Source organism: Gossypium raimondii, chromosome 12 (genome assembly GCF_025698545.1).
Source record: "Gossypium raimondii isolate GPD5lz chromosome 12, ASM2569854v1, whole genome shotgun sequence".
NCBI lineage: Eukaryota > Viridiplantae > Streptophyta > Magnoliopsida > Malvales > Malvaceae > Gossypium > Gossypium raimondii.
In genome coordinates this window covers 43,078,261-43,150,349 of record NC_068576.1, presented here as the reverse complement: position 1 = coordinate 43,150,349, position 72,089 = coordinate 43,078,261, and the positions used below count along the sequence as shown (strand labels likewise).

General features: G+C 33.6%; 5 protein-coding genes and 1 long non-coding RNA gene across 10 annotated transcripts in view; 4 read left to right on the top strand and 2 right to left on the bottom strand.

Annotated features, from left to right (window-relative positions):
• Nucleotides 1-10,056: 10,056 nt before the first annotated feature.
• On the top strand, nt 10,057-14,010 carry LOC105764288 (AP-1 complex subunit mu-2). The gene is made up of 11 exons (XM_012582821.2): nt 10,057-10,401; nt 10,617-10,763; nt 10,902-10,964; nt 11,089-11,265; nt 11,354-11,457; nt 12,385-12,492; nt 12,619-12,715; nt 12,841-12,938; nt 13,058-13,199; nt 13,280-13,402; nt 13,526-14,010. The coding sequence occupies exons 1-11, from the start codon at nt 10,273-10,275 to the stop codon at nt 13,622-13,624; spliced, it is 1,287 nt and encodes a 428-aa protein (XP_012438275.1). The 5' UTR covers nt 10,057-10,272; the 3' UTR covers nt 13,625-14,010.
• A 15,866-nt stretch (nt 14,011-29,876) lies between these two features.
• Nucleotides 29,877-43,140, bottom strand: LOC105764286 (alpha-glucan water dikinase, chloroplastic). 3 transcript variants are annotated; one of them, XM_052625498.1, is made up of 33 exons: nt 42,966-43,140; nt 42,394-42,702; nt 40,839-40,880; nt 40,588-40,697; nt 40,360-40,438; nt 40,184-40,275; nt 39,932-40,089; nt 39,189-39,406; nt 38,678-39,031; nt 38,476-38,583; nt 38,269-38,367; nt 38,033-38,173; nt 37,831-37,919; nt 36,594-36,728; nt 36,311-36,473; nt 36,142-36,231; nt 35,890-36,075; nt 35,546-35,608; nt 35,405-35,467; nt 35,256-35,315; nt 35,019-35,171; nt 34,775-34,858; nt 34,333-34,509; nt 34,104-34,210; nt 33,723-33,936; nt 33,545-33,648; nt 33,283-33,412; nt 32,977-33,102; nt 31,714-31,824; nt 31,139-31,411; nt 30,971-31,063; nt 30,655-30,770; nt 29,877-30,403 (listed from the first exon to the last, which is right to left on the bottom strand). In XM_052625498.1, exons 2-33 carry the CDS (start codon nt 42,676-42,678, stop codon nt 30,199-30,201), a joined length of 4,428 nt encoding a protein of 1,475 aa, XP_052481458.1. In that variant the 5' UTR covers nt 42,679-42,702; nt 42,966-43,140; the 3' UTR covers nt 29,877-30,198. The 3 variants fall into 3 exon arrangements, with proteins under 3 accessions (XP_052481458.1, XP_052481459.1, XP_052481460.1); XM_052625499.1 differs by having other exon boundaries at nt 38,678-39,013; nt 42,966-43,136; XM_052625500.1 differs by lacking the exons at nt 42,394-42,702; nt 42,966-43,140 and adding an exon at nt 41,300-42,355.
• A 5,280-nt stretch (nt 43,141-48,420) lies between these two features.
• LOC105764285 (high affinity nitrate transporter 2.5) lies at nt 48,421-50,479 on the top strand. The gene is made up of 2 exons (XM_012582817.2): nt 48,421-49,736; nt 49,819-50,479. Exons 1-2 carry the CDS (start codon nt 48,592-48,594, stop codon nt 50,192-50,194), a joined length of 1,521 nt encoding a protein of 506 aa, XP_012438271.1. The 5' UTR covers nt 48,421-48,591; the 3' UTR covers nt 50,195-50,479.
• A 3,738-nt stretch (nt 50,480-54,217) lies between these two features.
• LOC105762195 (uncharacterized) lies at nt 54,218-56,576 on the bottom strand. The gene is made up of 2 exons (XR_008191815.1): nt 56,265-56,576; nt 54,218-54,821 (listed from the first exon to the last, which is right to left on the bottom strand). It is a non-coding gene; the product is annotated as an uncharacterized LOC105762195 (long non-coding RNA).
• A 6,752-nt stretch (nt 56,577-63,328) lies between these two features.
• Nucleotides 63,329-66,465, top strand: LOC105764283 (cysteine-rich receptor-like protein kinase 3). Its single transcript, XM_012582815.2, has 7 exons — nt 63,329-64,265; nt 64,359-64,472; nt 64,576-64,715; nt 64,814-65,024; nt 65,116-65,350; nt 65,435-65,579; nt 65,693-66,465. Exons 1-7 carry the CDS (start codon nt 63,488-63,490, stop codon nt 66,095-66,097), a joined length of 2,028 nt encoding a protein of 675 aa, XP_012438269.1. The 5' UTR covers nt 63,329-63,487; the 3' UTR covers nt 66,098-66,465.
• A 3,402-nt stretch (nt 66,466-69,867) lies between these two features.
• The window catches only part of LOC105764282 (cysteine-rich receptor-like protein kinase 2), a 4,199-nt gene continuing 1,977 nt past the window's right edge, over nt 69,868-72,089 (top strand). The window contains exons 1-3 of one of the 3 annotated variants that reach the window (XM_012582813.2): nt 69,868-70,120; nt 71,004-71,863; nt 71,969-72,082. In XM_012582813.2, coding sequence (XP_012438267.1) covers nt 71,101-71,863; nt 71,969-72,082 — 877 coding nt within the window. In that variant the 5' untranslated portion in view covers nt 69,868-70,120; nt 71,004-71,100. Of the gene's footprint in view, nt 70,121-70,154; nt 71,864-71,968; nt 72,083-72,089 lie in introns of those variants that run through there. The other 2 variants (XM_052625610.1, XM_052625611.1) reach the window with 2 other exon arrangements.

Genomic DNA, 72,089 nt, shown 5'->3' with positions numbered 1-72,089 from the left:
TAGGAAGTACATATAATTGAACTCAATACAGAAAAGGTCTGAATCCCCATCATAATACATATGAGGGGAAGCACACCCTATTGGCCACCCCTCTCTCCTAGTTCATATAGAAAGTTGTTTTTTTATTAAATAAACTTCTACTAATTCAACAAGGGTTTCACTTCTTCTCTTAATAAATATGTGGCACCGGTAGGGCTAAAAAGACAATAAATTTTACACAACTTTGAGATATTGTTATTCTACTAAAAAATAGTGAGAATTTATTTATAAAGTATAAATTCTATTTGTCGGAATTACAATTCTTCCGATTTTTATTAAAGAGAGATTTTTTGCTTACCCACTGAAACTAAAATAAATAATTTATAGTTTTATATTTTATTCGAATTCGTTTGATCCCACATTCGAAGCAATTTGTGGCACGAGAACAATAGAGAAGGCTGTTCGATTGAAAACCGAGAACGATAAGGATCTTTCTAACCGAAAACACATGTGCAATTTCAGGTAATGTTTATTGATATAAATATCACAAACTGACTTAATTTTTTCAAAATTTTAATTTTTCGTTGTGCAAGAAAACCGTTTTCGAACTGGATTTTTTTCCAACAATTAGTATCAGAGCCAAGTTGTTCTATGTTTGTAGTATATCCGATACCAAAATTTTCTCTCTTATTCATATGTGATTAATTTTGATAAGATGTAACATTCTTGTAATTATCAACATGTTTAGAGATATGTATGTAAATGAATGTATGTTATTATTTTATTATTATATATGATAAAGTAATTTTGTCAAAGTTGTGATTCTTAGAAAGTGAATGTAATTATTTTTAACTTTCGGGTATGTATAATTAGATCGTGGATTATCATCTCCACGTATGATTTATTCTATTATTTTAGAATAAATTATGTGAGCCAGAAACAAACATAGGACTTATGTAACCTATAATTTTTTACGGAACCTAGAGAACCGAGACGCATCCAGGCTGATTAAGATGACACAAAACAGACCCAAACAAACTGGTAAAAGTTTGACAGTGATGATCAATGGTAAGGGCCGGTAGTGGATAGAGACAGTGGTCGGTGACGGTAGAAAAACGATGATGATGTGAATCGGTACTACAACGAAAGTTCATGGTGATAAAATAGAAAATTGAAAGTATGTTTTGAGGTGAATTTTGTAATTTTTTTGTAGGATGAAATCATGGAAACTTTGGTTGATTAGGTTCATTTAAATTTTATGCTTTTATATGTGATAACATGATGATATTAATTTGATTGCGAATTTATATTCATGTATATATGATAAGCATGCCATATGGTTTAGGAAAAGAATGCCAAATGTACTTGTCATGCATATATTGATCATTCATGATTGAAACCAGACATTAAAAACCTTGCATATTTTTAAAAGATTGAGTGGGAGAAGGTCCCTAAACAAGACCTACGACCTCCATCGATGGTCTTTTGTGATGGCATGACAATTAAACTACCTCACAGTGGGATTGCCATGTGGACCTCACTGAGGAGATTTCTTGAAAGTAAGAAGAATTATATTGTAATAGTATGATAGTTGGTCAGCCCTGTTGTAGGTATTACTATACGATATAACAAGAAGTTTTTCTTCAAAGAGGACAACTAGTCACAGCATGTCACTTGGTGAGATTATCCCACAATAACTCATTTGTAGTACATGATGCAATAAGTGTTAAGTTGATGGTTATACACTTAAGATCTTCTAGTTAAGTAACTTCTCACGAAGCTCTACTTATGTTAGAATGATAACCAAATGTTAAATGATTATTAGTACGTGTGAATGCCTAAGGAATTAGATTCATGTATTAATTGGATAGAAATTCATGTTCTTACTAGTTGAACAAGATTACCCTAGAGTGACTTGATTCAATGGGTATAGGAACTATCGTTGCAATGACTTACAAATGTTTTCAATGCTTAATGTAAGACGCATGCACCATCTTAATGCATATCTTAATACAAAGATATTAATAAATGAATATTTTATTTTCAGTTCGAAAATTACACCTACTCCCTTATTAAATATATTCACTGAAAACAAATTGAATGAAAATAACTATAAGGAATGAAAAGGAACTTCATGATTGTCCTGAGTTGTGAGAAACTAAAAATAGTCTTTGATAATAAATGTCCTCCAACCACTTAAGCTGAGGCTAGAAAATGTTGGGAGGATTATGATGAGATAGCTCGTTGCTATATGTTGGTAAACGTGACCAGTATCCTTTATAAGCAACCTGAAAGTTGTAAGACTGCCAAAGCGATTCTAGACAAACTAAAAGATATGCTCAAAGGCCAAGCTGCCTTGGCTTAACAGTCAAATATTACTAGTTTGTTGAATGCCTAACAAAAGCCCAACACTTGGATCAAAGAGCATATGATTACTATTATGAGATACTTTACCGAGGCTGCGAATAATGAGTCCAATCTGGACCAGAACACACAAATTGAGATGGTGTTCAAAAGAATATCCAAAGATTTTGCAAGCTTTTAGGTCGTATATAATCTTGGGAACAAGAATCTAATGCTTACACAACTCATGAAGGAATTACAATCCTATGAGTTGATGTTGAATGGCGATATGCCAGTTCGAAAACTAGAAGCAAACATAGTTGTTGCATCTTCCTTTAAAGGGAAGGGAAAACACACTAAAAAAATGCTAAGTTCTTTGAGACACCTAAAGTAGAAAGGAAGAGAACCAATAAGTCTAAAGACTTATCTAAGTCTAAGTTTTTCTTCCACAGTAAAAAAATGGCACTTCAAGGCCAACTGTAAATAGTGGAAGGACTACCTGACCACTAAAGGAAAATGTATGAAACTCTTTAGGGTAGAATGTAGCTTAGTGGAAGATTCAATAAACCACTGAGTCATTGATTTTGGAGCCACTAATCATGTATGTAACACCCTTAAACCATCACCGTCATCGAATTAGGGTTACGAAGTATTACGACACATATCAAAACAATTAACATCATTAAACCATTCATTTAATAATTTAAATAACAACATTCGAATTTACATTTCATTCATAGCATAATCATATTTATGAGCCTTAAATCGAGCTTACGAGCCCTAAAAATAGTTTAGGAACAATTAGAAACTAATTTGAATTAAAACAGAAAAATATGGAAAAACTTAAAAATTTTGGAAACAGGGGTCACACGGTCGTATACTTAGGTCGTGTGCCAGAGCCCAGACCACGTGGCTCAGAAACATGCGCGTGTGGTCAAATCGTGTACAGTTCGAAATATGGGTCACACGGCCGTGTCTCAACCCGTGTGCCCGCATGTGTGAGTATTCGAAATAAGGTCACACGACCGTGTCTCAAATCGTGTGCTAGACCGTGTGTGTATTTGAAATAAGGTCACATGGCCCTATAAGTCTCTGAAACTGTGTAAACATTCCTGCACTTAAAAATCAAAATGATACACGGTCGTATGGTGTGACTGTGTGTGGCACATAGCTGTGTGATAGCCTGTGTCTCAGGCAGTGTGCACCTAAAATAGCTTTCAAAACAAGGTAAAACAACACCAATTCCTTAGGTACCAAGCCAAAACCAAATTGGCCATAAACATGTTTTCAAAACACATATAATCAAGCCTAAAACATACCAAAACATCCTAACCAAAGTGCCTAACCAATATGCCTTCATTGACACCACATATAAACCATATTTATCAACCAATTTAATTCATTCACTCAAATCATCTAACTATCAATAAACATACCAAATTTGTTACAAAATTGTCATCCACAAATACCATTAAACATACCTTAAATACACATTACCAAGATGTTAAACATGCCATATATATATGTACTAATTTTACACAAAAGTATATTTACAACCAAAGTACTAAAACATGGCTAAACATTTGCAAAATGAGCATCTTATATACATGCCACAATTAACCACATTTCAAGACTTCAAAAACTATCGATGATAGATGACAATAGGTGTGAACTCCGCTGATCCGATCAACACACTTCACGTATTCAAAATATATAGAAAATAATAACATAAATAAGAATAAGATATACTTAGTAGGTTCATACGTTTCAATTTACTAACTTACCATACACATTTAATTGCTACTTGAATATAACCATTAAGTAAAAACCTTATCACAACATGAATCAACATCTTAAAAGACTTCAATATACAAGTCCAGAAAATAGATAAAACTTGTATGAGCTAACCTGGTACAGAGATATATGTGTCAGGTTACCCGTCCGGGTTAAACCAATGACAACAAAAAAAGAAATATAGCTTGACCAGGGCTATGTATACATGTAAGGTTACTAGTCCAGGCTAAACCTTTAAAATGACAATAGATTACCAGTTCAGGCTAAATCTATGTCCATGTATAACTGAGTCTACAACAAATACTGGAGCTCGGTCCAAAACAAGAATCTTTTAGAAACCTTGTATATGATGTTTTTACTCATTCCATTGGAAATATTTCAGAAATCTAATTTATTACTATAAGTTAAATTTTCCAATTTGACAATATATATATGTATAATTAACATCATTTAATATCAAATTGTAAATTCAGAAAGTAGTATGAACTTACTTGTCAGATGATTCAGCTATTAGGGACTATTCGATATTTTTTTTTCTTCGTACGTCCTCTACTCTTTGAGTTTCTTGATCTAAAGTACAATTTAGTTTAATTAAGTCACTTCAAACCAAATAAGCAATCACTTTATGCATTTAAGTCCTTTTATTCACATTTACAAATTTACCCCTAAACTTTACTCTTTATACAATTTAGTCCCTAAACCCGAAACTATCAAATCGAACACAATTAAGCTTAAATCAAGCTAGCTGATTTTTATATAACCCTTGAACAACCCCTATATTTCTCTATTTCACATTATTTTCATGATATTTTACAACTTTAACATTTAAATCCTTAAACATCAAAATCACTAAAATCACTTTACAAAATAGTCCTATTTAACAACCAAACTTAATAATCTATCATCAAACTTAAAAAACACTTCAAAATAATCAATGGCATAATCTAAAACATTTAATAGTTATACAAGTTAATCCTCGGGTTAGCTGGACCTAGTTGTAACGATCTCAAAAACATAAAAATTACTAAAAACGAATACAAAATACATTCCATGAAATGAAAATAACCTTGGTTGAAACTCCTTGCTTCTAAAAAATGGTGAATTGGTTTTTCCAAGAAAAAATGAAGAAGAAAGATGATGATAATTTTGTCATCTTTTGTTTTAATTTACTAAATTATCTAATTACAAAATTAACCTTTAAGAACAATCAATATTTCACTAAAAACCAACCCACAACTGTTCACTATCTAAAGATACAGTCTATTTACCATTTAAGGCCACACAAATAAAGTTCTAAAGCTATTGAACCCATTTTACTAATAGCAAATAACTTTTTCAACTTTTACGATTTAGTATTTTTTACTTAATTAACTATCTAAACATAAAAGATTCTTAATCAAATTTTAATATGACATTACATAAACTCTTTAAATATTAAATAAATAATAAAACACTGACTTACTGATCAAAATTGTGGTCCCGAAACTACAGTTTCTGACACCACTGAAAAACGAGATGTTACAATGTATGTGTTTTTCTACAGGGGTTCATAAAGACAAAAGATCTTGGAGATAAGAGTTTATCATTGCAGACTAGAAATGAGACAACTGTGGTAGTTAAAGCAGTGGGAGATATGTATCTTTATTTTGATAATTTTAGGAAGATTATTTTGAAAGACGTTTTCTATGTACCAAGTTTCAAAACAAACTTGATTTTTGTTGCATGTTTATATAAAAAGGCCTTGTTTGTGACTTTCAAAAATAATATTAAAATATTTAGAAATCGTAAACTTATCTGTAATGAATGGATGTCAAATAATCTCTATTTTATCAAACCAAATATGTATACATTACTTGAAACTGGAATTTTAAATAAAAGACTTAAAACTTCTCATTCTAATGAGTCGTGCCTTTGGCATTAGAGCCTTGGTCATATTAACCCAGAAATAATCACTAGACTTGTGAAATATAACACTTTGAGTTCACTTAAAGAAGTTGATAATCTACAATGTGAATCTTGCTTGAAAGGTAAGATGACTAAGCAATCTTTTAATGCAAAAGGAACAAGGGCAATGAAACCATTAGAACTTATGCATACTGATGTGTATGGGCCCATGAACGTCAGTATAAGAGGTGGTTACGAGTATTATGTAACCTTTATGGATGATTATTTTAGATATGAGCATGTGTACCTAATACACTACAAGAGTGAAACCTTTGATAAATTTAAAGAGTTTTGTGCGAGAGTGGAGAAACAACTAGGAGAAACAACTAGGTTTACCTATAAAGGCACTTTGGTCTGATTGAGGTGAGAAATATTTATCAGATAAGTTCTTAGAGATTTTATAGAGAATAAGATTCTATCCTAGTTAACTGCGTTAGACACTCCACAACAGAATGACGTGGTAGTGAGAAGAAATCGAACGTTGTTAGACATGATTCGTTTAATGTTAAGTTATTCGAAGTTGCCAATTTCCTTTTAGGGATATGTATTGCAAATGACTTGTTATATTCTGAATAATGTACCAACTAAGGCAACATCTAAAACTCCATACACATTGTGGCATGGCAGAAAGTCAAATCTAAATCATTTAAAGATTTAGGGATGCCCGATCTATGTATTGGATAAATTTGTGAGGAAGTTAGATTCACAGACGAAATTACGCATGTTTGTAGGATATCCAAAAGGAAAAAATCGTGGTTTATTTTATAACTCGAAAGAGCAAACAATGGTAATGTCAACTCATGCTACTTTCCTTGAGGAAAGTTACATGAATGAATTCATAACTCATAGTAAAGAAGTGCTCGAGGAACTTTAAGGAAATACACAAAGCCTTATAGAAACAGTTCCAGAACAAACTTCTAATAGCAGACCTATAAATGATCAGTAACATAGGGTACTTCGTTACAGCGGAAGGGTCTCTCATAGGCCTAAGTTCTTCCAATCTGACGAAAGTGTTTTAAACATTGAGTCTGTCAAACAGGAAGATGATAATCTATTCACATATGATAAAGCTATGCATAGTGCTGATTCCAAGCTCTAAGAAACAACTATGAAAGTTGAGATAGATTTTATGGATTCCAACTTAGTGTGGGAACTTGTAAACTAACCACAAAAGATCAAACCCATAGGGTGTAAGTGGATCTACAAGAAGGAAAGAAGTGCAGATGAAAAAGTGAAAACTTATAAGGTCAGACTTGTAGCAAAAAGGTTATACTCAGAAAAGAAGGTGTTGATTATAAAGAAACCTTCTCTCCAGTTACCATGCTTAAGTTAATCAGCATATTGTTATCCATTGCGATGTCTCTCGACTATGGGATCTGGAAAATGCATGTCAAGAAAACATTATTGAACGACTATCTTGAAGAGAGCATCTATATAATGCAACCCACTAAGTATATAGTGTTGGAAAAAATCTGGTTCAAAAATAATTTTCTTACACAGTGAAAAATAAAAATTTTAAAAACTGGGCCGGTTTGTGATATTTATAGTAATAAATCATTTACTGAAATCGTAAATGTGTTTTCGGTTAGATAGATCCTTATTTTTCCTGGCTTTCAACCGAACGACCTTCTTCGCTATTCTTATAGCATGGACTGCTTTGAGTGTGGGCTCAAACGATTCAAATCAAACACAAAACCAAAAATAGTTTTATTTTACTTTTTGTGTGAAAGAAAAATCTCTCTCAATAGAAACCGGTAGAATTGTTATTATAGAAAATATAATTCATATTTAGAGAATAAAACTCTCACTACTTTCAGGCAGAATAACAATATCTCAAAGTTCTATCTTTAGCCCTACCAGTGCCATCTATTTATAGGGAGAAAAAGTGAACTTTTTGTTGAATTGTAGAAGTCTATTTTAAATAGAAAAAAATGAACTCTTAGTCTAAATAAAAGTATAGGGGGCGACAATCTTAGTTAATTATACTAGGGTTTGTCGTCCCTCTCTGTAATGACCTAAAAGTCAAATGAACAGAAATGGATAGAAATGATAAAGTTAGAGAATTGAGACATATTTAGAAATGAATGTGGTTTTCTCACCAAATATGAAAATAACCTGAAAATTAATTTATGGTTTTTGAATTATTAATTAATTAATTAATTAATTGAAGTTTGAAAATGAAATTAAATTAATTGGTCATAGTGAATCCATTGAATATAGAACAATTAAATATATGTTCTCATAAATTCTTTTAAGGTAAAGTTGGTATAATTTCAAAGGAATTAGAATTAGGTTGAGAAAATTATTTAATTAGAAAATTAAATTATTTAAATTAATTTAATAAATAATGTTTATTTTGTGAAATAGAAAAACATGTATTGGGTTCGATTAAATTATAAAATGTAGGGTTAAAAGTTTAAGAAATACATATAATTGGACCCAATACAGGATAAACCCAAATTCCCATCATAATTCATATGAGGGGAAGTACACTCTATGAGCCGTTCTCTCTCCTAGTTCAACTAGGAAGTTGTTTTTCTATTAAATAGACTTCTACTAATTAAAAAAGGGTTTTACTTTTTCTCCGTATTAATAGTGAGAATTTATTTCTAAGTATAAATTATATTTTCCGGAATAACAATTCTACTAGTTTCTATCAAAGAGAGATTTTTGCTTTCTCACTGAAAGTAAAGTAAATAATTTCTAGTTCTGTATTTGACTCAAATTCGTTCGAGCCTACACTCGAAGTAATTTGTGGTACGAGAGTAGTGGAGAAGACCACTCGGTTGAAAGTCGAGAACGACAAAGATTCGTGTAAGTGAAAACACATGTACAATTTTAAATAAAGTTTATTGCTATAAATATAGCAAAACAACTCAATTTTTAAAATTTTATTTTTTTCCTTATGTTGAAATCGAAAATTTTCAAACGATACATAAATAATTACCTCACCCAAGAGACCCTCGCCAACTCAATCACCTCGATTTCAACAAAAGACTTACTTAGCCAAGGATCACCATTTTCAGGAACCACCACTAAATTTGATCGAGATTCGATGAAACCTTTCCCATCACATCTGTTGCATCCCAACACACCATAAAAAAGCCTTACCATCAATTACATATAACAAAACTAATCTCATCTTAGTGAAGTTTAGTCACACCTCATTACATCTTGGTAAAGCATGACATGATGTTTCCATTAAGCCTATATAATAAAGAAACTACTTGCCCTGATTAGAAGCCAATGATCAACTCCATTAAAGCCACCATTTATATAAGGCCCCGCCATCACCAAGAAAGGGGAAGTCTTTTTCTTCCTACTTATGCGATCAATGTATTTTTGGAGACACACTATATCTAATCATCAAACTCAAACTTTGTATCAATAAATATCATACAACTTGTTTCGTGTTTTGAATTAATCCTATATCTAAATAGAGTATAATATATTGTTTTTAATTATTGTAATCTTTTATATAAAATAAAAAAGTATAACGTGTAATCTATATAAATAAAGCATAAAATTAAAAAACTAATTAAATACATATAAATAGTATGAAATTAAATTAATTTTATTTCTACTAATATAATAAATTTAAAATTTAACAAATATTAAGTGTACCGATGAAACACATCGTACTCTTAAAAAGAAGAAGTGAATTTAAATGAACAACTAAATACTCTAACATGAATAGTAAGATTGACCTGAAAAATACTTCAAAAAATATATAATAGATTTAAAAGACTATAATTTTAGGATTTCAAAATTCCTTTTATTTCTTATTAAGATATTATTAAAAAAATAAATTATTAATTAAGAGTTTTTCAGGTTTTCCCCTTTAGGAAAGTAAGAGCTTGGACTCTAATTGAAGTTGAGATGGGTAAAACACAGGGAACACAGAAATTGTGGCGCGTGAGATTTCACCAAGTAAAAAAGAATGCAAAAGTGGCGCCGTTTTGGAAAATCTAAGTGTAATTATTTGGGGGAAGGAGGCAGGCAATTGCAAACCAAGTCACCGTTGTCCCATTTTCCCAAATCATGATACAGCTTCAACGAGCTCCCCCAACTTTACACTTCCTTCATTTTGATCTTTCCTCTCGCATCCATCCCTTCTTCTGATTCAATCAGATCTTGAACAAATCCCTGAAATTCACCCATCTCGACTGCATCATATTAATCAATCAATAGAAAAACCGAAAGAACAAAGAAATGGCGGGGGCGGCATCGGCACTATTCCTTCTAGATATAAAGGGCCGCGTTCTGGTGTGGCGTGACTACCGTGGCGATGTCTCCGCTGCACAAGCTGAACGTTTTTTTACCAAACTCATCGAAAAAGAGGTTCCTCTTTTCTTTATATATATATTTTCTCGGAATTTTGATTTAAGTTTTGTTTTCCGGTTTAGGATAAATCATATTATTCTGTTAATTGATTTAATCATTCTCTATAATTTTTTTTTTGAATTTGCCTATTGCACTTCGAATCAGCTTTCAATTTTAACGAGGCTGAAATGGTTATCTCATTGTTGAATTTCTTCTTCGGATTTGGCTTTCAGGGAGATCCGCAGTCGCAAGATCCTGTGGTATACGATAATGGAGTAACTTACATGTTTGTACAGCACAGCAACGTCTACTTGATGACTGCAACGAGGCAGAATTGCAATGCTGCCAGTCTTCTTTTCTTCCTGCACCGTGTAGTTGATGTAAGCGAATTTGGTCATTGCAGTTTCATGCTTTTTTGTGATCAAAATTTTCAACTGAACTGAGTTGTTTACCTTTGCTATTTTTCTTGATGGTCTATGATCCTTGATTCTTTTTATCGATCTGAATTATTATTCCAGGTTTTCAAGCATTATTTTGAGGAGTTAGAAGAGGAATCGCTTAGGGATAACTTTGTTGTAGTGGTATGTTGAAATCAAACTCTTTTTCCTTTTGGTTAAATAGTTCTACCACTGGCTGTTGGATGGTATTGGTTTGTAATTTATGCTAAAATAGTTTATAATTGGCTATTTGTTATGCCTTCGGCAGTACGAGTTACTTGACGAGATTATGGATTTTGGCTACCCTCAATACACAGAAGCAAAAATACTTAGTGAATTTATTAAGACTGATGCATATAGGATGGAAGTAACACAGAGGCCTCCAATGGCTGTTACAAATGCGGTCTCTTGGCGTAGTGAAGGAATAAACTACAAGAAGAATGAAGTAGGCGACTCTTTTCTATGGTTATTCTTTTGAGTCGTTTATCGTTGTCTTCAAACACTAGATTATGAGGATTTATTCTTCATTTCAGGTTTTTTTGGATGTGGTTGAAAGTGTGAACATCCTTGTCAACAGCAATGGACAAATAATTAGGTCGGATGTTGTTGGGGCATTGAAGATGAGAACTTATTTGAGGTGTGCTTTCTGATATTTTGAAAATTTATGGTTTGTCTTACGGAATATACTTTATCTCAAATCTTGATTCTATCTTTTACTCAATAATGTACATGAATTTTTGTGAGCAGATTAATTGCATGTCTGATTAAGTGACAATTCTAAATAATGTATCTAGTGTAATATTACTCGTATTTCTACAACTATTGAATTTAGAGTGACTATGTAGCAATACTTTGTAATCTGCAAAGTTGAAAATAATAGGTTGGTGTATGTAAATTTCATAGGTGGTTGAGGGGAGTGGGGCAGAAGGGAGGTGAGGTGATGTTGATTAATTTGGTAGAGGATTGATATGATTTGACCTGGTTCCAAATGTATAGCTTCCTACAATCTGGATAATGCCTCCAATCCCACATTTAGAAATTGTGAAGATCCAGTATGGTATATGTAGAGGCTTAAATCAATAACTACGAGGTGTGTTTTGTGGGACAAAACTGTGAGATCTTTGGGTCAAAGCTCACAGTACCTCACTAGTTCAGTGCCTGCCCTGCAAGGTATTGTCGTCATCTTTGACCTGAAGGATGCACCTTACGAGTGTGGGTTAAGCCTCTTTATACATACATTATAATAGGTATCATAATTCCTCAATGTGGGTTTGTAGGTGTTACAAATTTAGAAGTGAGAACTGGTGTCTTTTCCATCTCTCTTTTGCATCCTTGTTGACAAAACCATTCATTTGAACTTTCTGTTTGATTGTCATTCATGTGTGTTATAAATGAAGCTCTGAAATATTCTCTGTTGTAGGCAACACAAAACTTCATGCACACTGTTATGGTCCAAACAATTGATTTTTGTCTTGAGTTTTATGGTATAAAAAATGTCTTTTCATGTTGGGAGTTCTTTTTTGAGCTATCTATTTATTTTATTTGGTTTCAATTTGTGTTTCAGTGGTATGCCTGAGTGTAAGCTTGGTCTAAATGATAGAGTATTGCTTGAAGCACAAGGCCGAGTGACAAAGGGAAAGGCAATTGATTTGGAGGATATAAAGTTTCATCAGTATGTAGCTTAACATTCTTTTCTAGTTGAACACTTGCTCTGATTGTACTCTTTTTACCTTTGGGTGCAACAGCTACAGAATCTAACTTTGCAAATTTCTCGCCTATCAATAATGCTTTGGTCTAGGTGTGTACGTCTGGCCCGATTTGAAAATGACAGGACTATATCCTTTATACCTCCTGATGGGTCCTTTGATCTCATGACATATAGACTTAGTACTCAGGTGGACCTTCGGCATCTGAGTTCTCATTCTGCCTTCTCTCTTTCTTTCTGCCAATTACCTGTTATTTCTTGACAGAAAATGATGATGAGTATTTCTGCTACTTTTTTTTTTGTTTGTTTAATTAGGTAAAGCCTCTCATCTGGGTAGAAGCTCAAGTTGAGAAACATTCAAGAAGCCGTGTTGAGATTATGGTGAAGGCTAGAAGTCAGTACAAGGAGCGTAGGTATTGGGTTTTGTTCCTATTCCTATATTCTGGTCTATCTAATTTGAAGGATCTGTAGGTGAGCTTATGTTAGATTAGAGATCTCTAAGCACTGACAAAGACATAATGTTTCTTTACAGTACTGCTACAAATGTTGAGATTGCGGTGCCTGTGCCTACTGATGCTTCCAGTCCAAATATTCGGACATCAATGGGATCTGCAGCTTATGCACCTGAAAATGATGCATTAATGTGGAAAATAAGATCTTTTCCTGGTGGAAAGGTAACATCTACCTATTGCAGACTTATTAAAAGCTCTCTGTCCAGCCATGGTACTTATAATTTTGAAATTCATAACATTAGGAGTATATGTTGAGGGCCGAGTTTACTCTTCCTAGCATAACAGATGAAGAGGCAACTCCAGAGAGAAAAGCTCCTATTCGTGTAAAGTTTGAGATTCCGTATTTTACCGTTTCTGGGATACAGGTATTCCCTTCAGATGTTTTTTTTTTTAAATTCTTAATGTTCTTTCAATCTGCTTTAATGGAATTTCAGGGGTTGTGTTTCTATTGGTAAACTTTCTGACTCGCACATATTGGGGTTTCGTAGGTTCGATATCTGAAGATCATTGAGAAAAGTGGCTACCAGGCTCTTCCATGGGTACGATATATCACAATGGCAGGCGAGTATGAACTAAGACTTATTTAATGCCAATTCCTTTAATATTGAGAGATCCAGTTCACCTCATTTTTCGAGAGTTAGAACGGACATAAGGATACAAGGAAAGCGGTTGATAAACAAAAGCCCTTGTGAAGAGCATGAAAGAGTGGTTCCTCCTAAAAAAAAAAAAAAGCACTTTTCTGCTTCGTATTTATAATGTATGCGTTATAATTGTTTTATCTAAATTAGGTGTGAGAGTTTATAATCACCAACATTTTTCCCTTATCAAACTACAAATCGAATACTGTGAATTCTTTTCTTTTCTTCTTTCTTTTTTTCTTTTTTTCATTTTAATTTGTCAATGATTTATTGTTTGAATGTATTGAGGGAGGGCAGTGGGGAATTCTGTCCTGCCGTTTTGGCCGTTTCATGCTTCTTCTGCCTATTACAACTTAACATTTGGGTTACCAAAATACGACGTTTACTACGTGGGGACTTCAAATATGCAGCGTCGAGATATTCGAACGCTATTCGAATTTGATTGTTCGGTTAAATTGATACAATTGAAAATTGGTGACTTGTGTGGTGTAGTATATGATACATATATAAATAATCAGTGAACCAATAAAAATTGATTCAGTTGACAAAAATAGGCGAAAATCATATTAAAGCAATAAAATTTTGGGTTTTTTTTTGTTAATTTGATTTTTAATTATCTTTTTCGAGTAATAAAATTTGAATGTTTAATCTCTTAATCATATTTTAAGTAAAAATATACTTTTTGTTGATAAGTACTCGATTAACTATATGTGATATTTAATAGTTTCTAATTGAATTATTATTATTATTATTATTATTATTATTATTATCGTGGTCGTCGTCATTTTTCAGTTTGACTTTGGGATTTTTTTTTTTTTGGGTTAAGAAAAGGAACACAACATTACTGCAAAAGTTTAGTAATTGTACGATACATCATATCTCCCTTAGCATTAGCAGCTAAGAAGGGTAAAAGGGAATAAGGGGGAGAGTCACAGACAAAAAAAATCATCTGGTAGGATAACGTCTCGGGGAGATGAAGACCGGAAATTACTCTCTAGTCGGGCAAGGAGCATAAGCACATTTGTTCCTTTCTTGAAAGATATGTTTGAGACTCCAAGAAGTTATAATGGCAAGGAGCATCTTGCAATCATCAAGAAGTGAAGATGATATTGGATTAGAAGAGTTAACATTAGATATAAAGTGGATAATAGTAGTGGCATCAACTTCAACATCAAGATGCCTAATGTTATGATCTAATGCTAATTTAAGATAATCTTTAAATGTGCATAATTCCGCTTCAACACTAGTTGCTATAGGTATGTTTCAAAAAGATCCTATTAGCCAATTTCCATTATGATCCTTGATTAAAGAACTTGCACTCACAATTCCCAGATTCCCTAGTGATGACCTTCAGCATTAAGTTTAAACAGATAAAGACTAAGGGACTGTAATGAAAGATGAAAGATTTCTACACTTGACTGAAGCTACTATAGCAAAAAATTGAGTAGCACCTTCAATCGCTCTTTTAGTCAAACCCTTCATTTGTCGGTGGCCACCAAAAATAGAGGCGTTGCGTTGAAGCTAGATTTCCCAAAGCATATAAGTGAAAATTATTTTCCATAGGATTTTAGGATTTGAACACCAAGCTTTGGAATTGAGGTTGAGCAGTAACCATTCTTCCCAGTTACTAAACTATGTAAACAGGAAGCTACCATTCCCAGTTAGAGAGACCCAATGTCATGATTCCACTTTGTATAGTCATGATAGGGTAAGATGCTAAGAGGCCACCCATGTATAAAGCCATGGCAAAGGGTAGAGGAACCTTGAGAGGGTAGTCCTTTTGTATTTAGGAATGTGTCATCATTTCAACCATCTTTATGTTTTTTAGTAGCATTTCTATAAAAAAATTTAGCATCTCTATAGGGGGTGGACAGTCAGTAGTTGTTGGGCTAAGCCATTGGTTAAGGTGTGTGCTAGGTCACCATTGAGGGTGACTCTTACGACTCATTGATGGTGTGGGTAAGTAAGTCTTTTTATAACCCGTTATAATGCTTTCTATATAATAAACCCATTTTTCCCTCCTGGGGGAACATGAGGTATACTGGTGGCATTCACTATGCCCAGCGAGAACGGATTGTACCTCAATACTATCTTGTGGCTTGCTTGTCTTTAACAAACTATCAAGATTGTTGGCTAACTTGAGTGGAAATGTCCATCAAAGTGCCTCACAGGCTTCTAACTGAGTGAACAAAGTTGAGTTTGTGACACGTGGTGTCAGAGCTAGCAAAATTGTGTCATTGTGAACTAAAACATGGTGACGACATGAGGTAGTAGGTTAGAGGACCCCCATATAAATAGTTCGGATGATCGCCAAAGAATTGAGGAATTGGAGGCCGCAGTGGCCACCTTGAATGCCTACATGGTCATGAGTGATCGAGCGTGTAACAACTTGATAGTCAGGAGTGTCGAAAAGTGTATTCTCGAGACTCCGTTCCCGTAAATAAAACTCGTAAATATTTATTAAAAATATTTACGAAGCTAGTTGTGTAGTTAATTAGGTTTTGGTTAAGTGAATTTGCATGAATTAAGAGTAATTAGGTATAAACACTAAATTGCATATAGGGTGAAAGTTGAATTATAGATTAATGAAAATTAAATGGACTAAAGAAGCAATTATGCCATTGTTTTAGTGAGGCGACATAAGATGTGAAATTTTATTATATATATTATAATAACTAAATTTGAAATATATATTATAATATGTTTACTTAATATTTAAGAATATATATTATATAATAAAACAAATGAGTAAGTAAATGAAATAAAAAAAGAGAGAGAAAGTAAAACGAAATAGAAAGGGAAAGATAAAGTCGACATCGAATAGCTCGAATTTCGGTTTGTATTTCTATAATCCGAATCTAGTTGTTAATTGTTGTATTTTAAAGTAATGTATATGGTAAGTGGTTAAGGTAAGTATATGGCACTTTGATTATTGAATTGATTTAAAGTTGATTGAATTGATATATATATATATATATATATGTGTGTGTGTGTGTGTGTGTGTGTGTGTGTGTGTGTGTGTGTGTGTGTGTGTGTGTGTGTGTGTGCAAATATGATATTGGATAATTGTTGTATTTGGAAAGTGAATTGGAACCTTATTAACTGTATCGGGTTGAGTCAGATATAGATGGCATGCCATAGGATTGGATGAGTTCAGAGACTTCTTTGACTTAAAGTCAATGAGACACTGGGTGTCAATTCATCATTTCGGTTTTATTCGATGAGGCATTGGGTGTCAATTTACTTCGGTTTAACTGATGAGACACTGGGTGTCAATTTACTACTTTGAATTATCCGATGAGGCACTAGGTGCCAAACTGGTGTGTTGGTTGGATCTGTGTATCCGTCCGAGTCTGGGTTGTGTTAATAGGGGTAAATAAATAATAAAGTTCTATAATTGATATTGAAATGGCATGGTATGAGAAATGGAAGTGATATATTGAATTGAAAATAAAATGTGAAATATGTTGGCAATACATGGAATATATGAGTTATATACTCATGAATTGAGTATGGTATGAAATGATGTATTCATGAATTGAGTATTGCATGACTAATGCTATTGTATGAATAAATATGGTTTAATATGTGAATAACCATTTATATAGTAATTGTGTGAATTGGGATATTGTTTAATAAATGAAAAATGATAGTCATGATACTAGACATTAATATGTTCTTATAATTCAATTGTGCATATTATATTATCTTGTCTTTAGATATTCAGATTATAGAAATACCACTGAGTTTTACTCAGCGTACGGTTTTGTTTTCCGTGCGCAGATTAGGTACAGTGATTTTGAAGAGTTGTAATTGAGGTTGTAAGTATCCATCTCATCACATCTCCAAGTGCCAAGAAGGTATGTTTCAAAATTTTGAATAGAATGGCATGTACTTAGGAAGATCAAGTGTGTTCCAAGTAGTAGGGTCTAAAATATAAGTTATGAAAACTTTTTTTTAATGTTCAAATATATTAGTGATTAGCTAAAATCACTTTGGCACCAAATGTAATATGCCTATATCAGGTTCCTTAGGTCGAACTGGGTATAAAGGTGTTACAGAGTGTGAGAGATCAAGGTAGCCCAGGGAGAGCTATTCGATACAATGAACACCTTTGGTGATGAAGCGAATGATGCTTTGAACGCAATCAAACAGGGATTTGAGGAAGCAATCGAAAATCTTGGAAATAAGACGGGATGCTATTGGGGCAATTAAAAAAGGGTCTGAGGAACTCAAGGCCAAAGGAATTTGATTCAGATGGCTTTTATTCAGGTAGATTCCAGCTCTATGGATAGAGGAAAGAGGCTCAAGGTGCCAGAACCAAGTTGTTATGAGGGGTGGAATACCAAGGAACTTGAAAACTTCTTGTTTGATATGGAACAATAGTTCAATGTCATGCTTATTGACTTAGAGGAAGACAAGATAGTAATGATTGTGATGTATCTAATGAGTGATGGTGTCATAATCCCACCTTATACGGTTATGATAGGGTTGGATGCCAAAGGGCTACTCATGTATAGGTCCATGGCAAAGGGTAGAGAAAATTTAGGAGGGTAGCCCTTTTCTATTTAGGAAAGTGTCCTCGTTAAAAAATCCTTATGTTTCTTGGTAACATTTCTATAAAAATATTTTACAATCTTTGTAGGGGGTGGACAATCGACAATTCTTAGGCTAAGCCACTAGCTAAGGTATGTGCTAGGTCACCATCTAGGGTTGCCCTTACAGCCCATTGATGGTGTGGGTAAGTGAGTCCTTTTGTAACTCGTTGCAATGCTTTCTATATACTAAACTCATTTTTCCCTTCGAGAGATCATGAGATATATTGATGGCATTTCCTATGCCCCACGAGATTGAATTGTAGCTCGACATTAACTTGTGGCTTATTTGTCTTTAACAAGCTATCAAGATTGTTGACTGCCTTAAGTGGAAGTATCCATCCAAGCGCCTTACAGGGTTGCAACCAAGTGAACAAAGTTGATCCATGACTCCCAACATACTTTCATGGTGTTACAGTGGATTAAGATATTGTCAATTGTTTCTTGCTTGATGTTGTAGAAAGGGCAAGTACTTGTTGTGCTTATCCCTCGATTGGTTAACATAACTCATGAAGGGAGAATTTCGGAACCACATTTCCGTAAGAAAATATGGATATTTGATTGAATTTTGGCTTTCCAAATAGACTCTTAGAGCAGATTATTAGCACATGATTGTTGGGGAAAGTTACCGAAATAGAGATTGTATACACTCTCAAAAGCGAATAAACTCGTTTTCAAAGCACCCCAAACTAATTAATCTGGACTGAGCCTTTCAGAATTAGGTGTGATAAGAAAAATATTAACGACTTAAGAAGGGAGAAAAATGAGTTACTTAGGATTCTAAAATAGTGTTTTTTTGTCAGAAGGTCCAAAGATTCTAGACGGACAGAACTGTGCATGTTTGTAGGATATCCAAAAGGAAAAAATAGTGGTTTGTTTTATAACCCGAAAGAGAAAACTGTGATAGTGTCAACTTATGCTACTTTCTTTTAGGAAATTTCCATGAATGACTTCAAACCTCGAAGTAAAAAGTACTCGAGGAACTTTCGGGAAATACACAAAGCCTTGTGGAAACGATTCTAGAACCAACTCCTAATGGTAGACCTACAAATGATCAACAATATAGGGTGTTTCATCCTAGTGGGAAGGTCTCTCGTAGGCCTAAGTTCTTCCAATTCGGTGGAAGTGTTTTAGACATCGAGTTTGCCAAATAAATAATGTTAGGGACAACAAACCCTTGTATAATTAACTAGGGTTGGTGCCCCCTAATCCTAGTTAGACTAAGATTTAGTTTTTTTTTTATTGAAATAGACTTCTACAATTCAACAAAGGTTTCACTTCTCCGTATAAATAGATGGCATCGATAGGGCTAAATACAAAACTTTAAGATATGGTTATTCTGGCCGAAATAGTGAGAATTTATTTTCTAAGTATAAATTATATTTTCCGGAATAATAATTCTATCGGTTTATATTAAAGAGATAATTTTGCTTTCCCATTGAAAGTAAATGAATTTTTTTTGGTTCTATGTTTGATTCGAATTCGTTCGAGCCCACACTCATAGCAATTTGTGGTATGAGAATAGCAACGAAAACCGTTCAATTGAAAGTTGAGAATGATAAGGATCCGTCTAGTTGAAAACACATATACAATTTTGGTAAGGGATTTATTGCTATAAATATTACAAACCAGCTTAATTTTCAAAATTCTAATTTTCCACTGTGCAAGAAAATTATTTTCGAACCGAATTTTTTCCAAAAGCCTTTTCTTTCTTATTCTTAGATAATGCCATTCCTGCAAGTTCCTTGGCCATAATGGACCTCGTATGCACCCTTCTAGTTTAGGTAGTGCCAGAGGCAATGGGTATTCTTCCAATGTTTTGTACTTCATCGCTATCTGAAATAGACAATGTTTTCTCAAGTAATACCGCAATGGCTTCTTCTTCTATTTTCTTTTCGACCCCTTCTTCTACTAAAGGTTCTCTGATATTAGTGGTGAAAGCATGAACCTTGATAAGATTGGATGATGCTAAAGAAGGTTCAATGGTTGGATAAGGAACAATGGTAGGATTGGTTTCAAGATTAGATACTTGGGATGTTAAGGCCTGGATTAAGGCTTCAATTTAAGGACCTGGTTTGGTAAGGGGGTTGGAGAATATGTCTTGGATGACACAATAATAGGTTCATCAGTAGGGTTTGGGTTTGAGAGACATCGGTGATAGCGGTATTAAAAGTTTTTGGTTCCTCCATAGCATTTGATTTACCAAGGACATCAATAGAATTGATGGAAGGGATTTCATGAGGGTTTTAAGTGGGCTCAATCTTAACAAGGTTTCAGAGAGTAGACACTCCCTAAACTGTCTTAATGGTAGCCTGAGTTTGTTTACTTAATCACTATCATCGGATTACTATTGAGCTTTCTGCTGACTTTTAAAATTTTTATTGATGGTCATCTTTGTGCGAGCCATTGAGGAGAAACGATGAAAACTTTGAATCGATTATTAGAGCTTGAAACAATGAACAACTTCAGCCACAAGTAAGCTAGAATATCTATGGAGAACTTGTAAAAGATCAAAGTAAATAATCAAATATGACAAGATGACTATTTAAAGAAGGAAAGATAGTTGTTACTTCCTCATTATTGCACATTTATCCTGAGATATTAGAGAGAGAAAATCTTTCAAATTTTCCTACCATAATTGCAATTGAAGAAAAAAATACTAAATTATTCCCTAAAAATTAGCTAAAAATTGGGAATAAAATCTACAAAATGGCATCTAATATAATCATTTGGTTGCCTCTCTTAACTATAGTTACTTTATGCGAGACATACACAAACTAAGCTTCTTAAGCTCTCAAACTTGTTGGCATCTAATGCTTTAGTGAACAAATCAACTTTGTGTAGACAAATATCTCAACTCAATCAAACTATTCTCCACCAATTCCCCAATAAAGTGGTGCATTATATTGATGTGTTTGGTTCTAGAGTGTTGTACAAGGTTTTTTGATATGTTTATGGCACTTGTGTTGTCACAATATGCTGTGGAAATTGATAATGCAATCCCAAAGTCCTTTAGCATTTGCCTCATCCATAATAATTGGGAACAACAACTACCTGTTGCAATGTATTCTACTTCTACTATAGACAATGAAATAGACCATTACTTCTTATTGTACCATTAAACTAGATTATTTCCCAAGTAAAAATATCATCCACAGGTGCTTTTTCAATCGTCCATATTCACAACCCAGTCAACATCACTATATCCAATTAAACACATAGAGCTATCTTCAGTAAATCAAATGTTAAGATCAATAGTGCCATGGACATACCTAATGATCCGTTTGGCTATCTTAACATATGATTTTCATGGATTAGTTTGACATCTTGCACATACACCAACACTAAGGCACAAATCATGATGGCTTGTAGTGAGATACAAAAGGCTTCCAATCATGCTTTTATAGATGGTTTGGAGGAGTCTGCCCTTTAGCATTTGTACATAGTTTCTCATTAACAAACATATGTGTAACACCCCTTACTCGAGACCGTTTCCGGAGTCGAGTACGAGGCATTACTTAGCTTATCTTACTAATTCGAAGCATAAAAACTTGTTTTGAAAATTAATTTCACTATTTACAGCAATCTGTCTAATCGTGCAGCAGTTACTAAATTAATTATAAATCGAGTTACGGGACTCGAAATTTAATTCTGCAAATTTTCCCTGAAACTAGACTCATATATCTTCCTACTATAAAATTTTCAGAATTTTTGGTTCAGCCAATTAGTACAGTTTATTAGTTAAAGTCTCCCCTGTTTCACCACTTGACTGTCCTGATCTCTTGCCACTAAAAATAAATTTTCTCATTATAGGATTTTCATATGAAGTTATTACTCATTTCTACAGAAAATAGACTCAATAAGGAATCTATAGATATAAACTACAACTCATAACCATTTTTTTTCAATTTATAATGATTTTCTAAACTTAGAACAGAGGACTCCAAAAACAGTTCTGACCCTGTCTCACTAAAGTTCTCATATCTCAAAATATAAAATTTCTTTTGTTAAACCGTTATTTTTCCATGAAAATAGACTCAACAAGCTTTAATTCCATATATCATTCACCCTCTAATTAATTTTATACTATCCTAGGTGATTTTTCAAAGTCACATTACTGTAGTTGCTTGAAATCTGTTTATTTGCAAACTTTTACTCTTTCATGATTTCCATGCATGATTTATCATCTAAATATACATATTACCAAACATTATCACATACTCACACATCTTCCTTTAGCAATATCATAGATAAAAACATTCAAAATGACTAATCCCTATACATCACTTAGGTATAAACATTACTTAGGTACATGCCACGTTATCAAAAGAAAGGTACATCGCTAAATTTCACTGAGGTCGGGACTACTCTGGATGCTGGACCGAACACTGGATTTCTACTAACCTGCGCACGGAAACAACCGTACGCTGAGCATGGGAATACTCAGTGGTATTACCATAATTCAAATTAATAACATTAACCAATAAATTATATACAGTTAATTTATGTCTACAATTATTCGTTAATTGTCTCATACTTTAAATCAACTAGATCATTAATAACAATAAGCAATATTTCAATCTTGTATTTAATTAAATTCACATATAATTCCACTATTTAGAATCATTTTATTTTCACTTCTCATTTCTCAGCAATAGTTATTTCAATTTGCTTTTCTTTACTTATATTTTTACATCTCATACTACCAAAATCATTTCATGAACTAAATCGCTAACTATTTCTTGAACCCTTGGTTCATACATTTCATTTCCATATCTCAATTTAATATCTCATTTCGATTCATATTCAAGATCATTTAATAAAATTTATATTATCAAAATTATTCATTTACCCTATTAACTTGACTCGGACCTTGGCGGATACGGATCCAACCAAACACACCGAATGGCACCCAAAGCCTCATCGGATAGTTCAAGCAATAGTTGACACCCAGTGTCTCATCGGCAAAGCCGAAGCAAGTTGGTACCCAGTACCTCATCGAATCTATCCGAAGTAACAGTATGACACCCAGTGTCTCATCGACTCAAGGTTGAAGTATCCCTGAACACTTCCAATCCTATGGCATGCCAACTATATCCGACTCAAATTCGACTAGTTAATAGGGTTTCCGAATCATATTTCAATTCAATCACTTTCTCATACTTTCAATTCAAATCATTATACAATTTAATCACCATTTGATTCAATACATTTTTCTATTTCAAATTCACTTCCCACTTTCAAATCAATATACAATTCAGCACCAATACATATTTCACAAATCATACCTCGATTCGAATAAAACCACTTTTCAGTCAATACTCAATTCACGTATTCACACTTATTCATAATTTAATTCACTTTTATTCAATTCATATTTTTAATTCATTCAATTAAATATCGATATTCTCCTTATTTTATTTACTAAACATATTATTCAAAATTCAACAATTACTATCAATAAATTCAATATCAATACGTATATATATATATATATTTCATTCGATTCAATCATGATACTCACCTCAATTTTCTTATCATGTATATTAATTTAAATTTTAACAATTAATAATTAAATTGAATTATGGTAATACTAACCGTAAATTTTCTCTTTTCTATCTTTTGTTTCTTTTATTAAATTAGTTTAATATAATAACAATAAAATAACAATATAATATTTCTTACTTAAATAATAAGTAAATATGTAATCATTACTAATATGTATGTATTTCATTCTTCCACATGTCATCATATACACCATGCATTTGTCAACAATTTTATTTATTTGAAATATAATAATATAATATAATTAATATAATTTACAATATAATAAAATAATAATATACTTCAAAAAATCTCAGATTTTATCATGCATATGCCGCCTCATTTATGGGACTTGGCATATTTACCTATTTAGTCCTTTTAACTTTTCTTTAATCTATAATTAAACTTTTACCCTTGTTGCAATTTAGTCCTTTTAATCAATTAACCATCGGAACATTAAAATACTTAACGAAACTTTAATACTATCCTAATGACACTCGTAAATATTTATAAAAATATTTACAGCTCAGTTTATAGTATCGAGGTCTCGATACCTCGTTTTTAACCCAATTTACCTAGTAATTTCTTTTAAATCACAAAATTCACTCATTCAAAAATATTTCTAAAATCACGCTGAACTTATAATTATTAATTAATAAATTTTCTAACGTTTTCATCAGATTTAGTGATCTCAAATCACTATTCTGACACTACTGAAAATTAGGCTGTTACAATATGTGTCTTGGTTGGGTTTGATTGATCAATACCAAAATCTTTCACAAGATTTCTGATATATTTCTCTTATGATAAAAATGCACCATATTCCAATTATTTGATTTGAAATCCAACGAAGAAGGATAGTTCCCCTACCATGCTCATTTCAAACTCATTTTACATCAACTTCACATATGAATCCTTGACAGCAACTGAAGTATAACCAAATATTATGTCATTAACATATATTTGTGCCATGATTTTAGTCCCTCTACTCTTTATGAACAATGCCTTGTCCATAGAACCTCTTTCAAATCCTTGAACAATCAAATAATAAGATAACCTCTCATACTATGCTTAAATCATACAATACTTTTCTCAATTTATAAACATACTCTAAACGAGATAGGTCTTCGAATCCCTTAGGCTGAGTAACATACACCTCATTTAGAAATTCATTCAATAAAGCACTCTTAAATCCATTTGAAATAGCTTAAGTCTAGTAACAAGAGTAAAGATTTCTTCAAAATCATTGCCCTCCACTTAAGTGTAATCCTGAGCAACAAGTCAGGTTTTGTTCCTTATGATGTTACTTTGCTCACATGTCTTGTTTTTGAAAATCCATTTGGTGCCAATTATGTTGCAACTAGATAGCCTAGGTACTAACTCCCATGTTTCATTCTTCTCAAACTATTGTAACTTCTCTTGCATGGTCTAAATTCAATCAACAATCTTAAGGACCTCTTCAACTCATTTTGGCTCAATTTGAGAAGTGTAGTAAGCCAAACGAAACATGCTCTATAGTTTAGTCTAGGTCTACCCCTTATTTTGATCCCATCATGAACATCACCAATTATGTCAATAGATAAGTGATTCTTCCTAACTCTTGCTAAAGGTTAAAGTGTCACATCATTATTAGACTGATCACTGACTAGATCAGTAACTTGAACATCTTGACTTTCTACTTCTAACTTTTCTTTAGACTTAGCAATGTTAAGGAGAGAGGGCACTCCCTCTGCCTCTTGTTTTGATCTTATCATGATTATCACCAAGTATATTAGTAGGTGAGTTATTCTTTCGAACTCTTACTAAAGTTTGAAGTGGCCCATCATCATTATACTGATTATTGACTAGATCAATAACTTGAACATCTTGACTTTCTGCTTCTAATTTTTCTTTAGACTTAGCAGTGCCAACGGGAGTGAGCTCTCCCTCAGGCACTGAATTAGGAGTTTTGCCTCCATCAGCATCACTGTGAATTTCATGAACTCTAGCATCATCAACCACCACATTGATTAACTCCATGATCTTTCTAAGTACGTTTATTGAACACCCTATAAGCTTTGTTATTAATGGCATAACTAAGGAAAATACCCTCATCAGATTTTAAATAAAATTTACCTTTGTGGTCTCTGTCTTTCAGGATGAAATATGTACTCCAATAAACATGGAAACACTTCATAGTAGGCTTCTTTCCCTTCCACAGCTCATATAAGGTCACGCAAGTCTTTGGTCTAATCATCACTCTATTAATCACATGAATATCAATGTTCATTGCCTTAGCCCAAAAATAATGTGTAATAATTTTGTTGTTGAGCATAACTCTAATCATTTCTTGCACAATCCTGTTCTTACGCTCCACTACACCATTTTGTTACGATGTCTTTAGTGTAGAAAATTCATGGCTAATTCTTTGTTTATCATAGAACTTAGCAAAATCATCATTTTTAAATTCACGTCCATGATCACTGCGTATTTTCCTTATCATGCTAATGATCTTTCCATTTTCATTCATAAACCCCCTATACAGTTTTTTTTAATTATCAAATATATAAAAATTTTCTCTAAAAAACCTTACTCATATACCTAGAGTAGTCACCAACACACACAAGGACATATTTCTTTCTTACAAGGCTTTCTATTTGCATAGGATCAAACAAATCAATGTGCAAGATCTCAAGTAGAGCTTTGTTCTGAACATGTGTAATCTTTCTATGCTTCTCTCAATGTTATTTACCTTTCATACAGCTGCTACACACCTTAGGAATGGTTCCTGTAAGTTTAGGAACACTTCGAACTGCCTTATATCTCACCAGTCTTTCAAGCTTTCAAAGCAAATATGGCAAAGCTTCTCATGCCATAGCTCCAATTTTAAAGTTGTAGCACTATTGCAATGGATAAACAACATCATATTGTAGCAATTATCAAATGTATGACCACCCTCTATGATCACTTCATCAGAATCATTAGTCACAATACACTTGTTTTTAGTGAAATTCACAAGCATGCCTTGGTCATATAATTGACTGGTGCTTACAAGATTGGCTTTGAGATCATCTATGAGCAACACATTCTTCAATATGGGTGTGCTAGGAACATTCAAGGTACCTCTAGCAAGTATCTGGCATCTATTCCCATCACCAAAGGTCACTCTTCCAACAAGAAAATCTCTAAACTCAATGAGGTATGTTTGGTTACTTATTATGTGTTGTAAACAAGCACTATCAAAATATAAATTTTCATCAATAGTGGACTTTAAGGAACAAAACTCAACTAGGAAATGTTTAGCTTCTTTCTTCATCCATACTCGTTTCTACACTTTTCCAACTACAATTCCACGTGAAGTGGGCACTACCTTAGGCACTGAATTCCTCTATCACAGATCATGTAACACTTGAAAAATCATGGTTTATATGACCAAGAACACCAAAATAGTGACAAATCACCTTATGGGAATAAAAACTCTTCTAAGACAGCTTGACTAACACCAACTTAGAGCTTTCACCAACTTCCTTTAAATTGGTTTCTTTACCAAAGACTATAGGACTTTCTATTACAATTTTACCTTTATCAATAAAGCCTGAGCTTCTCTTGCCTTGATCTCTCCTCCTAACTGCCAAAATCTCATCAAGTTTGTCTTACTGGTAGTGAACTTCTCGAGCATAAGCTTTGTTTTAGCAAGCTCTTTCTTGACCATCACAATGTTATCTAATTCCTTTATAAGGAAAGCTTCTTTAGTAGTTACTTGTTTAATCAATAATCCATTTTCATCCTTCAATTGTTTGTTTTCTTATGATGACTAAGTGTTGATATCACATACCATTCTCCATTTGCCTAACATCACTTTATAAGTTTTTAATAAATTCTTATCTATCCCAACATTAGAATCTTTATCAAAATCCTCTCCACAAATAGTCCTGACAGCAAAAGTAATAAAGTTTTGATGATCTTCTTTTGAATCAAATCCACTAAAAGAGTCTTCATCACTCCAAGTTACATAAAGTGACTTTATTCTTTTTCTAGACTGTTAACACACTCGAATTGGATATGAATAGATCCTTAGAACTAATAGTATTGCACACCCTTCTTCTTATCCTTCTCACATTCTCCTTTAACCATTACCCCCTTTGACTTGTTTTTGGGAAATTGGCATTGACTTCGAACTTCTTGAATTTCCTTGCCTGTTTCTTAAAAGCCTTATTAAAATTCTGAGTGAGTAAAGTTATATGCTCAGGGAGATCTTCTATAGTAGCATTATAAGGAGTTGGCACTTCCTCATTTACCTAAAAAGTAATGTTTTTGTCTCATTTTCCTCAGTTGCGTTTAGCCTCATGTAAATTCATCTCAAAGGTCTATAAAAAAAAATAAGTTCATCAGTGGCCAATCTCTTAAGATCCTTGGCCTCTTCAATGACTGTAATCTTAATTGAAAATCTCTCAGAGAGAGACCTTAACAACTTTATATCTATTTAGAATTAGAATATTCTTCATCGAAAGTAAAAACCTGATTTGATAAGTCACACAATTCAACATAAAATTCTCCAATTGTTTTTGACTCTTGCATCCTTAAGCTCTCAAACCTTGACTGTGGATATTCATTCATAAACAGTCTCCAAGATATCCCAAGTAGCCTTTACAACCATGCACTTTCAATACTCCTGCATGTTAACTCCAAAAAATATTGCATATAAAGCTTTTGAGTTATTATCTATCACTTTCTCTTCCTCAATGGTCCATTGTGCTTTTGACTTAATAACCCTTCCACTTCTTGTATCCATTTTGGATGGCTCTCATCCAGTCAGCACAACACACCATGTCTTCTTATCACTTAATGTAAAGCGTGTTTTTTTATAACCATAATTGCCAACCTCTAGTATAGGGGGTCTTTAAGTAGATGAACTTTCCATAACTTGAATCTAGCAACTCCTCAATACCAATTGAAACTCAAAATGCCGCTGATATATAGGCCAAGTACTTAGAAGGAGTGATAAGAGAATGGGCACTCCTTCAACACCGAATAAACATTAATAAACAAATAGGAAACACAAGAGTTGTTTACACATTTCAGTTTCCCTATGTCTGCGAAGCCTAACTCAATAAGAAATATTCACTAACTTTAACACTCGCAACAAGTGATCCTAATCTATTACACATCCATGATAGTTTTCTTCACCTTTACACCTTGAAAAATAATACTTTCACCACTAAGTTCACTCATGTGAATTCAACAAGTAGAACTACAACAAGTTTTTACTATTAATATGCATTCATCTAATAAAGTTTCTCACTATAAAAAAATAAGTACTAAATTCTCTTTATACAATAACCTATACAAATCTCTTAATTATATGAAATATTTTAAAACATAAAATTTATATCAAATCCTTGAACGAACCATATTATAAGATGAATACACATTAATAACAATGAACAAGATAAACGTAGATTCTTGACAATTATACTCTGAATCATAGAACTATAATGAAATATACGATCAACCAACATTTATCGAATTTGAAAAAGAGTCAGAGAAAATGGTTCGATCCTCTTATTTTGATTTCTCGGACTGAGAGATCCATGAATTGAGATCCTAATGCATATAGATACAAATGGTCCAATGGGAGCAAGAATTTCCAGAAGCATTTGGAACATTTCGTTTCTAAACATAAGAGCCGTTTTCAAGTAGTGTTCGATCGATTACATATTAATCAATATTCAATTGATTGGTATGAGGTTATCGACAAAAAAGATTTGTCTAAACAATCAGCGTTGCAATTCAATCTAATAAACCTTGACTAAATATACTATTTAAAGCAATCTCCAAAATATGTTTCCTCAAATCATATGATTTTATTAATTGATGAAATATATCAATTAAGTTAAAGAGTTTCACACTCAATTTCTATTTTTATATTTTTCAACATTTTTCTTAGAAATTTAGATTCCATTTTGGGAGGGGGGATACACCCCAAATTGCAGCACCACATAAAAATTAACCCAAAATTTCCAAAACCATCACGGCGAATGAAAATAAATTAAAAATAAAATTAAACAAAAGTATTGAAACAATTATAAAATAAAAAAATATCTTTATTATTTCACTTGAAAAATAATCAATAGTATATGATAATACTACCATGGGACAGGGAGCATAGTATTTACTAGAAATTACAAAATAATAATAATAAAAGCACTGAATCGGCCACCCTGTAAGATGGCGTCTGATACTACATACCAACTTTTTACTTTTGTGGTTTTAAATAACCCCTCTTTATTCTTTTCCTAATTTTGTTTTCATTGTTTTTTTGTTTTCCTGCTTCCTTTGCTCTCTTTTCCCCTTCACTTTACAAAGGCTTGCCATAAAGAATAAATACTATAGAACAAAAAGGGATCACATCTGGGGTCTTGTCTGGACAACATACACCTTACCATCCCTAATCACACCTTCAATATCTTGCGGGGATCTATAAAGTTCCTCTATAGCCTTTCCTGCCCCTGCAATGCTAGACAGGATAGATTGTTGGAACTTGCCATCGTTTAGCAATGGGTCACATGAGTAATCAACCACTACTTTCTCTTCTTCATCCATGGGCACACTGCAAATAAAATCATTTGTCAGGAATGTTGAAAATTGGGAATGAATGAATGTTTTCAAGTACATAGCTTCCAATCTATATCTCCAAAGAACATAATGTTCAGACATTGATCACCATTAACTGAAAAAGGTTAGCAGAATCTCAACCCTTCCTTTCGGGGCACTAGTCTGACAAAATGAAAAACCGAAACAAACACAGAGAATAAATATGTACATCACTGTCTTTGTGCAGAGAGTTCGGAAAGAGATTACCTGTCATAAAGGCCAGCACCCGCGTAACCTTCTAGATCTTCACCATTTGAATCAGAGCGGAAGATAATGGAACGCCTTATGAAGAGAGCAATTGGTTTGCTCGGGTATCCCAATACCTGAAACGTTCTAGAAATTGTTAATGGATATGATAGCAGCATTGTGATCAAATATAGTTTTATTTCAATAATATGATGAAAAGGCCATTGCAGTGATAGCTTTCTTCGTCTGCTTGCATTACATTATTAATTCCATATTTTTCAAGCTATGGTATCAAATTTACCTAAAATCTCCAATTAAATCTGCAGACATGTTTTACCTGAGGAGAGCTGAGATTGTTTTTCTTGCAAATAAAACTCAAAGCACGACCTGGATAAGCTCCAACCAGAGTTTCTCCAAGTCCCTTCACCACCTACGTCATGGTACCAATAATTCCATTTTATTTCCCCAACGAGCATCAAAGAACATGATAACTGGTGGTACATACCTCAGCATAGATCTCTGATGAGTCCCCTGAAGAAGGATTAGTAGTATGGATAACAAATGCATAATCAGCATTGATTATTTCCTGAACCAGGACAGCCATGCATAGGTACTCGTGGTCTAGTTTGGCTTTCCTGGTGCTGAAATATGCTCTCTCATTCCATTTTGAGGCCCAGACCTTCTTTATAGCAGTCCATGCTTGCTCCCACCTCTGTTCACCTTCATCTCCGGGCCAAGGCATTCCAGAACTCAGCATCTTGGTCTTTAGCTCTTTCACCTGGAGGATATAAGAAATTGAAATAAATCTGACTAGTTCCCTCCCAAAGAAATCTCTGATTCAGGACTATCAGCTTCTATCAAGAAAAGAAAGCACGGAAATCTTTCAAAAAAAGGGAAAGAAAAATCTGATTTTCATGGAGATATAGGTAATAGGGGGAGAAGGGAGATTTTTGTTGGTCAAACAGAGAACTCAACAGAACACTGTCACTTGCTATTGTGACTGCTTCTAATGATGCTACCAAGTGGGAAATGAAGGCTTAGCAGAAGAAACATCATAAGCTCAACAGGTAAAATGCATACCAATTCGGGTGGTGCTGCCAGCTGTAGAACCGTCTGACGAATCTCCCCAAGTGCATCAAAGTCTCCTTCTCCCAACTTTTTCTTCAAAATTTGCAACTTCTCAACCACCCTCTGAGAAATAAAGAGGAAAGAATGGGATATAACCTGTCAGATAAGAGGACTATTTTGACAAGAAGAGGAGCTACATACATAATGACACAAGAGAACTATCTTGACAAGTAGAGGATCTGAATGTGTATCGACACAAGAGAACATATTTTGCATCAGCAATTTGATTATTATTATTCTGGAATAATCTTTTTTTCCAATCCTTTGCAACTTGAGATGTACTGACTTAAAGAGCACTTGGATGTACTGACCTAAAGGCACTAAGTGCTCTAAGAATTTTCACATCCCAATCTGAAGCCAGAGTAGTTATATCAAATCCCATATCTGCCCTACCAGAGGTTTTTTTTCCCCTAATAATTTTAAAGACAAGTGTTAAGTATCCAACCTCATATCAGTTAGCAATAGGTGCGGGGCCAAATCCACATAATACTCCCCACCAAATGTAGCTCACAGGGCCTACACGTAGACAACCTTGCTAGGGGTCATCAACCTCACATGGGGTTATGCAAGATCGACAACATGACTAAATTTGGGCCCTAATACCATATTAAGCATCCACTCTAAAACCAATTGGCAATGCATAGAAGCTATGCTACTTAGACTCGGGTCAGTGTTAGGTACGGGTATGTATCCAACAGGGGTGTTTAGGCTTGTCTAAGGCTTTCCATGCATTTAGAGGATCCTTAGAGGTTATATTCCCATATCTATATGTTAGACACGAGTACTTCAAAAAAAATGAAGAGGCTGAGAAAAGGGGCTCAACTTTAATATAAGAACAGAAGAAATCCAATATTTAACAAGTATGGAATAACACCGGTTAACGACGAAGAAAAGAGGATTTGTAGTTTCTTTTCTTTTATTCCTTTTCATTTCATTTTTCTTTTTTTTTCTTTTTTTTGGGGGGGGGGGTTGTTGGTTGTTCGTAATTAGATTAACTTGAATATCAATTGTTTACTTGCGAGATTTGTTTCAGAATATGACATCTGGTCACACAACAATATAAATCCAAGAGCTTGAACCTTATTGATGCAAGCTCGAAGCTGCTGAACAAAATGGTAAACTTGAACCCCTGAATCAGGTCATTGAAAACTAACTGCATCTACAGAAGCATTAATAAAACGGGGAGACAATATCCAAGTTCAGAATGAGAACAACCTGGTTTAGCTTATCTGCAAGAACCTTCTCAAATACTCCAAATGGAAGGGCAACTGATGTGGGAATCCCAACCCAAGATGGTACTTTTCCTTTTAGATATGAGATATTGCGTGATTTAGCACCGACCTAGAGGAGCAAAAATGTCCCCATGCATAAATTAGACATACACCATTACAAACATAATTCAGAGCTATATCATGCAAGGAACTTTGAAAAGTCCAATATTCAATTTCATTGCAACTCTGTAGGTTAAAAAGCAAAAATAAAAGTTTGGATATAGAGTGAATAAGATTTTGCAAGTCTAACCATTTCAGGTGTAAATTCCTCTGCTGATATGGCATATTTACCACCAAACTGCTTTCTAACCAAAGTAATAGATGATGGACCATCTCCCTTCAAGTTACTTGAATCAGCTAGGTCACCCTCCTTCACCTCACTAAGTTAATGCATGAAAAAGAGAACAAAATTCAAATTACCTTTGCTTATGTGAAAACAAGAAATTTGTTTAGTCGTGCGTCATGATATTTGATGGATTAGACATATTCATGATCAAGATAGATAACACTACCTATAAACTACATCTGCAGATGAAGGTTTTAGGCGTAATAATTTCCCTTTGTTTGCTTGGAGGTCAGCCAGAATTTTAGGATCAAAGCATGTAGCAAAGCAAACCTGCAGTTGGTATTAGCCCAAATTTTTTACTTAGTTATCAGCTATGGAAAAGTATCAATGAACCAGGTAATCACCTTGCAATTTCTTGCTCGGACAGAAACATGTGATAAAACATCAGGCATGTCAGGTGTCAATACAGCAACTGTGCCATCTGGAATTTCTTCTTCTCCTTTTACACTTTTTGCCACTAAAATAGTAGGCCGGTCATAAGATTTATTCTGTACAGCAAGCAGCTCTTCTACAACATCAACATACCCAACAACTTCAACTGGACTGATAACCTGCCAACTGTCCCATGACATGACAACTTGCATTAGAAAGTCCCAGCTGTAGATAGTGGCAGGCTCATATTTCTTTAATGAATCAAGCCTAGGTATAATTGCATAAAATATTGTTGCACTGCCAGTATTTTCTAATAACTGAGCCAGTTAGCAGTCCAATGATTACATGCCTACCTGCCAAGATGAGCAGTCTCCCTAAGAACAGGATCAAGTCGATTAATAAGCGAAGATAAAGTTGCAGCTGATCCAGCACGGATAACTTCTTCTGTAAATATGTTGATCTGGAAAAAATTCAAAGACTCCACTTTATCTTCCAACTTTGGTTAATAAGATTATCGTCAACTAACAGTGGAAAATTTAAAGCAATCAATTAATGTTGAGATTTAAAGAGGTAATAACATACAGCCCATGGATCTACTTCAAGCAATGATCCAAGATATTCTGCTGATGGTTGCAAGATACGCTGGTACCACTCAGCCTTACTAGACAGTCCAAGGCGAGTTCTATCCAGTACTGACTTTGCATACAGTGCCCAGTGAGCACTTTGACTTTTGCACATGCTTATGGCATGATGCCATCCCTACAAGAGTAATGAAGTAGCAGTTAGCATCCATGATAGAGATTTTGTATGATGACAAGCCATAATTGAAGTGTTTCCATGGAGCTCTACAAACTTTCTCTTTTGCTAAGTACAACAAGACGGGCCACCCATTCACATTAATATGCTAGCACTCAATTCTCAATATTAGCGACTAGAGGAAGGACGATTGACTTAGTAATCGATATCATTAATCAAAATTTCCCCAAGAAATATAAACTTAACACTGTATGACGAGGTATTTTACCTTCAAACAATAGATCAGATCCTCATTGTCATCAGATGAAAGTGCAAGGTTTTCTAGGACGAGAGTGATGAAGTACATGATTTTCTGCAAGAAGCACAAGAACCTAATCAAGCTTTCATATACAAAAATATATATAACAAAGACCCCCACAACATCATGTAATAGAGGTACATATCAGTAAGAGCATTGCACAGAAATACTAAATGTTTGATACAGAAAATATGGTGAAGACAACAGGATTTACTTCTGGTCCAGCATTGTTCAGCTCCTCATAAGCTCTTTCAGTAGCTGTCCTAACGGTAGAGTCAAGGGCAATGTCTAAAAACAATAGATCCTTCAGACGATCACTAGACTTCAACAACAACGGCCGAAGCTCTTGACGAGCCTCAAGTAGACCCTGTGAAAAAGGGGTTGAAAGACGATATGTCAGAGAAAATAAACAGGTAGAGTTATTCCAGATCTCCAATAAAATGCTACAAACCTCAATCAAGGCTTCTACATTTCTGTCTTCAACATGTTGAAGTATAAACCGAAGCAATTCCTGTTATAAGTGTAACTCTAATTTATGGTCACCTTTTTTGGGTGGAAACCTCACATTTGAAAGAAATCTGAAGATAAACTTAAACTTACTGGAAATCCAGAGGGCAAGTCAGCTACAGGGTTTATTTGCACCCCAACCATGAAACCTTCACCCTGCAAACAAGGAAAGCATTTGTCAAATGCTGACAATAATACAACGTCCACACAATTTTACCTTCTTTCTGATATTACCGCTGCTTGGTAGCCCATGCAATTAGAAATAGCAGACTCAAGATCTGCACCAGAATGAACAGCCTATGTGTACATCACAATTAGAAAGAAATTATTAATATAGTGCAACATCCTATATATGGCAAATGAAAAAAGAATTGAAGAAAATTAATGCAGTATGAGAGAGCAGATAAACATAAACTTACGCCTAAAACAAGACAACAGGAATCTCTATGATAATGAGATTAAAGTACTTAGGACCAATGTATGAAGGATGCCTATCATATATCCTCCTTCACCATAACGTCGATGAAAAATCAAGAACGTTATAATGAAGAAAACTATCAAGGTTTAAGAAGACACACCTTCAAGGTTCTCATATAATGGCCAAGATCACGCAATAGACCATCCTTCTGATCTCTCCTAAAACTTGGGTCAGAATGGATAGCACGATCATAACTTAGGAGGCGTTCCTTAGTTATTCCATTCTCAGCTAGAGTCTTCCAGTAGATGCTAATGTCAAAGTCACTTTTAATATAGTCGATCAGTGCCTGCAAGCATATTTTCTTTTAGCTGGAGCCCTCTTGGTGAATTTTCACTGAACACGCATCTCATACCTGACAGATTACAACGTCATCTGGACTAGTATTGTTATGCAACTTCTGGTGCCATTCCTCCATCATCCCTCCCTTGCAGTCATTGTTCCTCTGAAATAGATAGATAAAACCCCATGTAAATATAATGTAAAATTGAAAAAAAAAAAAAAACCTGCTCTTCAAGATTGACCTGGATGACCAAAATTTCATCCCTAATTCTTTGTCCCACATCCCCTTCACCTCCACGACCAACAGTAGACATAATCATGCGCAAAAGCTCGCGATGCTGTGGATGAGTAGTGTATGTATTCTGGAGCAAGTCAGTGAGTCTATCCTGTGCCTTACTTATCTCCCTGCAGAACGATATACAATAACAACTACATTTGCATTAATATAATTGTCATGCATGATAGCAAAAAATTTGTACACAAAAGTTCCACTCATAATCTCATGTCAATTAATCTCCTCTGTACCGTGGTTTCACATTGTAGTTTTTATTCCAGATGAGCTGCCTCGTAGCCATAAACCTCATCCACACTAAGATCCCAGCCAGGCCCAATTCACCATTATCTTTGGCTTGATCCATTAAATCTGATGCAATATTAAACCTATAAAGGGAAATAGCAAGACTTATCCCTTGAAGAACAATGGACAACTGAACATAAATAAACAGAACACAGAACTCAGAAAATTTATATGTGAAAAATATGAGTCATCAATGGAAATTCAAAGATGACAGACTAATATGCTGGAGTGAAATTTCAACCAAATATGAACCCTTTTTTTTCCTAAAGGAAGTATGACCCCATTAAAAAACACATGAAGGAGCTAAAATGATGCACACCACCTATATATTGCTTAGACTCGAGTAAGAATGTCAAACGCTAGTATATTGGAAAAGAGAACAAGGATGCATGGATCCTTCATGCAATTATAGATAATAATTCCATGAAAATTAATCATATTATCAAATATAATATTTATTTACCATATATAATATAATTGTATAAAATATAAATAAAAATTTGTATTTCCATTTTTATAAAAATTTATTTTAAAATGTTTTATTTATCAAATCTATATTACTATTTAAACAGCTGATTGAGTTGGTGTCACAAATTAATCTGACATTATCTCAATTGGAAATGACTAGAAAATCATTATTTTTACAAAATAAGTTAAATCGTTAAGGGAAAAGAAAACTGTATTCACCAGCAACTAGAGCAATTCAATTATTACATTTGAAGAATCTGGATAAGCTTGGCAACTAATTTGGATAGATTTAGAATTTTTAATCAAAGTGAAGGTAAGGGAAAAGATAAAAGTGAATATCTACTTCTCTCACAGGTTACATCTAGGATTTTGTTCAGGCCCTACTGGCTCACAAAAGTAGGGTGCGTTCAAAAGGAAACAAACAATCGGTACTCAAAAGGATGACATAAAATAGTTTTTATTTGAACTCAAGTAACTAGCTTTATCTGTAAGACTGTAACATGCCCGTAATGTGACAGATTATCTGCCTTTTCTAGGAGAGGAGTGAAAACTCTGAATGAGAAGGAATCCTATAGCCATTTCATTGTAGACTTCCAGAAGCTGATGGCAAACTATCTTAGTATTGCAAACTACAATAACTAAATTCCTGATAACAGTGCAATATCATAAATGAGCAGTAAAACCAAAATGAAATCTACATCCCAGAAGGTCGCTGACCTGTGCATAAAAGACTTTTGTGCCTCACTCTCCATTTCAGCTATTCTATCCAACAAAACCTTTGAAGTACCTTTGCCATCACCAGCATCCTTATATTTTCAAGAAAAGGCCAGTTAATCATACAGGAATACACTGATTAAAAATAACATATGCAGAACATGGACAAAAAATTTCCTGGTTGATATCATGAACAAGAAACAACCTTTTGATCTTGCTTGAATCTCTGGCTGAAGTCCACATAGAAGTTGGAGCCATTATGTTTTATCCACTTCTTTCCAGACAGAAGAACAAATGGCATCCCTTTAAAATTACCGTCCTCAATCTCCAACACAATGCATTGAACCTAAAGATGATTTCAGGATATGAATACAGGAAAAGTTTTTTATAATACTTCATTCACAAGGAAAATATGATAAAATTGAAATCTACTTAGTGAACCTGTTTGGGAAGATCATCAAAAGAGCATGTTGAAAATGTTGATTCAGCAGCTCCACCTAAAGAAACTGAACCTGGAGGGAGAACAGTGCGAGGTGGTGGCTGAAAAATGTTTGCGTAAACTAGTCTCAGATTTATATGAAAGAAAAAGTGAAAAAATTCCAAAGTCCAAAGTCTTCCTGAGGAGCATAATAGTTTAAGGGATCTTACCAGCCACTCTCCAGCCTTTTCAGATAGAGCCCAGTGAAGGGTAAGCGGTTCTTCAAAATCACTAGCTATGTGAATCTTTATCTTATCAGCAGATTTGGTGACAAGCACCTGGAATATTCGGAAGAAGTCAAAACTTTAAAATATTTTCCATGTAAGCATCCCTAAAGAATGAAGGCAGTCAGAGAAACACTAGTTATCTTACCAAAACCTCCCTCTCACCAAATTTGTAAATTTTCTTGTTCATAACAGGGCTGCTATCCAGATCAATTTTCTTAGCAAAGCTTTCAACTGCTGTCAATGGTTTTGGTTCAACTGTTATACTTCCTTCTACAGATTTCACTAAATGCTTATTAAGAAGCACCATCAGGTCCCTCTGCTTGCGCTGAGTCCGTTGAGCACTAAAATATCTTTTGTTCTGCGGTGGCTTTGAAACCTTTGTCTCTATCTCTCCTTTAGTAATCTTCTTTCGAATTACATCAAGAGATGCACCTTTTTCTAGTTCGAATTGCAACTCTTTCTTTGCTTCATCAAATTCCCTCTGATTATTGAGACGTTGCTTTAGCCAGAATTTAGAACATGCAATGACTGAGACCTCCTAACTAACCTTTTAAAAGTAAATGGGCAATCACCTAGTCCAATTTGCTTTAATATAAAAAGGCTTTAAAAGAAAAAAGGACTCAAAATATCCAGTTAGAAAGAGATTAGAAAATTACAAGCTGCTGCTCTGGGGAATAATTTGGCTTCCCTGCTTTCTCCCATCGGATATAGGATTGTATTTGGACAAGATCATCAGGTATTGTGTTTGTTTTTTCATGAATAGCTGAATCCTTAAATTCTTGTCCACCTTTTTTTGTTAGCTTTTTCCGAATGTCATCCACAGAAGTACCTGTGGCTATTTCCTCCAACAGCTCAGCACGAGCTGCTTCATATTCTTCCTATGAGAAGCGGAAGTTATTTGAGACAAGTGAAGAAATTGAAAAAATCCAGAAAAAAAAAATACTATTTCCTATATGTTCAGAGATTTAAAGGAAGAAAGAAAGCTTTAATTCATGACATGATTGTTTGTGTGTGCATTTATAGATGACAATCCTGCATTTCTCTGAAGATTGCTCCACTGATTGAAAAGCCTAAAATGAAATAACAACAAGAACCCTTCATACTTATTAAATTCTAACCAAGGTATTGCAGCCAAAACAGTTTGTTATCCAAAACTGGGGCATGCCTAAAAATTTTATCAGATGTTGCACAATAAATTGCTCCACTCCACAAAAATACTGTTTAAAGCACATCAGTGGAGCTCCTTATTTGGTATATAATGAAAAATTAATAGTAAGTATTAATCAATTCAACGAAATAAGGAAACAACAAAAAAGGACCAGAAGAAGAAGAAATGGAAATGTAGGACTTAGCTTTAACAATATGAACAAATAAACTATATAATTATTAAACTTATTACTTGCCTTCTCTTTCTCTCGGGTGTACATCTGTTTACCCTTTCGCTCCCACCTCAAATATGCTTGAATCTGAACAAGATCTTCAGGTAATGAAATATTTGAAATCAATGTCTCCTTCCGAGGTAACTTTACATGAAAGTTCTGACCATTATTTTTTATCCTACAAATGGAAATAGAGAAGAAAAAGAGTGAAATCATTTTAAGTAGCCTTCTAAATGGCATGAACATAATAAAAAGAAACAACAGATACTTGCCATGTATTTCGGGCTTCATCAAATATGATAAACTCTATAGCTTGGATGCTAGGATCATCAATTTCTAACTTTAAATAGGAACTGGAGCCAGACTACAGAAAAGCAATTTGTAGACAAAATAAATTAGGATTAGTCAAAAGCGAACTTTTGTGATTGTCTCATTTATTGGCTCTTACCTCCACAAATGGAGTTCGTAAGGCCCTATTCTTGTAATTTTTGGTCCCTTCCGGTTGACGTGAAGGAAGTACCCAGTTTCTGTCGAAGAAAAAGAGGGGGAGGGGGGGGGGCAAGAAAAGAAGCATGGAACAGAGCTTTCTCAAACCGTGATAATGAAAATGAAACACAATATAAACACATGAAATCCACAACCAATGTAGACTCCTAACTGGTACAAGTGAACTTACTCGTTTCCATCGCATATCACACCCCAGTGCAAGAGTAAAGAGTCGCTACTGTAAATGATTCTAAAATTTACTTGTGTAATAGACCCTGAAGTAGGAGTACTAGCATCAACCTGCTCAATTAAAAAAGGGTGAATCTTGTGCAACTATAAGACATGAAGTAGCTAAAAATACCAAGCTAAGGTCAGGTGAACTAGTGGTTTATACGGAGTATATGGGGTATCTAAAATTATTTATAACCAAGCAATAACTACCTGCAATTCAATATTCCCATCAACATTGAATCTTGCAAGGTGCTGCTGCATCGAAGTAAGAATGCATCAAAATTTTTAGATAAATAAAATAACAAATTTGTTTGCCAATGAATTTACTAGCACGTGCAAATTTCTGAAAATGGAAAGTGCTTCAGATATAATTTGTTTTCTTTCGAACAACAAATAAGGAAAAAAAATGCTTCTTTATGCATCTCCACTCAAGAAAGGAACAAATACATTTAAAAAAAAAAAAAGATATTTCAAGAAATCAAGGAGCAAGATTTAGATTCCTAAGAATCATAGTTTCCAAGCCCAAATGCTGAAATGTAAGTTGTAATAAGTAGGTCCTGGATTTCAAGACCTAGAGAATTACCAAGGGAAAGAATCCCTCGTCTTCAAACTAGAAAAAAGAAAAAAACAAAGTGAACTAAGTTTGGCAGAAGGTTTAAAACTAGCCTTACCTTCAAATTTGAAAAATCTAAGTGAACTAAGTTTGATAGAAGTATTAATAAAACTAGCATAGCAAGCACTGAGAACAACTGCCTCAATGGAGAAACAAAACGCAAACTGCAATACAGTACATTAGTTAGCAAAGCTACACTTTGTTTTATGCCAAAAAAACACAAAAAAAAAAAATTGATCTTATAAATAAAGCTCAAAAAGTTTAAAATAACTGAGAAAATTCATCCTAAGGATAATTTTTATGTGAAGTCTATTGTTGCCAGACTATGCCCACTATGGGATAATGTCTGCTTCAATGGTGACCTTCTCTGTCTAATGAATGGGAATTCTGCTGAAATTGTTCGCCCTGCACCCACTCCATGTATATGCTTCAATGGGAATAAAGCACACAAGGGTGCAGATAAAGTGCATTACATTGTCCGTCTTAGGGATCCGGGACTCCATGGCTTTGGCACTAGACGTTCCCAAAATAGGTACTATCAGGTCAGCTGAATTCAATAATAGGGGAAGGTGTTCCTTGATTATATAGCCACATTCCAACTCTTCGCTAGATGATACGTGCTAATTTTCCCCCTCAACACCACTGTCTCTGATGTTTTGGATCTGTACCAACCCTTGACAAAAACACAGTCTACACCTTTGTCTAGGGTTGAGGTGGGAAACCATCCCACATTGACTAGGTAAGCATTGTACTGTGGCTATATAGACAGGGATCACCTTTCCCTTTTATTGACCTATTGATTTGCCTTTTCTCAAAAAGACAACCATTAAAATGATCTTCACCTCTACCTCCATAATAAAAAGGCTAGAGAAATTGGTAAACAAGTCTGGAAGAAGAGCAAGGTCAAATTTATAGGAAGAGCAAGAGAGCTAAAGTTGGGCCTATAAAGTACAGCTCTAAACAATATTTACCACCCATGCTTGTCAGCATGATTTCAAATTAAAGCCAAGAAAGTTACAGGTAATGCGATAATCTCGGGCGCGCGCGTGTATATATAATGTTATTTAATTATATAGAGATCCATTCTTTAACAAAGTAACTACCATGATTGCCAAAGAAGAAAAAAGCAACAAGAGTAGAAATGTTTTTTGCCTCAGAAGCCAGATCAGCAGCTAATACGGCTTGAGGGATGAACGTAAAGGCCCGTTGGCTCCCCATGGCTATTTTCTGCTTCCTCTTACTTATCAATCTGTTGCCATAGAACTTTGTAGATATCCAAGACCTGCGCTGCTGGGCAAACGAATTACTCAGGGAAGCATTGGCACAAAAGGAAATGTTAGGGACGCCAGAAGAATTTTTGAGTTTGCTTTGATGCTTTAAAACCGTAGGACGGAGGAAGTGCTGCTGTATCAAAATCTGGCCAACGCTATTACTCATCTTCCTGGTTAAGACTTGGTATTCCTGATGAATTGGATTCCAAAAGTTACGTTCCAGAATGATCTAAAGTCAAAAATACTAGAATAACATTGTTAATCGCATTATTTCCAAATTCATGACCGGAGCAAAAATGAAAGTGACGATCCAAGAAAACAAAACAATTCACCATTATACTTAGTAATGATAATTCTTCGATAATTTCCCAAAAGAAAAAAGAATCGAATCAAACTTATGAAATGCAAGTAATAATATTAAACTAGTAGGGAATGAATTTAGAAAGAAATTACCTTGAAAGAGTTGAAGATCTGGATGAGAAAATTGCAGTGAATATACGATTAGATTCTAAAAGACTTGTTCTTTCCTTTTCTTTTCTTGCGATTAGCAAATGGATTAATATAAGTTTCAATTGAGGCTTTAGCGCCAGCGAGTGGAATGTGGGAACTGTCGAAATTAGGCTTCCGTCATTTGTGTAAGGCGATTTATCATCATGGGAACACACATTGCAGGTTTCCCCAAGGACACGTACCAAAAAGTTCGGAATTGGGAATCGTCATTTGTCACGTTCCAAAATCGGATTCACGTGGGGTTTGTGAAAGGTGGCGACTTATATGATATCTTAAACTCTTTGGGCTTCTAAAACGTCAAATTCTGTTATTGCTCCTTGTATTATGTATGATTGTAGATTTAGTCTCTCTCTCTATACTTTTAAGTTGGTCCATTCTAATCTCTACATACACATATCAATTAAGCGCTATGTATGGATTCAAATTATTATAACACTAACGAACTAGGAATTAGAATAACTACGAATTGAAACAATTCAAAATACGAAACTAACTAAGCGAACTAAAACTCATTCATGACAACAACTCATGGTGGATTTAATTATGCACGGTTGGTCTCGAACTTGAGTACTTAAGACCTCTCCTTTACCAACTCTCAATGCGTCGTGGAATTGATCAATTTTAGTCCTTATACTATTTGCACTTCAAATTTTCAATATTGATCCATACAATGGCAGTTAAATCACTTTTGGTTTCCTATACTATGCATGAAATTGTACATTTAACCCATGCTCTCTAATTTGATCATTTTTAATCCTTATACTTTTTCAAATGTTAAAATTTCAATCTTAAGACAAATGATAACACTATTAAATTCATAATTGTTTTTCTATGTATAAGTCTGTGAAAATAACAAGCTAATATGACATTATATATGTGTTAATGTTTTCACCACATAATATTTTAGAAATAGAACTTAATAAATTTAGCAACTATCATTTGATTAGGACTGAAACTTAAAAAGTTAAAAAGTATAAGAACTAAATCTATAATTTAGATATAAAGGAGAGGAATCACGTGGGGTCCGCGACTGGCGACTCTTTGGTCCTCTAAACGTCCGGGATTTATGATAATTGCACTTTTTTTCTTTTTCATTTTATTATTTAGGATCTTTTAAGGTTAAAATAACAAAGTAATGATAATCATTAGAATCGGATTCTCTCATGAAAAACGTATAGATTTTTTTAAGCCATTTTGATTTTTAGATCACTTTTTCAATACAAAAATATCACTCCATTAATTCAATTAGGTTCACTATATGACCCTTTTATTTTAATGAATAAGATAATACTTATGTAGATAAGTGATTAGAGTTTTCAACAAACACCTTAGGTAACCAATGTTGGAATTGATCCAATGTACTCAAGTTTATTTATAGAATTCTAGATCCGGGCATGCTTCACTATTTCCACCATTGTTATAGTTGGAAAGATAACTTCAAGCTATTGACATTAAAGCCCAAATTAGCCTGGAAGAAGCCCAAAGATGTGGCGCACTAAGTAATTGTTTTGACTCATAAGGCCATTTTATCTTTTTCCACGTATTAGGTGAATCTTAACCTACCCAAATATATTTAGAGTCAGACAGAGGATGGTTTAGTAGAATTTGATGGCAAAGTTAGTGAAATTTTCCATGCCATAGCTGATGCCAATAATAGTGTCGGTGAGACTTATTGTCACAATTGTTGAAAGGGTTTGTTGAGCTACACATACTACTAGTTTCCCGTTGGACTATAATAGATTAAAATTTTCAAAAAAAAAAAACGCATAAAAATAAAAATCAAGAAAATAAGAAGCATTCATTTTATAAATTATAACAATAAAATTAGATGATTAAATTAACTTTAATCCAATTAAAATAATTTTTAATCCATTCAACACTTTTTTTAAAATGGACAAATAGATTATTAAAATAAGAAACAGATAATGAGAGACCGTTTCCAACCATAACTAGAGAACTTTCTTTGTATTTAGAATGGGCACAGAAATTATTAAAATCCAAAGTAGATTATTGGAAGCCTCATAATCAAAATACCAAGAGGAAATCTTGGCAGTGCTATTCGGGGCTATCTTAGCATAAACTGGTTAAAACGATGAAAATAGCACTTTAAAGTAGCCTGTTAAACCTTTTGACAAATTTGACATACATTGGCGAACCCTTCGAACCGAAAAACATTACCTCTAGCATATGATTGTTTTTTCTAACCATAACTTCGTTGTTGTTAAGGTCCTCGGTGTTGATTTTGCTATTTTCCAGGCCTTCTAGGCTAGAAAGACCCTAAAAACTGTGTTGTGTTTTCCTACTTGCTAGCCATATTGGACAATATAATTTTTTTTTATAGAAAGTTCTAACTTTTTTTTTTCTTTTTGGAGTAACATACCAAGAAGTACATTAATTGAAACAAACTCAAAACATTAATCGAAGCATGAAAAGCATCATATCCCTCTCCCAAACCATGCAAGATATAATTAACTAAGTCATCTTTGGAAATTGGATTGAGTGTAGCAGCAAGAACCGGTTTTTTCTTTTTTTACATATTTCATCATTGAAAGGTAACCTTCAACCATTGTTTCGAATTGCCAAGGTAGCTGCATAACACGTGCTCGGAACTACGATACAAAAATACGTTCAAGTATGTACTAAGTTTCCCAGATTTATTCACTGACCACATACTTGATGTAGAGAAGAACCAACTTGTCCTTACTTCATATCACACGCTCTGGATTTGCTGTAGGAGGAGGAAAGAAACTGTTAGTCGAGCTTGGCGTTCGTGGTTTAGACAACCATAAATTGAGAAGGAGCTATATTCATTCCTCCAACGATGAAACATCCCAATTAAATGTGTTTTTGTCTTCCATAAATAATAACTTCTTCCTATTAAGTTGGATCCATAAAGAGGAAGAAAAAAGGCTGAATTTTGACTGATGGCTACTCCTCGTGCAGCATATAAAAGGCTAATAGAGTAAATGTGGCTCTACACCAGTAACATCTATTACTGGCAGAATTAAAGTAGGTTTTTAGAATTGTATTGGTGTTTAAACTAATTAAATTACGAATTCTTTGTTGAACTAGTTTATCTTGAATAAATTTTTAAAAAAATTATAACTAATAAAAATAGAAAAACCGGTTTAATCTCATATTCAATTGATTTTTAATTCAACCCAATCAATCCATACCAACTCGTGGCAGTTTAACCCATTATTTCTAATCTAACCAATCTAATTCTCAAAATAATGACTATAAAAAACGGAAACAAACAAATTCAAACTAGATACGGTATTGATTTAGCTATTTAAAATAACTGAAACTAAACATCTCACTCATTCAAAAATTCTCAGATATCTTCACCACTACATCAAATTCCAATTTGTGGATGGCGACAGCCAATAGCCAACATGTTATCAAATTGTCATTGGCTGCTACAGCTGACTTTTGGGTTCCAGCAACAACTTAGGATTACCCACGTGGCAGTAGCCAAATGGGGAATTCATGATAGCAAATGGTTTTATTTATTTTTAATTGGATTTGAATATTCTCTGAATCATACAAATGATTCTATACTACCCGTTGAATATTCCACCTCAATAAACTAATAAAAAAAATAATGCTAAAATAATCATTTGGCCGAAACCCAGTTCATACACAAAAGAGTATCCTTGCATTTTTGTCAAAGGTGAAGTTTGATTATAGAACACGGCACCCCGCATCCATACAAACAAAATTAAAATGCCTTTTTCATAATTCCCTAACTTTAAAATATGAATAATTTATTGGTTTTTAAAATTCCACTCACACTAAAAACTAATCTAGTTAACTGCGGGGGGTATTTAATAATTGAAGCAACCAACTATCAACCGATAGAATTGAAGCCGCATTGATTTGATTTGTAGCCAAAGGTCTTGAAAATTTGTAAAACGTGGTCTATCATTTTAAGTCATGTTGTATGCTATGTTCACTTTCTGCACGCCATGATTGTGCCTCCCCTTTTCTTCTTCCTCCAATTTAGGACTCAGAAAAAAAGACGAGGCCACACTGGACTTTTTATAGCAATAAACAAAAAGTCTTAACGAAGAATCTCCGACCAAGTCAATCGACGCCCTTTAAGTTCCAAACTGTGGGCCCCCACTTCCCTCACCGCCTAAGTCAAATGATTTTTTACATTAAATTTTATTTTAAGGTAAATTACAGTATTGGTCACTCAATTCTGGATTATTTTCTTTTTCTATCACTCAATTATAAAAATTATAAAATGATGATTCAATTTTTTGAATTTATCCTTTTTGGTCACTAACAGTTAAATCTTTGACGGGTATCCAACGTGGCCATTTAATCAAAGGTTCCACATAAGAAACGCTGCATTTTGGTTTCATTTTTTTTGTTCTAATGTTTTCAAAATAGAATTTAATTGAAATAAAAATTTAAACCTAACTAAAAGTGTATTGACACAAACGAAGCATCTGTTCATTTTTTTTTCTTTTGTTCCATATAGGGTTTTTTACTGGAAAATCTGACTTGTGGTGCAACTAGCAATGGATCGCAGAGGGCCTTCTATTCAACACGGTAAGAAGTTTTTTTATTTGCATTGTTCCAAAAATTGTATTTTTTTAAAAAAAAATTTGGGGAATGTGTTAGGGTTTTGGTTTTCTTCCCTTCCTCTTCTTTGTTTTCTTGCTTAAAATCTTCATTGGTTCATTTTAGGGTTTGATGAAGAAGAAGAAAACTATTTCAAATGTTTTAGGGTGAAAATGGGATTTGGAGGTTGTATATATAAAAGGTTTTTATAAAATATTGTTATAGTAAAATGACATGGAAATTTAATGTTTCTTACGTGGAATCTAGCTGGCAATTAACATTTGATTTAACAACCACGTTAGATCTTTTGTCAAGGATTTAACCGCCAGTGAGAAAAAAAATTCAAAAAGTTGAGTGATGGTTTCATAATTTTTTGTAGTTGGGTGACAAAAAAGAAATTAATCCATAATTGGGTGACCATGACTGTAGTTTACCAAAAACCTTAACTTTTACTCTTTTATTGTAGTACACACAATTATCATCACTCTGGTTTTCATGCCATCAGCCGCTAGACTTGAAATGCATTTCATGCCAACCTCTCCCTTTCACTGCATTCAAGTCCAATTTCTTTTTCAAGGTTAAGTAATGGTTAAAGAATGAGACTCGGCGCAAGGCCGTTGTACTGATGATCTTTAAGGTTGCCTTTTCACCCTCGGGAAGCAATTCCTCGCAGTAAACAATCCTCCAAGTCACAGTTTCTACAACCCCCAATACGTACATCTCTGAAATTTCCAATATGTTGTTTTTAATGCATAAATATCAAAATATTATTCCCACACATCTGATGAAATCCGAAACAACAACATTATGCTATAAGAAATTAACACCATTACAAGTATAGTACCGGACTCGGCACTATATAAGTAGTAGTACACTTTCTGTCAAAAATGAGCAAAGGCCAAAACTTAATTCACCTGCATAAGGATACACTACTCTCTCTCTCTCTCTCTCTTGTTCTAAAACATAATTCAACTCATCCAAGGCCAACCGTTAAGAGATGGAAATATCCAGTACTATTACTGAAACTGAGCCTCAGAAGTTTGCTCTTCCAGTGGATTCCGAACATAAGGCGACTGAGTTTCATTTGTTCTCAGCGGCTGCACCGCACATGCGAGCGTTTCACCTCTCCTGGATCTCATTCTTTTCCTGTTTTGTATCCACTTTTGCTGCTCCACCCCTCCTCCCTATCATACGTGACAACTTAAACCTCACAGCAACTGACATTGGCAATGCAGGGATTGCATCTGTCTCTGGTGCAGTCTTTGCCCGGATTGCCATGGGAACTGCTTGTGACTTATTCGGACCACGTCTTGCATCAGCATCCCTCATCCTCCTCACTGCGCCTGCTGTTTACTTCACCTCCATCGCCTCCTCGCCCATTTCCTTCCTTCTCGTCCGTTTTTTCACAGGCTTCTCCCTTGCCACTTTTGTGTCGGCACAATTCTGGATGAGCTCCATGTTTTCAGGTCCGGTAGTCGGTACCGCTAACGGTGTAGCAGCCGGCTGGGGCAACCTCGGAGGCGGCGCCACACAGCTTATCATGCCCCTTGTTTTTTCTCTCATCCGTGACATTGGTGCGGTCAAATTCACAGCTTGGCGAATTGCTTTCTTCATTCCTGCTCTGTTCCAGACATTATCAGCTTTTGCCATTCTGATCTTTGGCCAGGATTTGCCAGATGGGAATTACCAAAGGCTGCAAAATTCAGGGAATAAACAGAAAGATAAATTCTCTCGCTTGTTCTACCATGGGATCACAAATTACAGAGGATGGATCTTGGCCTTGACTTATGGATATTGTTTCGGGGTGGAGTTGACAGTGGACAACATCATTGCCGAGTACTTTTACGACCGGTTCAATCTGAAACTCCATACAGCAGGAATTATTGCGGCAAGCTTTGGGTTAGCAAATCTAGTTTCACGACCTGCAGGAGGTGCGCTGTCTGATATGATGGCGAAGAGGTTTGGAATGAGGGGTAGGCTTTGGGCCTTATGGGCGGTGCAGACCTTGGGAGGGGTATTCTGCATCATTCTGGGGCAGGTTGGATCATTGACCGCATCTATCGTAGTCATGATTGTTTTCTCAGTCTTTGTTCAAGCGGCATGTGGTCTTACATTTGGAGTGGTTCCCTTCGTTTCCCGAAGGTAAGGTTTCCACAGTTTGCCTAGTACACTATAATTTCCATTTGTTTGGTGGTAATGATAGCATGGATTACATTTGCCTCAGGTCATTGGGTGTCATATCTGGGATGACAGGAGGAGGTGGAAATGTCGGTGCAGTGCTGACTCAATTAATTTTCTTCAAAGGCTCCAAATATTCTAAAGAAACTGGAATAACTCTGATGGGTATCATGATCGTATGCTGCACCCTCCCAATATTTCTCATATATTTCCCACAATGGGGTGGGATGTTTTGTGGTCCATCTTTGGAAAAGATTGCCACAGAAGAAGACTATTACTTGTCTGAATGGAGTTCAAAAGAGCAAGGCAAAGGTCTACATCAGGCAAGCTTGAAGTTTGCTGATAACAGCAGAAGTGAAAGAGGGAGAAGGGTGCACTCTCAAACTTTGTCCTCTAATGCTACTCCATCGGCAAATGTTTAGCCACTCCCACAAGTTTTCCCACTATCTTTTTATTTTAGAAGTACTTTTTGTTCATATTTCTTATCATGAGCCGCATAAGTGTCGCAAGTATAGACATTTCCGTAGTTACTCATGTCATATTGGCCTCAATTAGGGGAAAGGCTTATAGTTTGAGATTCCAACCTCAAACCTACTCAATACTGTGTTCTAATAAAATCCCATAGTATCTGTATGTACCAGTTGTCTTCTTCTTTTCACTTCCTTTTTTGTCCTTTTGCTTTGGGAACATGAGTTTGAAGTTTTATATCTGAATTTCGTTTAGTATATTATTTGTCAACAACATTTGTATGTATAAAAATTTCAATTTCACTTCCACACGAATTAAACTTCACAAATATAGTTGAAATAATGATTCATTATTGAGGAGAATATTCATGCAACCCCAAGGAAACAACTTAAAGGCCTTCCGTGATTTCTACATCTTATTCCTTATTGGCAACCTGTTGTTAGTAGCTTGCCATGTTAGATAATAATATTATATCATTTAGAAAATTTAAGCTTCAAATTATAACCATAGTTGTGCAATTTTTGTATCTAAAATCATTCCATAAAGACATCATTTTTATATTAATATTTTTAGAGGCATGACAAATGTTAAACAACATTTTTTGAAGCCTTTGAGTTTGGAAAAAGCATCTTTCCAATCAAATAAGGGTTTGATAATGTTAAAAACTATATTGGATTGAGTTCAAATCTTATTATTTGTATTTATGTTTCTATTTTTTATACAAAAGAAATAATATAATTTACTTTGTAAAAGTTAGGGTATAAATCCTATTATAAGTTGGTTCACACTAAACTTAGTAAATGGTTTAATATTAGTGGAGACTTATATGGAGTATAGAATAATTTCCTATTGAAATTCATTTCAAATATATAAAATTATATATTTGAATTTATAATGATTATTTAATATTTTAAATATAGTTTATATAATAAATTAAATTTTAGAAAAAATTATATTCATTACTTAAAAGTATATAAATTTATATTAAAATATTATTAATGAGTTATAATAAGTTATTTTATTATATTTTATTAAAACATCATAATATTAACGAATTTAAATATATTCAAATATATAATTTATTTATAATATCATATCTAAAATATTTTTTTAAATATTTTTCACCGCATTTATTAAAGTTTTAAGTAAAGTGTTTCACATACCTCAAAACCCTTTCATTTTTCTAATAATTAAGACTTCAATGAAATTTCAACTTAAAGCTGAAATGATGGATGCTTTTAAGATGGAGGTTGAACCAAAATTATTTTATGATTACAATTTGAAAGTGTCGTTCAGTTTTGGTTAGCCAAACTTTATTGCAAATTAAAAGTTTTGTTCATGTTATTGGAGTTGTAGTTTACTAATTCATAATTTTAGAAAATTCCACTAAAATGATTGAATTTTATTTATTTTAAGAATAGGGTGGCAAGATGAATTTAAAAAAGGGTTAATCCATTAATTTATATATTTGTATTTAGTTAGTATCTAATATATTTTTTTTATTTAATTGGTACCTGAACTTGAATTACATCATCTAAGTTGGTAAGTGCGTACCAACACTGTTAGTTTATCTAATGTGACACTGATAGTCAATCTAAAGATGACATGCGATGGCCTCTCAGTATTTCATGAAAAACATAAATTAAAAAATACCTTTAAATATATATAAATTAATAAACAAATATATTTTTTCTTTGATGTATTTTTAGTATTTTAATATATTTTATTTCTTTTATAAAATATTATGTTATTATTGTTTTGAAAAATATATAAAATATAAAAGCCTATAATATTTTGAAAAATATATTATATACATTTATCAAAAATTATAAATTATAAATTTATGAAATATATATAAATATATAAAAGAACTAAAATTTATAGATTTATAAAAGAATTAAAATGTAGTCTAGAAAAATTTAGACACATGGTCGTCTAGATGCATTTGAATCTGGACACTAATTTGTCTAAGTTTATTATTGATGTAAAAACAAAATGATCGTATAAATAACATGATATTTTATTTAAAAAAATATATGTGTATTAGAGTTTTGTAAATTAGAAGCTAAAATCTTATTTGTTGAAATGGTTTTAGTATAGCTTGAAGAACAGACGTTATGAATAGAGAAAAATGTTACCCTGGGCTGGGGAGATCAAAAGCCCATTGGAAAATTTCCCCAAGATGTACAGATTCAACGAGTCCAAGGGGAGGAAGACAGACAAGATCTGGTAGATGCTGCTCCTGCTATTTTGATTAATTGTGTATTTGGAATAAATAGAGTTGATTTAAGCATTTTAAATTAATTTAATCTATCTTAATTAATCATCCTTTAACTGCTATATGCCATAAAATATGAATTTGGAATCTTTGGAGTTAATTGGGTAATTTAGGTATTTTAAAATAATTTAATTAAAATTTTAAATTTTAGCATTATATTAATAAAATAAAAATATTCCATAAGCTATTATTTAGTAAAATTATTATTTTTAATTGTATTTTTCTATTTTTTTACTGTACATATATATTCATTTTTTTAAAAATTACACAATTTTGCCGATTGAGTCTTAACCCAATTGGCATCAGTATTATTGTCAGTGCAGGAGGACATGGGTTCGAATGCGTTGAAGCACATTATCCTCCTATTTAAGGGTTAATAAGGGTTATGAGTAGTTCTATGGTTGTATAAAATAATAGATATTATAAAAACCTATAATGAGATTAATGTTAAAAAATTACACAATTTTAAATAAATTTAATACTATCATTAGGTATATTTGCATACTATAATTGAATATGCCATTGCCTATAGGGTTTTATAATTGAATTTATTATTTAAAATTATCTTTATTTTCCTTTTATTATTTAATTGCAGGTAAAAAATAAGAAAATTTTATAAAATTTAAATTTTATTTGTTTATCATAACAACATAAACTACTGAAAATGGAAAACAAAACATATATAAATTGAAAGATACATTATACAAATAATTATTTTGATAGAATGGTAGGTATGATTTTTGTAATATAAGTATATTTTTGGCAACATTTAATAAAGTAAATTCATACAATCAAAGAAGCAACAAATTGTTAAACTTTATTATTATTATTATTATTATTATTATTTCATTTTAAGTTAATTTTAAATATTATGAAATATTAACAAATTAATATAAATGGTAACTTAATTAAGTTTTGCAAATGAAAATCTTTCAACCATGTAAATCATATAACTCCTTTATATAGTAATTTATTAAAAGTTTTAAATTGTAAAATATTTATCTCTCTCACAAAATGTCTTTGATCACCCATTTTCAAAATTTTAAAATTTGAAAACTTAAGTATTAAGTATAAAGTGAGTTACATTATTTAGCTTATGATTTTATATTTAAGAATAAAAATATATTTATATATATAATTATTAAAAGGGCAAACTAAAAAAATAGTCACTTTTGTTTGCCTTAAATTACATTTTAGTCACTTATGTTTGAAATGTTATGTTTTAGGGTCAGTTCTTCATTGCTTTTGAGAAGTGCTTTTGAAAAATTTGAGTGTTTGGTATTACTGTCAAAAAGTGCTTTTGAAGAATAAAATGTCCATTTTAGACATGATATTATAAAGTAACAAATATGTATTTATAATGTTCAAATTAGTTAATATTATGATATTTTAGCAAAAATATAAAAAATAATTTATTATAACTTATTGTTAATATTTTAATATATAATATTAATTTTAAATATTTCTAAGTAATTAATATTAATTATTTATTAAATTTAATTAGAATATATAAACTATATTTAAATATTAAATATAATAATTAAATATTTGTAATTAGATATTGACGCAATTGTATTATTATAAAAATTATTTTTTATTTTTAATTAATGCTTTTAACACATTTGTATTATTTTATTTTAAAATGTATTTGAATATATAACTCATATTAGATATTAACATAACATAGAAAACATAAATCTAATAAATTAAAATATTACATATATTTGGATTGAAGTTTTAAAAAGGGATAATATTTATATATCAAATATTACATAACTCGCCTTACTTTTGTAAGATTTGGCAATTCCATAGTTTCAGTAAGTTCCTTTGAAGGAAACATTGAAGTAGAAAACCTGCGTATGATGCCAGTTCTGTCCGCAGGACTTCCAGTGGAGGACTTGTTTGGTGATGAAACAACACTAGAACCGTCATCCATGCTTCTCCAACATGTGCTAGAATTCTTGCTAATGCTTCTCTGGCTACTTGAAGAGCTATCAATGGTGCTACTATCTATCTCTTCACTATCAGTCAATGTGGTATATGACCAAGTGCTGCTCGTGTCGGGGTATTGTGTAATTATCTTGCTAGTTTTCTGGTCTGAAGCCTTCTGAACTTCCTTTTTCCGATGTCTTTCTTGATGATGTTTGATATTCTTTGATTTCAGCCCTCAAGCAAACATTAAGCCAACGTTGGTACACTGGTTCCTCAACCATGTCAAATCTACTCTTCTGCAGTATGTTAACTTTGTTTGCAAGGTCCCCATTGGCCTGCCTCAGTTCACTAATCTTGCCAATAGTCTTATTCTGTAACAGCACCATTTAAGAAGCAAACCTTTCAGATTCAATCAATAATGTGTTCTGGTAGGTGCATCACAATTCAGTGTGAACTCAATATAGAATCATAATACAGGCATATATATGTACTCATGCATGAATATAAAACAGGTACGCCCTTTTTTTTCATATATTTGGAGGTTCATACCTGTGCTCATGTTTGAATATGTACTAGACACGATATTTCGGAACCGAAAAGAGTCTATATACACCCTAGTGCTAAGTGTAAACAATTTTATTATCCCAATTCGGGATTTTAGAGTCACATGAGAACAAGCCGATTCGCAGTCACTTGCGCAAGCACTGAAACTTGCAGATAGCAAGAAAAAGAAATCCAAAATTAAATTAACCAGTGTCATGTCAGAAAGTGCAGATAGTTTAGCATGAGCAGCATTTAACTTGACAAAAATTTCCCTCTTTTCAAGCTCAAGTTCTTTGTTTCTCCTCCTCTTTTTAATAACTTTTAATTCATATTTTTAATATCTTCAAGCCTGTTCTTAACCAAAGCATCTCCAGTAGAGGTCTCAATGGCTGTAAATCCGGATAATTGCTCTTCAAGCAAAATTATCTGCCCCTTTATCTGGCTACCATTGCCATTTTTCCTCTGCAATTCCTCTATCAACTGCGTTGCCATGTCTAGCTACTTCACTTCCATGTTACCCTACCTTATAATTTCTTGAAGATCCTTTATCTCAGCCTTAAGTGCAACAATTGTGAAATTGAGCTTGCCAATTTCTGCAGTTTTGCCAGTTAAATCCTTCTGCAAATAAGCAATGCATGACAACTTCTCCTTTAGACTATGCAACTCAAGTAGTTTCCTTTCAAGGGTTAATCTCCTGCTCTCCAACTCATTAATGCGATTCTGTGAATGCTCTATTTGTGTGAATGCTCTCCAACTTATCAAATTCCAATAAACTTTAGATACTAAAGCAGATATTTCAACTGCATCTTACTTTAGTTCAAGGGGCTCAACATGAACTCTAAGATCATTGTACTAGTTAGTTTTACTACCTATTCGAACCTGTCTATTCTAAAAATTTAACTCAGAGAATAGAAGCATTAAGCCTCTAGCAAATAAAGAAACATAAGTAATTAACTAATAAATATCCCAATTACCGACCAAAATCCCATTCCTTAGAACCTCCCCTAAACCCTTTTTGACCTAAAGAATCTGGCCAATGCTATCTTCTTAAAGGTCCAGCACTTCAAAGTTCTATCCAATCTTCAAGCAATGCCTTGAACATAAGTTCAAAACTGGCCTCAGCATACTGCATATCTCATAAGAACACACCCCTTAACAAAAAAAATATATCCAACCTAATCCTCAGGAAAATCAATCCCAGACGAAAATCAATCCCAGACAAACAAAAATATACAGAAGAAGAGAAGAAGAGAAGAAAAAGATAAACTCACCGGTAGAGGGCAGAGGAACAAAGAACCAGCAGAGGGCAGAACAAACCAGCAGAGGGCAAAGAACCAGCGTAGCAGAGAGCAGAGAAACAAAGAACCAGCAGAGAGCAGAGAGCGAAGAAGGGTGTTCGTGTAGCTAAAAAAGTAAAACAACCAGCCCAAAAGCACTTCTGGGCTGAAAAGCTAAAAAAATTTACTTCTAATAAGTTGAGAATTTGCTACTAAATGAATGCTGTTCTTTATTTCTTTTCAAAGAAAAGCAGTTTTCCAGGTAAAAGCCCATCTTTAAGCAATGAAGAACACAGCCTTAATCACTTGCGTTATCATTTTGTTACGAAGTGGTCACTCTACCGTTAAGCTCCGTTAAGCTCCGTTACCTCCCTAACAGCACTCCTACATAGTAGTCCAAATGGATTTTAAATGCCAACTTGGATGTCCTACGTAACAATCCAAATTAAATTTATTTAATTAAAAACCTATTTTCATCCCAATAACTGGACATCCAAGTTGACATTTAAAACCCATTACTGCCACGTAGGATTGTCGTTAAGGAGGTAATAGAGTTTAACGGTAGAGTAACCACTTCGTAATAAAACGATAACATAAGTGACTAAAATGTAACATTTCAAACATAAGTGACCAAAATATAATCTGAGGTAAATAAAAGTGACTATTTTTTAATTTTACCCTTATTAAAAATCACCTGTGAGGTTATATTCCTAATTTTAAAAATATTATTAAATTGATATGGCCAGCAGAAAAGTTTTAATGACGTGTGAAACCACTCTATTTTTTCATTGCTTGAAAATTGAATAAAAGAAATTCAAATTTCTATGTAGATATTGCTTTTATTATTATTATTAGAAACCTCTATAGTTTTAGAAACTATTAAGTTTGGTTGATTGTAATGGAATAGGGCTATAATTAAATAGAGCTGTAATGGAATAGAGTTGTTAGGGGTATGCAAATTTTGGGTAAAACTAATTTAACTGACTGGTTAACCGAATTAATTCGGTTGGAGTCGGTTAATAATTTTTTGAAAGTTTGATTAATGATTAATGCAATTTGAAGTCGGTTAATTAACCGAAATTAATAAATAATATTATAATATATAAATATTAGCCCACTGCCCCAATCACCGGCCCACCCCCAACACTTCTAAGTCCTACCCAATATAAATCCTATCTAATATATATAAACTCAACCTAACTCAATCTTAAAAACTAAAAATAATTTAATAATTTAATAAATAAAAATAAAAATCCTAAAACTAAAACTAAAAATCACACACAGAAATGAGAAATCCCTAACCTTCAAAATTCAAAATCCCTAATTTGAAATCTCCCAAAATCTTTACTGCGCCGTGAACCATCTGGTGCCCATCATCGTTCGACATTTTTCCGCCATCGGCCATCGCAGTGACACACGTTCAATTTGGACTTCACTCACCACCGTCGACACTCACTTTAGATTTTTAAGGTGTGTTTTGTTAAGATCTTTTCTTCAAGGCTTTGTTACTATGACTCAAGTGGTGAAAAATCCAGCCACATCTTTAACTAAACTAAGAAATGGGTAAAATATGTTCCAATAGTAAAGGGCAAAGGGTAAAGGGTGCATGCTAATGTAAGGAAAAAGAAAACCAATAATAGTATGAGAGAAATGAAATTGAAGAGTTGAGATTCACTATAATTTCCCTTGTGCCTGCAACTTCATTTGGTTTCTCAAAACTGTTCAATGCAATACTGTTTAGCATGAACTTTCTATGGCAAATGTTGGATTATGACACTGGGTACTGCTTAATATATGCAATTTTGATTACATATATAAAGAAGAACCGAAGATGATAATCTGCTTAATAAGGAATTGAACTTGTTTAAGTTAGATAGGGATCCTTGTTCAAGATTAGTAGTAGAAGGCCAAAGGTTTCGGTTTGGTCTTTCTTAAATCAGTTACGATAATAATAAAGTATAATTAATTTGGTTTAAAGAGCGATGATCTAATGAATCAAAAGCAGTAGTATGGTCATGCTTTTGTTATTAGAGATCCCACTCCAAACTAATACAAGGCTTACCATTTTATCAAATGGAAGAAATACTTGTATCCCAAGTGAAATGAAGTTGCAGTTTGGACCCTTTTTGTCTTCTTTTGTTAATTATTATGATATCAAAATGCAGGGGCTCCTGGTTTAAGTTTAAACAATGCTTGATATTGTTTTTCTTTCTAGATATCTAAAATTTTGAAAAGTTGAGAAAATTAATTAATGACCAAATAGCACAATGTTAAATATTTTTAGGTTCAATTATTCAAATGTTGCCCTAATTATGCTCGTGATTTTGTTTTGGTCATTCAACTTTGCATTTATTTTAATATTATAAATGTACTTTAATTTATTATATAATTCGGTTATTTTTAATGTGTTTTATACTTGATTTAACCAAAATAAAATAAAATATATAAATTTCGAAATTTAATTAATCGAAAAAGTTTAGTTCGATTATTTTTTTTTAAATTTCGGTTACTTTGGTTAACAATTAAGGGTTTAAAATGGTCAGTTAATTTGGTTAATGTTATTTCGGGTCGGTTAACCGATTGAACACTCCTAAAAGCTGTAATGGAATAGAGTTGTAATCAATAATTCAATTGTTTGGTTGAATGGAATGTAATAGAGCTGTAATAGCATTCTTGTGGTTAAGTAGATGATTATTATTAAATTTTAATAAGATTATTATTAAATATATTTTAATAAAAATAAAAATAAATAATTTAATCATATTTTAACATAATTATTATTAAATACTATTTAATAAAATAATATATAATTATTATTAAGATATGAATTAAAAATCATAATATATAATATTATAAAAATATATATAATCTACTTTATTATTTTTAAACTGCAATACATATTTAATGTGCTAAAATATCATTAGCGAAACAAATAATTTAATTATCTTCTAAAATAAAAAACAAAATATTAGAAGTACTAAATAGCTTGAGAATTATATTTTACATCCAAACATAATGTTCATGTATTAACAAAAGTTACATGATGTCATTAGCTTATATATCATAATCTATATGTTAAAATTTACAACATAAAAAAGTTACAACATTATAATGACATTCTATCATGTCATTATACCATACAAATATTACACATACAAAAAGTTAACAAAACATCACCTACACAACCATAATTTTTAATGGTCAGAAAGAAATCTTCTCACTCATTCCAATCGCGCAGAAGAAGGTAGACTAAAGAAAACGAGCATTTACGTTGGATGGTCTAGAATTTTGCTCAACAGGCAGTAGCGCTCGTCCTCAATTAATCCTTCTACTTCACATAAGGTTAGATATAATTTTAGAGCACTTCTTGAATGACCATTTTTTACTTTTGTTGAATTAGCACTTCAAAGGCAATGCTCTTACTTATTTCAAGTCCAATGGTCCGCATGTTTTCCACCAAAAACATGGCAGCTTCATTTAAACGTGGCAGCATCAATAAATGAAGCAGAAATTTGTTCACTTGCATCATAATTTCTTTTTTCTTCTTTGAAAATGTGGAATCATCTTGGTTTCTAGATGATTGTGGTTGTGTAGTTGAGAGATCCATCTCATCCAAAGAAACATCAGCTTCACATTCATGGAAATCACTTCTTTCTTCATGAGTATTTGCAGTAGTTACATCATTAGCATCTATTTCTTCAATAATATTAACGGGTGTTTGAGTATCTTTCCCAGTGGCTCGATCTTTTGCATAGATGACAGTAAGTTGGTCATAATAAGGGAAACTGCAACGTTTGAATTGACTGGCTTCTTTGTGACTCTATAAAGCTAGTTGAATGGAGTTCTCTTCTTTTCTCTAGGGTTTCGGCAAGATATGAAAAAAAAAAAGGAAGATGATGATAGAATTCATCTTTGTTTTTGTTTAATTAAAACTTATTTAAGTAATTACAACTTTGCCCTTTTTAATTTCACTTGATATTTTAGCTAAAATAAAGCAAAACCATCCACTCACCTCCATAATGGTGTAATTACCATTTAAGTACCTTCCTTTACTTATCAATTATCATCTTGAACCATTGATTAATGAAACTCAACTTTTACAACTTTAACAATTCAGTCCTTTATACTTAATTAACTATCAAAACGATAAAATTTCTTAACCAAACTTTAATACGACACTAATGACCATATAAATATTATCTAATTAATATTTACGAATTGACACATCGGATTTGTGGTCCTAAAACCACTATTTCTGACACTACTGAAAAACGGGTTGTCACAAAAGAAGTAAGGGAGGTTAGGACTGAGAGTGGCTATCGAGCTGAGTGAGAGCTTTTTTGAGGTGAGAAAATGGAAGGGTAAAATAGAATTCTTTAGCCACGAATCAACTATTCAGTAGAGATGAAACAGAATAGGAATGCCCCTATTCCTTGCATAAACTCGTAATGCAATAGACCCGTAATAGGCATTCTACTGAACCAAACAATGATTTGTGGTGGGCTCACGTAATTGAGTTGTAATGGCTATGCCATTACATTCAACCAAACATGATATTAGTGGTCTTTTAGCTAGTGGTATTATTATTTTGGAAACCTCTATAGCTTACAATATATTAGTGGTCTTTTAGTGAATGGTGAGGTCACCCTCACAATTTTAGTATTGGATTGGTTATTTTCACATGTGTCTCAATAGGGACTGATTCTCCACATACAGTTTAGTTGAAGGTGAAATTGTACGTATGAGGAATAGTTCACCTAGTATGGTAATTAGTATTGGTACTGTTCAGATTAGGATGCACGACGAGACAATTAGGACACTGCCAAATGTCAAGCATGTGCCTAACTTAAAGAAAAATCTCATCTCCTTGGGAAATTTAGACTCGGACAATTGTAGAATTAACATCGAGTCGAGCGACATTAAGGTATCTCGTGGGGCTCTTGTTTCGATGAAAGGTAAAAATATTGACAATCTTTATGTTCTAGAATAATAAACGGTGACCGGTGAAATAGGACGTCCCTCGTTTGTTAAGAAGTCAAAGTCAACTCATTTGATGTAGGGACAACTTGGTCATTGGAGGGAAAAATGTATGATTGTTTCGTATAATAGAGATTCTCTTTTGGATGTAAGTTTTGAAAAGATAAGGCATTGTATTTGTGGAAATCAAAGACTAGAAGTCTTCCAGCTTCTAAGCACAACTTCAAATCAGTTAATATCCTGCATAGTTGAAGATAGGCCGGTGGTGGGCTTTGGCAAAGAAGGCGTTGTGGAAATACGAGTCAAGGTGGAGATTTGTGGAATATGCTTTGTATTTTTGGCCGAAATAGAGTTGACAACCTGACGAGGAAGAGGCATCATCCCGACGAGAAGAGACGTCTTGTCCTGACGACGCGATGAAAGGTGTCCTGACGAGGTAGTAGCCACATCACAATGAGGCAACGTGTTATGCAATTTTCTAGGTTTTCTTCTTCCAATCAAATTCAAATTATTTGACCTACGAATTTAGCGTATAAATAACCTTTTTTCACCCTAGAAAGTAACCATTACACATTTAGGTATAAGCTTTTACAAACTTTCAGAGAAATTTGTGTTTACGTTTTGAGGGTTCTTATTTCAAGTTTCAGGATTTAATTTTATCTCCATCTTTGTACTCTTCGTTTTTGTCGTTATAGTGAAATTATCTTTACCCGTGGTTTTTTATCCTCTTCGGAAGGGTTTTTCACGTAGAATATTTGTATTCAATCTTTTGAATTTTTTTTGATATTTTACTTGTTTGTTGTTTAATCGGGTTTATCCCTAACAATATACTTATATTTAAACACATATAATTAAAGCTTGATAAATTTATAAGTAAATTTGTGATTTTGATAAATCCAAAACTCATAACCCCTAAACTAAATAAATTTGTGATTTTAATAAGCTTCATTCATGATCCTGCTAATAGCATTATCAATAAAGAACCCGATTTTTCTATGAAACCTAACTTTTCTTTACCTAATTTGTTTGTAATAAAAGAAGTAATTTTTGGGGTTTTGATTTTTCTAACTTGAATTTTAGGATTTTTTTGTAATATTTTCAATTTTTAGACACATATATTTTATAATTTATAATTTCTTTTATATTTTAAAATTATATATTTTTTATATTTTCTTTTAATTTTTAAATATTTTTATAAAAATAGATTATGACATCATTAGTGTCATGTGCCACACCGTTTACAAAAAAAATACCAAAACCCTTAACGGAATGAAAATTCGAGTGTCAACTTGGGACAAAAAAAATCGTAAGTACCAAATTGGGGAAAAGGTGTCAAGTTTGGGGGGGGGCTAAATGCATATTTGAGCCTTATAATTATAATTAAATATAAACATATATAGTTATATAAATAATATTATATTTTGTACTTTTTCATAATATATGATTTATATTTAATTATACGTGTTTGAGAATCAAATAGATAGAATGTATCAATATCGAAGACTAAATATGTTATTATACCGGTTAGAGAAAGGCTAAATTATCAATTCAGTTAACCATTTAGTGGAAAGTGACTAAAATAGAAATACACTAATTATGGGGTGACTAATTTTATAAATTACCCTAAATAATATGAGATGTGAAATGAAATGTGTAAAGTCTAAATTGATGTGTAGAAATATGTAAAAATTATAGATATTTGGTACAGAAAAGAATTTGATTCGAAGTTTGAAAAGGATGGAGTAACTAACAATTAATTATGCTAAAAAATTAGCAATATGAAAGGAAAAACAAGGTTTAGATCCCTTCTGATGTGGTTTCACTTCAAACTGTTAGTCACCAGCAGAGTAAAGACATTTATTTTGGTGAGCTAACATCATTTTGGATGGACGACACCGATGGCACCGTCTGGAGTGGATCAAGACAAAAAATCTAAATGTCCAAGTCAATCAATATCATAACGTCATGGACAATTTTGTCCCAAGACTCACCCTGCTAAAAGTTTCCTCATTTTCATATCCCAAAATCTGAAACAAACACAGAGAGGTGGTCCCTTACCTTTTTCCTACTTTTGTCTATTCTTCTCACTTTCTTCCACTGTAGACGCCTCACGCGTTTTCCCCTTCCTATTTCCCACAGTTTTGTAGTTGTACGCCGTCAGCTTTCTTCAACAATTGGCCTTCCTCTCTAACCCTTCTTTGTTTTTCTTTCCCTTCTCTCAATCGCTCTTTCATCTACGAATGAATCAGCTTATTTTCTTCTTCTTCTTCTTCTTCTTCTTCTTCCTTTTGTTTGGAAAACTTTGTCTCTGTGATCCAAGAGCTACTGAGGCTGCTTTGGTATGCACCAACACAACCGCTTCAATAACAGCGCGCGAATCCTTCGTGGCGAACTTCTTGGCGGTGATGGACAGCTTTACGCCGCTCATCGTTCGCCAGAGGTACGCCGCCGTTGTCAAAGGAAGCGGTGACACCAAAGTGTACGGCTTTGGCGAGTGCATGAAAGACCTTGATCAAGGAGACTGTAACATCTGCTTTGCTCAGTGCAAAGCGCAGATCATGAGATGTCTCCCGTTTCAGATAGGCACACGTGGAGGCAGGCTTTTCTACGATGGTTGTTATTTAAGGTACGATGATTATAACTTCTTTGACGAAAGTTTGAGTGAAACAGACCGAACTGTTTGTGCTACAAAGGATGTTGGCTTGAGTAACGAGACAGATTTTAGAGCAAATGTAATGCAGTTGGTAAGAAACTTGACCCTGGAAGCTCCAAAGAATGATGGATTCTTCGTAGGGTCTATGGGTAAAGGGAATAATGTGTCGGTTTATGGATTGGCTCAGTGCTGGGAATTGGTGAATGCGAGTGCTTGTGAAGATTGCTTGGTCAATGCGGTTTCTAGGATTAGTTCATGTCTTCCCAAGGAAGAAGGGAGGGTGCTGAATGCTGGTTGCTACTTGAGGTACTCAACCAATAAGTTTTATTACAATTCAACTGCTCCACCAGTTGGTGGGAATCGAGGTAGGTTTTAGTTTTTGTTTATGTTTCTTCCCCCTTTTCTTTAGCTTTAAATATTTTCATTGACACAATATATAATGTTACAATGTTCCTCAGCAAGAAGAAAATTAGCTATTATCCTGGCAACGACATTCTCCACTATGGCTCTAGTACTGATCATTGCAACAGCGATTTTCTTTGTGAATAAGAAGCTTGTGAAGAAAAGACAAGGTATGGATCAATCCTTGTCATTAAAGATCTTGAAATGTCTCTATTTTTTTTTTTGGTTACCTTAATTGTGCAATATGAATTCATTGGTTTTCCTTGGGCGTAGAGAGTAAGCAACTAGGAGCTTTATCACCCCTCCTGAACAAGTCCAAGTTGAATCTCTCATACGAATCTCTGGAAAAAGCTACGAATTACTTTAGCGACACCAACAAGCTGGGACAAGGAGGATCCGGTTCCGTTTATAAAGTATGTTGTTGTTACATGACGTTTTTCTTCTCTTAGCAGATGAGATAACCAAAGGTTATTCAAGGAACTAACAAGTTTTAAATTGCTCTGTCAAACAGGGAACTTTACCCAATGGAAAGGTTGTTGCTATAAAGAGACTCTTCTTTAATACAAGGCAATGGGTGGACCAATTTTTCAATGAAGTCAATTTAATCAGTGGCATAAATCACAAAAATCTCGTAAAGCTATTGGGATGCAGCATTACAGGCCCGGAAAGCCTTCTTGTTTACGAATTTGTGTCAAACCAGAGCCTCCATGATTATCTCTTCGGTTGTTATTTACTAACCTCTTACTTAGCTAGAGTTGATTTAATATCTCTATGTAGGATCCTCTTGTTTACGAATCCATGAATTGGGTACAGTTAGAAAAGATGTTGAGCCACTAAGATGGGAGGAGCGATACAAGATCGTATTGGGTACCGCTGAGGGCTTGGCCTATCTGCACGAGGAATCCAAATTGAGGATCATACATAGAGACATAAAACCCGGCAATATTTTGCTTGATGAAGACCTCACCCCGAAAATTGCTGATTTTGGCCTTGTTAGACTTTTTCCGGAAGATAAGACTCACATCAGCACCGCCATCGCTGGCACTTTGTAAGTTGATGAATATTTGAAACGTTGCACATTACCGTAATTTGCATATTAGTAACCATGAATTCAATTACTTGGCATCTCTAGAGGTTACATGGCTCCAGAATACGCTGTTCGTGGCATGTTGACTCAAAAGGCTGACGTTTATAGTTTCGGTGTTCTCGTTATTGAAATTACTTGCGGGAAGAGGAACAAGTGCTTTTCTCCGGATATGGTCTGCATCCTACACATGGTAATTCATTTTGCAGAGCTTATCAACTACGCTGTGCTTTTGTGATATTTTTTTTGTCTCTAATTCTGAGGTCTTAAACTCATGCAAGATATATATATTTTTTGAATTGGAAGGTATGGAATCAATATGAAGCAGATAAGCTCGGGGAAGTTGTTGATCCAGTTATAGAGCATCATTTTCGAGAAGAGGCGTGTAGATTGCTTCAAATTGGCCTACTCTGTGTACAAGCCTCAACAGAATTGCGACCATCAATGTCAACAATTGTGCAAATGCTTACTGATGATACTTGCGAAATTCCTTGTCCGACGCAGCCTCCTTTCTTGAGTCCTAGTAGCTCGGGGTTTAGCCTAAACATTACGACTTCCACTAGTAATTATGAGACCGAATCTTACATCCAGTCTTCGGGGAGTAACACAATGCAAAGTAGGATGGTGCCTAGATGGACCGCTTTTATAGAAAATGTTTCGGACAAGGTGCACGAAGATGAGCTTCTCTGTGTTTCTGGTATCACTGGGTGATGAAGTAGTTCATATGACATTCTGCACTATCTGGAGGAGGCATAAATTGATGTGGATATCATCGGATACAAATGATTTAAACTAATAACGTCTAATACCGTTTCTAACACCGATTAATGCTTCATTCTTCCCATGAACTTACTTATAGATCAGTTTGATACTTGTAATTATACAAAATTAGAAATGCTGTATGTAAATACTAAAATGATTGGCCAAGGGAGATCTTAATTACGTAAGCTAAGGAAGTTAGGTTTAAGTCCTTTTAACATCATGTTACGCTATTTCTTTGTTCTTTTTTAAATTTCACAACTTGACCAATTATAATTGTAGAATTCAATCAATATAAAAAATCTGAGTCTTTTAACTCATGCGAGCCCGCCTATTTGCCAGCACTACTTGTTCTAGAGTAACTTTTTCCCCCCCTCTTTCTACACGTAAAGGTGACCATCAAAGTGATGTCAAAGAAGGCAAGCGCCAAAGTGGTGGAAGCATTGTCAACATGCAACACACTATTTAATATTTTAAAATGATAAGTTAACCTTAAAGTAAAAAAAAAAAAAATCATCATTATTTTTCCAAAAATCAAATAAAAATAAGATAAAATAAATAAATAATCTGAAAAGTGAAGTGGGTAAGCAAAATGGGATACAAAATTCCCAAATCTTAGATAACGGCTAGCAAAGAATCAAAAAATCAAAGAGGATGGTGTAGAAGAAGATGTGATTAGCGGAGAGCGGAAGGTTAAGTAGAGTTTTCACTTAATTGGGGAGTCTTAACTTTGATGGTAATTGGGAATCAACAAGTCTAATAGTTCAACTTATACTATTAAACAGAGGTCTATGTAAACTGCTTCAAACAAGTATCGCTTGAACCGGTATTTCTTTACCTTTTGCTTTTGGATTGACTCCTCTTTGCATGTTTGTGGAGAGTAGAGAACAACACGTACAACTTTTGATGAATAAAATGAAACACTTTCTCTCGACTTCAAAATTTTGAAAGGAGACAACGAAACCCATAGTGAAAATAAATTTGACGTTGGTTTACAAGTATTTTCGAAATTTTATTTTTGTATTAATTCATTTAGAAAACTAAATATAATTAAAAATTTGACTGTCGATAACTAAATATACCTCTTTTCTAATAACAATAAAGTTATAATGTATGAGTCAATGATTAACCTTGTAAGATAATTAATGCATCATTTAAATTTAGGTTGGATTCAAAGTCTATCCATCATTTAATAATAACATCAACCATTCAAACACCTCAAACAATCATTTACCAAATTGTAAAGAGATTCATATTAAGTTGCATTATGTGGTCAGACAACTTATATTAGTAGGTAATATAAATGATCCATAATCTAATTAGAATTGAGCAAATTGATTAAAAGCCTGTTATGCTATTTAAAAGTCCAATTAGGAAGATATCTTGTCTTAGGTATCGTAGCAGATGACTCTCCAAAGATAAATACATAAATGTGATTGTTTGGATTCACAATACATTAGGCAAGACCCAAGTAGAATGAATTCAAGATTCGTTTAAGGATTCATTCACATGTGACATTCATAAAGTGTCTTACCTCAATCCGGAGTGAGTGATAGACTATGTGTGCGTAACTCATATATTTTGATGTATTGAAAGCTTGAGATTAATTGCTAATAAAATCGAAAACTAGTACGATGGGTATATGACTTTTGATTGAGGGATTATTTGCTATATCAAATCATTAAAAAATTAAAGTTAAGTCATGCCGATCACACTCACCATACCAAATTGTTGATATAAAGAGAATGGTGTAAGAGAAGATGACGATTAACATAGTGGTTAGAAGTTGTGCGAAGAGGCAATGTAACACCCCTTACTCACATCAATGAACAATGCAGATGAATGAACAAAATCTTCACATCTATAAAATTTCTTTTTAATAATATTCATCATGTAAATGATTTAAATAAATCTTCAAAGCTTTTGGACACATTACAAAATCTTATTGTAGCATTTCTTAAATGTTTTGAGAACTGTAAGCATATAAAACAAGGTTTCGGATGCTCATTAGGCTCCCAACACAAGGTTTGCACAAAACCAAATCATTTTTGCACTTTAAATCTTTATACAATCATTTTCGAGTTCTTAAAACCATTTTAAAACAATTTTCAAGGTTTCTTTTACTTAGAATTTGTCTAGAGTTTCTTGGAGACTTGAAAATAGTTTTGTAGGTGTAGGTGAACATGTATCAGTACATGGTCTTGATACATATATCGATACTTAAAAAGATTAGGTACTGACATATTCCAAGATGCAAAAAACCTAAAAATTAGTTCAAAAACACCACTTAAAAGATTGAGTACCGACATATTCCAAGATGCAAAGAACCCAAAAATTAGTTCAAAAAACACCTCAAAACTTACTACTAAGTTCCAATTCATTTCAAAACCTTAAGCGCAAATTCAACTTAAACACATGGTTAAAACAATTCAACACCAAAGTTTATTTTGAATATATTAAAAATATAACACCACAAAACTTACAAGCCTAATACTAATACTGCCAATCAAACCTTGTACGGGAATTCTCTCAATACATGATAGTTTCTCAGAATAATTCTTTTACTTACGTGTTTTAAACAATTAACCCATCAAGATCACAAGGCTTAATAAGTACATTAAATTTTTTCTACTTATATCTTGGTGTCAAGTTATTGACTTGGGACTTTCACAACCTATCTTATATTGATCATAAATCTTTTAGAAATCTAATGCTATATTTGGTTGCCGGTATACTAATATAAAAAAAAATTATTAGGATTTGGGAGCTGATAGTCCGAATGACTGATATAGGACCTGGACTTCTAACCCGGAAGAAGAATGTTCACCTTCAAACACAGTCAATTGAGAACCTCGCAAGAATGCAAGATGTTTGCAGAAGATAGTTCGCGTAAGCCTTGCAGAGACAAGGTCGCAAGAGGGAGCTCGCATAAACCTCGTGGGGATGAGGTTTCGAGCCATGTCTGCGAAGAGGACCCCCCACCCTCGTGACTGGCAGGTATGAGGTTCGCTTGGAGAGTCAGAAAGAACCACGTGCTCTACAGGCAAGCGTCCAATAAGCCAAAGGAGGCCTAGAGATTGTCTGCACTAGGGACAGAGAATGTCAGTGCCCTCGACTCAAAGGCCAAGGTAAAATAGTGGGCCCTATTGTGAGCTGTAATAGTAGCAGTAGAAATTATGTATAAATACCCATTGTGTTTCGCTTAACAAAATATAAGCAAGTATTACTCAAGAAAATTCAACATTTGTTTTAAAATAACTAAAACATAAAATAAATAATAATTAGTACATTAGAAATATGAATAAAATTATTATAAAAAATAAGAAGGTTTCAAAATATTTTTTTTCTTCTTATTTTACCCCAAAAAAAAAGAGTGAGGGATTGTAAATATTTTAGAAGTAAATAATAACCGAAACATATGTAAAAAAAAAAAAACTCTAACCAAACATAGTATAATTGTTTATTATATTCTTTTCCAGGAAATGGATTGATACCAAATTAATGATGCATTGGTAGCTATCGTGCAACCTCGAAATGCATTCCGAAAATGGGCAGAGGCCAATGAATCTACTCCTTCACGAATTTTCATTTCTGTATGAAAACCCATCTGAATTTTGTTTGAGAAGAAGTTTTAGATGAGTGAGCAGTGTGAGTTAATTTACACAAAATTCACTATTACATGTTACGTGACAATAAATAGGGGCAGGGGAATTTCTTCGTATAAAAGAAGAAAAAAAATTCAACTCTCTTACCGCGGTTTTCTTCCCTTTTCCTGTTCTCTATTTTACTTACCTGGCTTTTGTCTTGTTTCTTAAAAGGTTGGCGTCCCACTTCCCACCGCTTCACTAACGCGCAGGAAATCAGCTTCTTGCTTTGAATTTTAAACCCTAAGCTAATCCTCAATTCCACTTCTGCATTCCAATTGTTGCTCTTCTTTTCTACGAGTCAAGTTGTCTGCTGTTCATTGCAGTTAAGGTAAGTTGGTTTTCTGTTTCTGGTATTTGTAGATCTGTTGTTGTTTTCTGGGTCTTAAATCAAAGTGTTTATGTGATCTGACATATCTTGAGTTGCAGACATAATTAATGATTTGGTCGAAGAACAAAACAGACAATTCTACATTCGTTTGGGATTTATTATCAGTTTGAACTTTGAACAACCGACCGTATGCCTTCTAATGCTTTGATGGCTCAGTTAAGCCTGCAACTGCAAACGATCTTCTTTTATTTTTACCATCCAAATTTGATTGTTATTTATCAAGTTATGAAAGGTTTCCAGTCATTTCTCACCATCTGTTTTCTTTAAAGAAACTAATATTCATCCATGGATGAAATAAATTAAAAAAACTAATGACCTGTTTTACTTTAAAAGAGGAACAAAACTTTTTATATGAATTTTGTTTTAATATTGGAAAATGATATTTAATGCCGTGACATTTATAATAACGTGTTCTACTATCAACGTGGGTGGTACCGACATTACTAGACAGTTGTCTTAATTTTGATAATTAGATTGGGATTAAATATTATGAATTAGGTTACATCCACTCCTATTATTGTTCAAAGGTAATTAAATATTTACACCAAGTTGGGTGAATTTGCATGACACACAAGTGCCGAGTAGCTTGTCTCTGTTTCGAGATGACCCAATATGAACACGAGACCTTGCCATATTATTTAATTACTTATTCAATTCAATCTAGTTTTCCAGGTGGGCCATTTTCTCTCGCCTTTTGTGGTCAGTTCTTTGACAAAAATGCCAAGGACAATTAATTTTACAACAATTTTTCAATTTCTTTGGTATTTCCAATTTGTATTCATCTTTTTCTTTGGTATTTCCATTATTTGCATTTTCTTTCCAGGTTCATTGATAAATTCACTGTTGATGGAACTTGACCAATGTCTTGAGCCTTGTAGTAGATGATTTAGCTTCTCCAACCTTCAAAGTAACCGTAAACAATGGATAAACCAGTTCAGGTAGTCCGTTCTGGATATATTTTCTTGGTTCTTATGGGGTTTCTGGCATTACTTGAAGGAGTGAAAGGAGATCCAAGAGCCAAAACAGTGAATATTTCATGTGGCCACCAACTTGAGCACAACGGGACCATCTATGTTTCTAACTTTGTTGCTACAATGGAGAATATCAGTGAACAGATGCGTGATTCGGGCTTTGGAACAGCCGTTACAGGTTCTGGGCTTGATACGAACTATGGTCTTGCTCAGTGTTATGGGGATCTATCGTCGCTTGACTGCGTATTGTGCTATGCCGAGGCACGAACGGTTCTTCCTCAATGCTATCCGTTCAACGGGGGTCGCATTTTTCTCGACGGATGCTTCATGAGAGCCGAGAATTATAGCTTCTTTGAGGAGCACACAGGACCAGACGACAGGGCAGTGTGCGGGAATACTAGCCGCAAAGGGTTGAATTTTCAAGAATCAGCACGGCAGGCAGTGACGCATGCAGTTGCTGCTGCATTGGAAAATGAAGGGTATGCTAAGGCTCAGGTGGCAGTTTTGGGAAAAAATGAGTCAGCTTATGTTTTGGCTAATTGCTGGAGGACATTAAACAATACTTCTTGTAAAACATGTCTAGAGAATGCATCAGCATCGGTATTAGGGTGCTTGCCTTGGTCCGAGGGACGCGCACTCAACACTGGCTGCTTCATCAGGTACTCTGACACCGATTTCCTCAATAAAGAACCCGGAAATGGAATATCAAGAGGTAATTATCACATATCACTCTTTCAAATCTTAGTTAATTAATGCATTAATCCTTTTTTTCATTTATTTAAAGCTGACCGTGAAACTCGGATTGGTGAACTTACAGGAACCGTTATAATCATAGTAGTTTCTATCGTCAGTTCCCTGGTTATTTTAGCGATCGGAGTTGCTATTGGAGTCTATATCTGGAAGTACAGATACATACAAAAGAAAAGACGAGGTAAAAT

Coding starts and splice junctions, on each gene's coding strand:
- LOC105764283 (XM_012582815.2), top strand. CDS start 63,488: ATGAATCAGCTTATTTTCTTCTTCTTCTTCTTCTTCTTCTTCTTCCTT. Junction 64,266..64,358: donor ACCAGTTGGTGGGAATCGAG/GTAGGTTTTAGT, acceptor AATGTTCCTCAG/CAAGAAGAAAATTAGCTATT. Junction 65,025..65,115: donor CCTCCATGATTATCTCTTCG/GTTGTTATTTAC, acceptor AATTGGGTACAG/TTAGAAAAGATGTTGAGCCA.
- LOC105764288 (XM_012582821.2), top strand. CDS start 10,273: ATGGCGGGGGCGGCATCGGCACTATTCCTTCTAGATATAAAGGGCCGC. Junction 11,266..11,353: donor TAAACTACAAGAAGAATGAA/GTAGGCGACTCT, acceptor TCTTCATTTCAG/GTTTTTTTGGATGTGGTTGA. Junction 11,458..12,384: donor AAGATGAGAACTTATTTGAG/GTGTGCTTTCTG, acceptor TTTGTGTTTCAG/TGGTATGCCTGAGTGTAAGC.
- LOC105764286 (XM_052625498.1), bottom strand. CDS start 42,678: ATGAGTAATAGCGTTGGCCAGATTTTGATACAGCAGCACTTCCTCCGT. Junction 36,729..37,830: donor CAAAAGTCTTTTATGCACAG/GTCAGCGACCTT, acceptor TTCCCTTTATAG/GTTTAATATTGCATCAGATT. Junction 36,474..36,593: donor AACTACAATGTGAAACCACG/GTACAGAGGAGA, acceptor ATCGTTCTGCAG/GGAGATAAGTAAGGCACAGG.
- LOC105764285 (XM_012582817.2), top strand. CDS start 48,592: ATGGAAATATCCAGTACTATTACTGAAACTGAGCCTCAGAAGTTTGCT. Junction 49,737..49,818: donor GTTCCCTTCGTTTCCCGAAG/GTAAGGTTTCCA, acceptor CATTTGCCTCAG/GTCATTGGGTGTCATATCTG.